The following is a 72,089-nucleotide window of genomic DNA, read 5'->3' as shown; positions in this document are numbered from 1 at the left end:
AATTTCCAAAAATACCCCTGGTTCGGATTATATAATACAGACCAGATTGTTAGTGATTTCCGGAAAATTAAATCCGGACCAGATGTTATGTGGTTTTTTGTGTCTTTCTTTGATGTCAAGAGTCTCTGTTGACCGTTATATGAACCCCACACAGGCTGCAATGCTATTGAAGGGTTCATATGAACGGTCAACAATGACCATGACACCACCGACACCCCTAAAAAACTAAAAACATTTGAAGAAAATGGAAGAAAAGAGGTGAAGTGAAGAATGAAAAGCTGTTAGTGGTTGTAACCGTCCAAACACACATTAATGGCTCTCTTTCAAAAGAATCCAATGCTGAAGCTTTTCGGATTTTCCATTCCGGATTGTCCTTAACCCTACAGGAAGTGCCAACTTTTCCCTCGTTCACCATTATCGCATTAATTCGGAAAATATATTTCGGAAAATTGATTTGCATTCCGGATTTTATATTCCGGAATGCATTAGTCATGGCTGGTGGTCTGCATCACACGTTTTTGTCGGTGGTCAGGTCAAAAAATGCATTTTACCATGTTTTTTGACTGCATTTATGGCCTCCCAACCGTTTTTGACTCACCCCTCCCTATAAATAGCCTTCTAAACCCCACCATCCTCTCCCACACTCTCATCCTCTTCTTCCTTCTACAACCATGGTTTTCCATCGTAGGTCTTTCATAGATAAGGGCCTCGTTGAAAACTTTCAGGGTTTGTATGAACGGTTAATGATGATGGAACCGCGTTGCAACGAAGTGCAGTTCATCTGAGGGTCATGTGGGTCAGTGTGGTTCTTAGCTTGACCTGTTTGGGCGTAAGTTTGAGCACCCCCACCTCCCTGAGGGGCATTGTTTTCTTCTTCCCGCTCTCCTCTTCCCTCCTCCTCCGGTTTTCCTCCTATAGGGAACCTACTGCTATGTCCTATCACATAGCAGTGGTTAGGATCTTAGGAGATTAGAATTAGGCTCTTAGGAGATTAGAAATAGATTTAGGATCTTATGTAATAAGCTTAAAAAGCTTGAAAATTATTTTAATGTATTGTTCATATATTAAAAAAATGAGTTGTTTTTATATTTGTGTCTTTTTATTTATGTTTTTTTTTATCTTATTCGCATTTTATTTTACGAATTGTAAAGCTTAAAATTGCAAAAGTTCTGGTAAAACATTATTCCAGATTTTCAAATACGGAAACATCTGCAAAATTCTAACAATACAATCCGGAAAACGAAATCCGAACCAGGGGTAAAATTGGAAGGAAAAAAATAGGGCGCGTGAGGAAAGACGTAAGGTGGGAAAAGTAAAACTCTTTCAATTATTAGAGAAATGCTAGAGTCACACCCACTTACACTCTCTTTTAACACACCCAATAATAATTAGCCATGTGTCCCATTTTTTTTTTTAATTCAATTTACTTGTAACCTGCTCATCCTGTTTCTAAAGGTTTGATTTTTCTTTTTTCTTTTTGGAGAAAAAGAGAAAAAAGAAAAAGAAGATAGTTGGTGAAACCATAATCGGTATGTGCATCGTAAATTGGGGGAAGATTATAAGTCTGGGCTAATTTTCTCACCAAGGATATTTAATTTGAAGATAGACATTCACATGGAAGATTTGGGGTTTTTCAAATTGAGAAATTCCAATTTGTTGTCCTGGGAAAGAAAATAGATGTTTGACAGTGGGAGTAGAAGTGTCGTAAATTCTGAGAAGAAGGCAGAGAGATTAGTGCAGTTTTGGAGAATGGGAGAAGAGAGTGAACAAATTCAAGCTTTGTTTCATAAGCAAGGAAATTCCATTGAAATTTCATCCTATTGAAGACTTGATTCAGATGCATGTTGTTTCTCAACACTCTTCTCTCTCTTCTTTTTCTTTTTTCTCTTTCTCTCTCAAAAAAAAATCAAACCTTTAGAAATAGGATGAGCAGGTTACAGGTAAATTGAATTAAAAAAATGGGATACATAGTTAATTTTTATTGGGTGTGTTAAAAGAGAGTGTTAGTGGGTGTGAGCCTAGCATTTCTCTAATTATTGTTAATAAAGATAAACAATTTAACTAGACACTTATAAGTAATCATATGATATAAACACTTACTATACCACCTCGAAGGCATTATACTAACTTATATCTTAAGAGTACACGTTAATAAACTACTAACGTGTTTGTTTCCAATTCCTTTCGCCGTGGGCGCACGTCCAAAAAACTTTTAATGTGAAAATAAGAAGATAGTATTTCTTGCTTTGAAAAAATGTAAGTCTACAAGCCTACTAATACAGTCCCAAACAATCACTAAGGCTTTGTTTGGTAAGACATAAATTCAAGGTTATGACATAGCTTATAAGCTCGTGTGATTAAAAACGACATCTCTGATAAATGTTATTTTTACACGAGTTTATAGCTTATTTGTATGAGTTTATAGTAGTTTGTGATAAGCTAATTCAAGAAACTTATAACTTAATCTTAATTGGAAATATAAATATTAATTAAATACACTATTTTATGTCATTTTAAATTTATAAACAACTTCAACCGCTAATTTTACTAAACATTACAAATTCTAACTTATAAATTATTTTCTATAAACTCATCCACTATAAAATAGCTTATAAGCTATCCACTATTTTTTTTTTACCACACACAGCCTAAATATAGAAGTATTTTTTTTAAAATTGTCCATTCAATATCTTAAAACATTAAAATTTATTTTTTCAATACAAAATTTGTCTTTCAATTTTTTTGGCTCCTTAACTTGTGTCCGAACAACACATGTGCCATTCAAGAGCCAATAGTTCAACTTATCAATCAAGACGCTAATAAGTGTGCTCATTTTATTACTTCTTTAGGCCATAGGGTTTCGTATACTTTACTTACTTTATAATATTCTACTAGTAGTTCTTTACTATACACTTTGTTTTTTTTTTGTCAAGTAGTTTAGTGGTTATAACTTACACAATTTAATTCTGAAGAAGTGGGATGATCGGGATTCGAACTCCCGATCCCTATACGATATCTCTACCAGCTGAGCTAAGCTCACAGAGATCTCTTTGCTTTTTGTTGATTGCAAGACTTCTTGTAATCCTCTTATGTATCGGTAATTAATTCAATTTCTACCAAAAAAAATAAAAATAAGACCTCGTTATAATATATGATCAAAAATACAGACACGTGTGTAAATTAAATAAAAAATATGGGATATGTTATGTATAAAAAAAAAATATAAGCACGTATATAAATTAGGAAATGGCTGCAACAAAAACACTTAAGATATACGAGATCCTTTTAATTTATTTATTTTATCTAAGGAATCGGTTAAAATAGTTCATCGAGTTTAACTCAACTGATAAGGACATTGCATAATATATGAAGGATCGACGTTTAAATTATGAACACCCTCACTTATTCAACCTTAAAAGAGACAAATTTATAATCACTAAACTACTAAAATAAAACATTGATTGAAATAAGAGAAGATAGTGTGCGATTTTATTTTTTTTTGGAATGGAAAAGTGTGCATTGTTGATTGCTAAATAAATAGAGTTAGGATCCTTCTTAAAAAAAAATAGAGTTAGGATCATTTCCATTTACAATCCTCTTTGGTTAAAATGTACTTTTGCTCCCCTTCAAGTTTCCAAAACTAGCCAGCATGGTCACTGTAGTTTGAAAATCACACTTTTAACCTCAAACTTTCACCCCGTTGCAAAACTGTGATCCTCCTTAATTTTGACCTGATTATGTGGATATTTTTTTATTTAAAATATTTTCAAACTGTGCGCACACATGGAAATTAATTCAAATTAAAAATTAAAAGAAATTAGAAAATTGAAATTAAAATTAAAATTAAACCAAAATCAATCTTCATCCTCAACAATAAAAATCACTCATACAAACCATACCAAGTCAAATCTTCTTAATCTCATATCTAAGCCAAACCAATTGAAAAAGGCATTAACCGCAAATCCAATCAACAATTTTGTTCTAAACTAATGGAACATTTTTTTCCATCAAACAGTTCCAATCTAAATGAAGAAAAAAGAAACAGCTTTATATCCAAAATCCAAACCAAGAAAATCTAACCGATCTCACCTTATTTAATACAATTAGTTTCAAAGTAACTTCAATGAAGCAATTCCTAATAAGAATTAATAAAAAAATAAAAGATAATTTGGAAAGTGCAATTATTTTTTTCATTACATAAAAATAATTTCTAATATTTATAGAGACAATTTACTTAATTAACCCTTTTGTTTATGATTGAGTAGAGTACCTTACACATATAAGGACAGAACCATGGAACACTAGCTAGAACCTGCAGCACCTCAATGCTGATTAATATATCATGACATATAATATATATGCACTACATTTTGATGGAAAATTTTCCAAGGCTATTTTTTAACCCCAATTTTTGCTTTATATTCGAAGTCATAATCTTTGAGACCTTAAAAAATGACATTGGAATGCAAATGAAGTTAGTGGGGAGCATGGAAGCTTATTTGAAGGGATGCTTTTATGTTCAAATTGCATATGGATTCCGAGCTATTGAAATTGATGTTTATAAAGTTTAGAGACCAATTAATTGAGTTTGTTATAAGGTGTACTGTAGGTACTAGCAATTGCAATTGCATTTACAAGATACAGACAGAACCAGAAAGGTGTAAGGTCATATTCATGTGCCACTTAACATGTTGAAGGAGCAGTAAACAAATGCACCACTAGACTCGATGGAGGTATGATTAATACAACCATTTGGGAAATCATATTCCTTACATTAAGTCAAATTGTAATTATGTGGCCTCAATTATAGTTGGGTTAGGGTTAGGATCAGAGGCGTAGCCCATCTTATGGGAGGGGTAGCCTTGGCTACCCAAAAAAAAAATATTATTCTTAAAGTGGTCGGTATGTACTTGTATCCGGCTACCCCAAATAAATTTAGTTGCAAAAATTAGCATAAATAATAAAGTAAAAAAATTACTATAAGATTGATATATTTATTTGTATTGGTTTGATACTTTCGGTCTTAATAACAACAATAGAGAAATCTTTTTCAACAATAAAAATTATCAAGACAATAGTCATAGATAAATTAAATGGACAATGAGTTTCTTGCAAATAACCTATTTATTTACATTTGAAAAGATATTATTAATCTATTTTAAACAGACAATTAGTGATGAAATTGAGTTCTCGAAACGCATTTTGCCCAACGTTTTTAAATGGTGATTTTTATGTTAAGTTCCTAAGATTTGTTAATTTTAGTCCTTAATTTTTTGTTAAAGATCAAATTCAAGACTAAAACCACAGTTTTTTTTTTTTTTTTTTGTAAAATTTTAAAAGACTGAGACAAAAATTGGATAATTTTTTTAAGGACTAAACCTAGAAAATTATAATTTATGGGATTAAAAATATATTTTATCCTTAAATTAATGTTTGTTTTAAAAATAAAAAATCTTCATAGTTGGCCCCTGCATAAATTTTTTGCGGGCTTCGCAGCTGGTTAGGATTTCTCTTCATTTGATAAAATAAATTTCTTACCTTGCGGTTGAGATGATTAAGATCCCTCGATTCATTAGACACATGTTTTAAATAAAGTTTTATTCATAAATTATATTTGTACGATTATTTTATGATACTTTTCGACATATATCTCTTTCATACTGACATTATGTTTTTACTCGTTTCAATTTTATCTCTTTATTCTTTTTGATTAATAAGAAGCGAGAAAAAAAAGATTGTCACAAAAGTTATCACTAAATAGTTGTACAAATATCATTATTCAATTTTATTTTCTATTGATGGTGGAACCTGGTGGTGGGATGAAATACTTATTTTTTTAGTGATGCTAGCAACATTCATTTTAACACATGAAGAGTGTTATTGACACTCTATTTGTAACACTCTCTAAAACTCACTTTCTTATTAGATGAAACTCATGTGAATATCACACTTTAGAAATGGATACGACGTAAAAAGGTGAGACTGACGTAGATTTCATCAAATAAGAGAGTGAATGTCAGTCAACATGTTAGAAAGAGAATGTTCATAACATTTCTTTTTAACATTTATTCTCTTATTGGGTGAAGAGTGATATGAACACTCTTTTTCTAACACTCTGTTATCAATGAAATCCATGTGGCACCACATATTGAAAATAGATCTTCATAAAGTGGCGAGACTCACATAGTTTATTTATGATAAGTCATAATTTAGGGTGTTTTAAGCCATTTCAATTTAATAATATTTTTGGATCTTTGGTCTTACTTTGGAGCTATTTTACTTCAAAACATTAGTTTTTATTTTGAGGACCAAATAAACAAGAAAAGGAAGAATTTTCAAATGTTGAAAAAGAGCACGACCGTGCGCCCCAATAAGCACTATCGTGTGTTTTGGCGAGTAAAGGATTGAAAAATGGAAGAGAAGTATGCACAGTCCGTACAAATCACAAGAGATCATGCGTTAGTAACTTGGAATCTGGAAGGTCTGGAAAGTGCACGACCGTGCACTCTGTGAAGTCAGAAATGACTACTACAAAACTCTTGCAATTCCTAGTTTAAGACTTGTAAATCAAATTCAATGCATTGCCTGAGGTCTTAGGCTATAAATAGGCCTCCTATACTAGCACTTTACATTTTCTTGTTGTTTACTTTTCTGTTCTTTATAATTCTGCACTTTACAGTTCCAGTCATTTATTTTTATGCCTTTTATTATCATGCCTCTTTACTTTTAATAAGTGAGTAGATTTATCCAGTCTTGAGATTATTGGAATAATCTAATGATTGAATCCTATTCAACTCAAGTTTAGACTTTATTTTATTAAAATTCGTTTTCTAATCTACTCTCATCGTTGTTTAATTTTATAACAAATTAAATATCAAATGAATGACCGAAAGTGAAGTTTGATATTGTTATTTCATCAGATCTCAAATACCAAACGAAAGACCGAAAGGTGAAGTTTAATATTGAATCAAATGAGATTAGACAAGATGAACAAAACACTAGAGAGAGGGAATGGACACTGCTAGCATTATTTCTACTTTTTATGTTTATCCCTATCATAATGAAACTCTTTGATACTTTTGCAAAACACTAGAGAGGATCCAACTCCTTGCATAGACACTGAAAAACCTTATTGTTGGGGCTGCAACGCAGTCTTAGACCTTTTTTTTTATCAATCTCAGACTAAGTCTGGGCTTCAATTTCTTAGATGTGGGATTCCCTGATTTTGGCAAAACTACTAGTATATATATAGCAACATTACTTTGTTTTGTTAGGTTGAGATGATTCAGTCTTATTTGCATCCATTTTCAGTTAGGAAAGTTAAGACTTCATCTCTATTGTACAAAGCTTTTTATACAAGAGCTGATATTTGACCATTGCATGTAAGATGAAGTTTACACAATATTCAATGGACTTGGTCAATTCACATTTCTCTAGTAAAAACAACCCCATAAAGACAATTAAAAATATGGACACATGATCAAAATGTATGGTCAATATTTTTATATATTAATATGACACTTATTCTGAGACAAAGGAAATATTTGATGATGATATACAATGTGAATTATGTAGGTTAACCAACTAATATTCCATGACAAAATAATATTTTGAGAGTTTCAGGTTTGATTTATTTTCAAAAAGTTTCATATGGATATGACATTTAGCTTGAGTTTTACCCTAAATTACCGTTTAAAGAAAGAGAGTGCTATTTACAGCAAAATGAATCTTCATGAAAGGGTCATGCTGACCAATCAAAATCCAATGTTTGATGGAATACATGAAAGTTGGGCGGTAAACACGGAGGATACTGTTGTAGTCTATGAGATATTTTTAAAGAAAAAAAACAAAGTCATGCATTGAACAGAGATAACATTTCAGGTAAAAGGTCATTCAATGCAGAGATAAATTATTTATGGTTTGGTTAGGGTTGGATGACTCATTTTAAAAAAATATAATTTAAACTGATCCGATTTAATACAGTTTAATCTAAAATAATTTTTTGGATATCTAAATTACAATTGTAGAAAAATTATATTAAAATTTTTTAGATTGAAAGTTGTGACGAGGGTTCAAACCTCATCTCCTCTATTTACATGTGTTAGTTTCCAAATGACTAGTCATTTTATTTATCTACCAGAAAAAGTTACATTTTTTTTGAATCAGCAAATATTATTAAACGCCATCTCCACAAGACGCAAGGTATGGACGAAAGAATATACAAATGGTACCGCATATAGACGGTACATCATAATTTATCTACCAAAAAAAGTTACATTAATACTATAATTTATAAAGACAATGTAAAGTAACATATTTATGATATATAATATACTAAAAAAAAATATCATTACAGAATGACAAATAATAGATCATGTTTTTTTTTTTTTTAGCAAAAATAATAGATCATGTTTGAAACATATGAAATAGTAAATATAAAAAACTATTAAATTATACTACTAAATATTATTGAAATAAAATAAAATAAAAAATGATAGATTTAAATCAATATATCATACTATTAAAAAATTAGGTATTAAATAAATGTATACAATTCGGTTTGATTTTGAAAAAAGAATTCAAAATTCAATTTGATTTGATCCGTTTTCACAAAAGCACATTAAACACAACTAACAATATTTGATTTTCTATTATTTTTTATTGTTTTAGATCGATTTATAATTTTAATTTGAATTGGTTTAAATATGAAAATAACGGTGTAGCAGCAACAATCAACAATTTATATACTGATACACTGTTTTAGGATTATTCCTTATACAACCTTGAGCAACAAAATACATATATAACAACTGCTGGGAGATGTACTAAACTTTCTGATATTGTTCAAGGGATGTCAGGGAAGGAATGCTGGCACAGTGTATGATTATTGATGACTAATACAATCTTGATGTACTTGCTTGTTTAAGGCTTTTATAAGCCCTTGATTTTCTATCGGACTCAAATTTTTAGGATGCATTTCCAAGTTTGGAGAGTGGAGGAATGGAAACTTTTAGAGGGTTGAAAATATATAAAAAAAATATGGTAAAATCTTTTAATTTTTTTGAAAGAGTAATTTTTTAGAGAATAATAAATTAATGCTTATGATTAATATATTTTTAATTTTAAGAATATTATAATTACATCGATTAAATTTGAAGAATTCGTCTTCGTGAGCATAACTCAGTTGACATGAACAATGCATTGTTATATGCAGGTGTCGGGGTTCGAACCCCAGACACCCCACTTATTCATCTTATAAGGTGAATTGTAGCCACTAAACTACTTGACCAATTTTTTTTTTTTGAAGAATTCATGTAAACCCTCTAAAACCTTTCAAAACTCTTCTCCAATATAATTTTTGAGTTTCTCAAATAAGGACGAATTTATATTATGAAGAAAAATTACTCCTAATAGCCTCCCTCTCTCATTGTGATCTATTGTTCCTTCCTTTTTTTCCAAACTCCTTTCCTTCATTTTCCTCCAAACTCACAAACAAAACCCTATAGAATTTTATCAGGACGTTACTAGTTGTGTCAAAGATGAAATCATGTCACTACAATGATGATAAGTCAAGTGGTGTACAAGAATTAGTCAAGTTGAAATAACAGAAAGGTTAATATATCTCTGCCTGCCTAGATTTAAATCAAAGGATAAGGTTCCCAAATTCCATCCATTGGTATTAAGCAGAGGGAATGTATGGCCCATTACCCAGGGGGGATTCCCCTTCACATAATGAGTTATGATCTCATTAAAAAAAGGGTCAATTTTTCACTAGATTTCCGGGATATGCCATTTATCTTTAATTTAAGGGATATAGAGGTATTGAGGTGTGTTGCTTACCACTTTATACTACTTGTGGAAGTTTGTGATCCAGTGCCTTATATTCCCAAAGGTTTTGATAGAATATATTCACAATAATAGTTATTTCTTTATTATGCTAAAGTGAAATAAATGATGAATGGTCTGCATTATCCTTCTCCTACCAAAGTATTACAAAAGAAGAATACTACTACTATTAGTGTTAGCGAGTAGAATAGATGTCATCTTTAGTCTAGTTTAAAGATTTGAAAATGAATTTGTTATAATCGACTTTATAATAATAGTATATATATCATAAGAACTCTTAAAGAGTTTTTATAGTCTGATGGTTATAAAAAGGTTTGAAATGAAGTACGTTGGATGCACAAAGTTAGTTTGAATTTGCATATTTATTATTTAATGATATTTTATGCATTAAGAATTTTTTATAGAAAATGTATTCAAATAGTTTGATATGGATAAATCTAGTTTATTATGTATTAGAATCATTGCGATGTCATTTGACATGAACAAAGATCATGTCATGTCTCAAGAAAATGATGAATTTGAATTTGTCCTGAAGTACCATATCTTTGTTCAAACGAGGACACTACTATATTTTGCTAATTATATATATATATATATATATATATATATATATATATATATATATATATATATATATATATATCGTGTTATTTTATTTTTGTCAATAATGGTAGATAGAATCATTGGAGCTAAGTCAAGGATACAATTTGTATCTTATACAAATAACTATATCATCTGAGCATATGAAAATGTTAGTACTACATCAAAGAAGTGAAGCTAAATCTTTAGCAACACATGAACTTGGTGATTTTGAGTTTATAGTATCTATAATTATATGGTTTGACATATTATCTGCAATTAATTTGGATAGCAAGCTCTTACAGTCAAATGATATGCTTATTGATGTTGCTATGTCAAAAATAAAAGAATTAATTTCTTTTTTTAAGGAATATAGAAAAAATGGTTTTAAGAAGACCTTGGATGATGCTACAGAAGTTTCCATTGAATTGAATAGGCGCATAATTCGAAGAAAAAGGCAGTTTGATGAGGATTTGAATACCCCGTCAGTTGAGCAATCTGAAGAAGAATCTTTTAGAGTTAATTACTTTCTTTGCCTTGTTGATCAAGCTATTGTATCTCTTACTAAGATATTTGAACAACTCCAACAATATGAAGTTGTTTCTGGTTTTTTGTTTACTTCTGACAAGTTAAAATCATTGGATAATGCGACTTTGGAGTCTTGTTGTGGTAAATTTGAACAAGCATTGAAACATAATGAGGAATCTGATATTGATGGGAGAGAGCTATATGTGGAGTTAAGGTCACTAAAAGATATCATGCCTGAAGAAAAAATGGGACCTATTCAGATTTAAGATTTTTGAAAGGCATAAGTTATTTTTCTAATACAATTGTTGCATATAGAATTTTATTGACTATTCCCGTGACAGATGCCTCCGTAGAAAGAAGTTTTTCAAAGTTGAAGTTGTTGAAGTCTTACATGCGGTCTATCATGCTACAAGAAAGACTTAATGGCTTAGCAATGATAGCAATTGAGAATCATATGTTGCGAAATATACAATACGAAGAGTTGGTTGATGAATTTGCTTCAGTAAATGCGCGTAGGAAGTCTCGTTTTGGTGTGAATGAAGACTCGTTTTGAAGGTATTCGCCTAAACTCGTTTTATATTATTTATTTATTATGTTTACGGACTTCATTTTTAATTTAAACAGGGCTACGATTTTTTTGTTGTTGCTGTGACTGCTTGGCTTCTGTACTGCCAGCTTTGTGGATTTTTTGTTGTTGTTGTGACCGCTTGGTTGTTGTGCTGCCAGCTTTGTGCGCGCATGGCTTTTGGTGGTTTTGTGCAGGTTTCATTTTCTGTCCTCTTGTTTTAGCCTTTTAGGATTATTAGAATTAGTTTCTCTTGATTTTGGTGTTAGGTGGGGGTTCCTCATGTATACGGTAGTCATTTTCACCTCTGGGTGTACCGCATATATACGGCACTTGTATTTATCTTTTAAAAAATATAAATAGAACATTGCTCTTTTAAAAAAAATACGTTTTGATTTTATCACTGGCCTCTTTTCATTCCCAGAGCCGAGCCTCCGAATTTTCAGGGACGGCCGTGGTTATAACTTATGAACAATTCTTACAAGTGTACAATTTCAAATAAAATTTATTTAAACAAACACAAACGAATAAAATAAAAAAGAAATAATTTTGTCATATCATTATTTTCTGTTTTTACATTTTTTTTTTGTTAAATACTTGTTTTTATTTGTTTATGTGTGTCCAATTTTTTTATTTATTTTTATATATTTAAAGTTGTTTTGAATTATTTATGATAGGACATTGTTTTACCCTGATAACAGTTCTTTGGTGGATCCACACCTTGATAACAAAGTCATCAAATTAAAATGACCCTTGAATCACATGAATGGTGGATGTCTCTTTCACCTCTGCATTTCAAGGTCCACATTATTACTGTGCTTCTGCTAAGGGTGCCCTCACTCCCCTCCAAATATATATACCCTAGCTATTATGCCATAACAATTGTTTTTAGGCAAATATACTAAAACAATTAAAATTTAAGAGATCTACCATTATAGCAAACTTCTTTATTTTGCTACATATTGATTTGAGAGACTAAAGTAGTCGTTTATTAATTCCATATTAGATATTTTCACGTCTTTTAATTTGAACCTAAATTACAGTTATTAAATGAATTTTTGTTTGGCTTAGGATTCCATATTTCTAAATAATCAAACATCAATAGATCAGTTTGTCCAATCATGTGCTAGATACCTTGTTTTTTTTCTTCTTTAAATGGTGGTCATGATTGAGCTTATAATTGTAGGCATGAATAAGGACTCATATTATTTCTAAAATAACAATTATTTTAAAAAAATATCTGAAAAATTTAAATGAACATATATAATAGGGTCATGCTGAAAAATGTCCTTATGACATTTGTTAAAGAAGTCAATAAATAGCTTTACATTGAAAATTACAATTTTAAACTTTACAAAGTTAAATTAATCACTTTTCACCATTTCCTTACCTAATATTTTTTTTTTTATTCTGTTTCCTTAATCAATGCTTTAAATACACTCTTTTTTTTTAGCAACATCAAAATTAATTCATATCATTCAATAATAAAGTGGTCAAACTAGACGGTACATCAGAGAAAATATGGGGCTAGGGTGGGATAAGGAAGCTTTAGCTATGTTATGAGTTACCTTATTTGCTTGCCTCCTAACAAAACGCACAGAAAAGTTGGCGTGCAAAGACAAAAGTTGTTTACAATAAAAAATAATGTCACCAAGTTCATTGTGAGGGTTGACACTAGAGTTCACAGCATCCACCACAATTTTGCAATCAGATTCGAAGATAACAGGTTGCATGCCTCGAGCAATAGCCAGTTTAACTGCTTCAAGAAGTCCAGTAGCTTCCGCCTCAGATGGAGTGACTCTAAGAAACTCATAATTAGACAAGCCAAGCAGAAAATAACCCATGGAGTCTCTGAAGCATAAACCATAGCTTTAAATACACTCTTTATTATTGTTGAAGTTGGTATAAGTTGTTTGTGGTTTGTTGTTAGTCCCACATCACTCAGGTTTCCGGACTGTTAAGTATTTAACTTAGTATCAGAGCCGGGTTAAAGATTGTGATATGATAATTGGACTCAGGCCCACGCCAGACGTGAAGGTGGATGTTAAAGTTAGTTTTGAAGTTGTGTGTGGTTTGTTGTTAATCTCGCATCGCTCATGTTCTCGGACTGTTATTAAATGTATAAATATGTTTGAGTCTTCTCATCCTTTAAGCTAGCTTTTGGGAAAACAATTACTTTCCTCGTATAATAAAATAAAATGATGCATAAGTATGAAAAGCTATTTACCAATATTTTGTAGAAAAAATAAGTATGAATTGACAGTTCGCTAGAGAGTTCACAATCAATATAATAGATGTGGGGTTCAAAGTGATTTGGGTAGTTATTTGTGAATTGTGATGGCAAGTTTGTCTATATATGAGGGGAAACCGATCTTGGTCTGCTGTATTTGTCATTTGGGACCATCTTAGAGCATTGCTAGCTTCTTCGTTGCACAAAACATGCATTCTCATCTATAATAGTATCAATAAACACATCAAACATACTCAAAAAATAAATAAATCGATTTAACCTTCAAATATTGTAGGCAAATTTAAAGTTCCAACCCACCATTAATTAACAAGTCAATCTGTCCACATACTCATCCGTAGCAAATTTAATATAAATAAAAAGGATTCAAATGTAAATTATCTATTTTTTTTTTTAAGAAATTCATATAATAAGTCATCGATCATAAAAAAAAAATTGCTAAAAAGTCATTGATCATCAAATAGCGTTTAATGAGGCTGATATTTGATGATCAATCTCATTTGTTTGTTGCCGACTAAACTCAACCGTGGAGTTGTGAAAAGAATTGCTAAAAACTTGCCTACAATGCTGAATTGTACTGCCAAACTAAGTATTGTGTTTGCTTCCACCGTTGAAAGAATCTACTGTTATTTTAGAACCAAGCGAGAAATCGATACCATCAAAACCCAACTCAGCGACCCACTGCAACGCTTGAGAAATACCCATTGCTTCGCCTAACATAATGGAGAGAACAACAAATAACACACTCAGTGGGGCAAGTAACTCCTCTACTAACAAGGCGCGCTCGTGTAGGAAAAGATTCATCCAAACAAGATTTTGGACCTACGAGGGAGCTTTGATGTTCTATATCGAGTTCCAATGATCCAAACGTCTTAAGTAAATTCGATAACCGCTATCAACAGAATATCACCCATTCTTCTCACCTTTCAGCGCAAACTAATTAGCGCATATGTTGTGACTTGAGGAAAAAGAGAAGTATTGAGAATTGAAAGTGCAGTATGCGAAAAATGATACAAATTTTGAATCAAATATATTCAACTACCTTATTAATAGCTATTATCGTATATATTTTTTTATCATTTCCTCCTCACCAAACATATTCATCCCATGCACATTTTGGATTTAAGCTTTTTTTTTCTTTATGACACATTTGGTAAGTTCATTCCCTCTTTATCCAAAAGAAAAGAGTGAAAACCGCTGAAATCCATCATTGTGTCTGCCCAACAAGTACTCAAAAGATATAATTGAAGTAATATATGAAATAAAGAATTATGACGCTATATTTGCATGGAAACAGTGAGTTCCAATCATGATTCTGGTGGTATTGCCATGCATGGCTCTTTCTTCTGTCAACCTCACTTTTTAATCAACCCAAAGTTTGAGTGTAATAATATCTCACATACTGCCCATTTTATCATACAAGGAGTTTTCTGCAGTTTTTGCAGCACCTTTCAATGACCCATCACTTTCATTCTAATATGAAGGAAAGTGAAACTAAGGTATAGAGAATAGAGACAATTTTGTTTTGGTTAAAAGTACTACCTGGCTATGTATTTCACGCTAAGATACTGGCGGTGCTAGTGGGACCTGCATCATAGCCGCCCGATTAGTATTAACATCTCAATTTCCATAGTTCATGCATGTTTGTTGTGAATTCTATTAAACTCACATCAACACTATCATTTATGGAATAAAATTAGGGCCATACTAACATTTTTTTTAAGGATTTCACAAATATTAAGTATTTATTGGAAAAACAATACTTTCAAAATTTTGAGAAATAAATTGGCATAATTTTCAATACATAATTTCTATCTTATTAAGGGTTATATATGTTTTCGATCCCTATAAATATACTGACATTTTGTTTAAATCTTCCTAAAAAAAATTAAACTTTTAATCCCCCAAAAGTTTTTCATCACCACTTTTGGTCCTTACTTTTTACTCAACTCATGATGTATAACATACATAGTTTTTACCAAAATTTTCTAGAAATGGGTAGAATATTATGACAATCTCTCTCACAATTTTTTGAATTTTTTAACTAGAAATGAATTAACTATGAATTATTATGTTTTTCATGCTTAAAAATTTATATTTAATTTGTGTTTTGTTAAAAAAAATCTCATATCTTTTTAGAACGATTTTCAAAATAATCTACATAATTATGGAAAATTTCACTAAAAAGTATGAATATTAGACATGAGTTGACTATAATGTAGGGACCAAAAGTAGTGATGGAAAACTTTTGAGAGACTAAGAGTCTAACAAAATTTTGGGGGATTAAAACAAAAATTTAATATATTTATAAAGAACAAAAACATGTTTAACAATAATATTAATAGCAATCAATAATCAAAAAGTCAAATAAATCAGGGACAATAAAAATAAGATAAAAAAGAAGAAATACAAAAATCATGATATTTGTTTAACCAATTCAATCCAAATTGATAAATGTGGAAGATATCAACTCTCCAACCATTAATTAATTTCTTATAAAGAGAAACAAGTGTTATAAGATATTAGTCATGATGGAGCATCATATGATGTTTTAGGCTATGTTTTTAGTTATATTCTTTGCAATTGAAGACAAATAAGAGGTCATTTAGAGGAGATGTCGATGGTTTGAGGAACATTTTGTATTGTTTTCATTCAAGTCTTTGAAATTCAATTTATTTCCTAATCATGCAACTCCATATGTATTTTAAGCTTTTTTATTGAAAAATCATGTAAATCGGTAAAGCAAGACACCATATAAAGGATCAAGGGATATGAAGAATGAAAATCAATGATTCTTATAAGCTTTTTAAAGGCAATACAAGTTGGGGAAATTCATCCCAAATTCCAAGGCATTTCAAGACGAAAGAACGCTTGAAAAAGGAGGAAAAACTATAGCATTCGTATCCTGGATGTTTTCCCACCCGCTTTGGACAAATCTGGGGAATGTCTCATGTGCCCTAGGACATGCACTTCTGAGCGGGAAAAATCCATTTTCAACCTTTTTTTTAAGCTGAATCAGAGTAAAAAGCTAGTTTTCATCTCTTAACCTAGAAGTAATGATGCCTATAAATAGAAACTTTTGCACACATATTTTAAATCATTCATAAAGTTGGCGGTACAAAGCAAGGTCAAACATCCGAAAATTCAAGGCAGTGCTTTCTCCTTCTCTTGTTCTCTGGGGTATATTATTCTTTTCTTTTGTAATGATGTTTGTTACCATGTGTAACTAAACCTCTATTGATTAGGGTTCCACGATAAACATCTACTTATTTGTTGATTCAATTAATAAAAGTTTCTATTTATTTTATGATTCATGCAGCCTAATTTAATTTGTATATGTTTTTCAACTAGCGGTCGATTTGATCTCTAGGTTAAGGTATATGACTTACTATCATCCACCTGAAAAAAAACATAAGTAAATTGCTTATTTTCTAATTAAATCTTTTAACTGAATATGAGTATGATTGTTAGGAGCATGATTGTTAGGGTTATGATCCATCTTTACAGGAAGTCAAAAGTATTTCTCTTGTCTAGACACAAATTCCAACCGTTACATTATTGGGTCATGATCAGAACTTTCTTTTGTCAAGGCTAGGTCATAACTAATAGTAACTTGAATTAATTTCAACAAAGAATGTAGAGGGATTCAAGGAAACTCTAATCATCGTTAATCTTCTGAACCAAACAAACCTAATCTTGCATTGTGCAAGATAAATCAAAACTTGCAAACCAAAACCTTATTTCTCTTTAATTTGCTTCATAAACAAATAAATTATGTTAACTGCTTCGTTGAATGACAATCCATATGGAGACGATAACTTACTACTTTATTACTTATTATGATTTGGTGCACTTATCAATTCGCCCATCAGTTAGCCTTATCAATAATCCCTAATTTCAATATTTTACTTGGTATATTCCCTTTAAAATGTTTAACTGTCCTAAATATTTAAAATATTTTTCAACCCAAGATTCTACCACAAAATCACTTCATTATTATCCTTTGACTACTTAAGAATTGCCTATTTTGATAAATCATAATTTTCTTCACTCCCGCATCATGCTAGAAAGGAAAACCAACGTCTTGTGTGTGTGTGTGTGTGTGTATATATATATATATATATATATATATATATATATATATATATATATATATATATATATATAGGCAACATTTTGCTTACCTTGCACTTCAAGAAACTACATTGATGTCCATCAGACTTGTCGAGCAAGAACACCAAACAGGTGAATAAATTGCATTGTTCGTCATGCGCTTCAAGAAATAGTCTTGCAAGCCGTCAGACTTGTCAAACAAGAAAATCACCTCGCATTTCAGCTTTCTTGAGAACATAAGTAGCGGCTTAGGAGTAAAAATGCCTCACATTTTCAATAGAATGCTCCCAAAACAATTTTGAGTCACACACAACAATTTTCCACCTTAACTCTAAATCACTAGTGATGTCAATTTAAACATCAATCATCTGGTTGTTTGTTCTTGCATCCAACTACACTTTGTAATCCTACAAGATTCACCTTTACATAATCAATCATCGGAATGTCTTTTGTCATCTTGACGATTGAGAACACAAGTAGCAGCTTTGGAGTCTAAGAGAATGTCGAATACAATAACGAGTCAATGTTTCAAGACCAGAAGAGGATAACATCGCACCGTCATCCAAAACCATGTTTCTTCTTGACAAAGATGAACATAAGAGTAGAGTACGTAAGAGAGTCATATGAGGATTTTGGTGGGGTATTTTGATCTTAACCATCTATTTTAATCTAAGGGTTTATAATTACTCCACTAACTCTCACATAAGAAAGAGCTCTATATATATATATATATATATATAAGAGTAAAGTCATTAACAATCAATATGAGAATATCATTTACACTTGAATACCAACACGCAAAGCCAAGCCCAATGAATGAATATGAAAATAAACTAAATATTTGTTGAAATCTTCCATAAAAAAATAGAAACATTCAAGGAGATCAACCGTACTATTCTATTTATAAGTTGTACTCCATCAGTAATTATTATAGAATCGTACCATAAGTGCAGCCTATGGTGCTTCATAGAGTAACATTTGTTGAACAAGACACTTGGACAATTATTATATGCATGTATATGAAACCTCTTTTTTTTAGAAATATATGAAAACATTTTCTTGCACTAAAAATATATATATATTAAAAAAGTAATATAGTAAATAAAGATGGATAATATTTTTTTTACTAGTCTTATGAGAAGTTTTTGTGTTGCACCTCTTTTAAAATGTAATCCCATAAACTTAATTCAGTTGATATCGATATTGTATATTATATGCAGGAGTCGGGGTTCGAACTCTGAACACCTCAATTCTCCATGTTTAAAATATGAGTTGTAGTTATTAGACTACTTGACCCAAAAATAACTTGATATCCTTCAAAAAATAAAATAAAAAACAGGATAAAGCATCAAATTTTCACCCCAAAAATCAACTATACATTGAACTTGACTTGGACACCCATGTGTTTCTGCAGTTAACCTGAAAACACGGGCTTATACTCCATATCAAATAGTATATATATATATATATATATATCACCTTTTTTTTAGAGGAAATATCTACCACTTATACTACACTGTGTTGGTTAATTAATTCCCTAAAAAAATGTTGGTTAATTAATTTTGATAGTTTCTTACTGCATGTGTAAGTTGTTTGTTAATTATTTTAGATATGCATGAATTTGTCTCAAGAAATCAAACAATATTATTACACACGTATGGTTGTTGTTTTCTTCCATCCATGTAAAAATCTCAGCATCCTGCTACAATAGATAAGGCTATTTATTTTTAAGCAATTTCCACAACTCAAGTACAAATTATCTATCTATAGAAAAATACAATCATCTACCGTGGCAATAAAAAGTACAAACTGTCTATCAAATTAATAATAGATAAAGCTATTTAACTTATGATCAAATTCCTAATTATACTACGATTTTCTCTCTATCCAATTTTCAACGATAATTCAAGTTCTTCTTTTAGTTAGTGTAAATTGAAATTCATATTTTCTTATGCTAATTTGGGGCAAAGTTATTATGCATAAGCCATTTCCTTATGTACTCTGCATAAACACTTCACAACCATCAGATTTGATCGCACATCTCTTCTCCAAAGAATCAGACAACAACATCATGTTGGATCTCATCTTCGTTGTTCGATTCGCCATCATAGTCACCGTCCGTGGCGGATCATGCAACTCCTCCGATTTGTGTTTCTTCTCCGAAAATCTCAACCTCACCGCCCCTCTCATCTCTTCACCTCCGACGATTCTATTTCCAGCTCCTCCAATTCTGTTTCCAACTCCTCCGATTTTGTTTTCCAACTCCTCCGATTCTGTTTCCAACTCCTCCGATTCTGTTTTCCGACGGTTCTGTTTCCAATTTCACCGGCAAAGCTCATCGTACCTTTATAGAGTACTGATTTCCGACGGTTCTGTTTTCAATTGCACCATGCTGGATCAAAGAAAACCATTAAGCACATCTTATGGTTTTGGAGTACAACTCACAGAAACCATTTTCACAGCAAAATGGTTTTGGAGTCCAACTCACAGAAACCATTTCCACTGCAAAATGGTTTTGCCATAATGGGCTGGGATTTATGCAGGGTGCATAACCGCACCTGCTAATTGTGCCCTTAAGGCACATGTTAAGGATTCCATAAATAGTAAATATCTATTACAAAACATTAAATTTCAATCTCTTAAAGAATAAATTAGCACAATTTCCCGGATAAAATTTCCACTTTAAATTCTTTAAAATGTACTCTAAGGGCACAAGTTAACATTTACTTTTTTTTTTATTTCCTATATCTTTAATGGATTTTCAGCTACCTTATAGGAGTGATCCAATATAATGCACAAACTGACGCATTCCACCACCTTCAACCATGGCATTAAAGAGCACCGACATTCATCTTCTGATCAGGTACGATCACTTTCTAATAAAAAAATCGGGTTTGACACAAAAAGTGCAGGTTTTTACCTAACTCAAAGCAATAAAAAAATTGAAAACTGAGTATTCGATTCAAGAATCGACTAATCCGAAGACATCAATCTCACCGTCCACTTGCGAAGGCCCCATTAAAGATAGAACAAAGCTCGGTATGGACTTAGCCCATCAAGATTGGCACCAGAGGAATCGAACATGAGACCTTGAGAGAAGTACATTCTAAAATCTCAAACCAACTACTAGGCCAATCCCAAATGGGTTGGCCAATGAAATTTAACACAAATTTGGCCAAAATCAAACCAACCCAACCCCACTCTTAAGTATCTGATGATCAGATTAATTTTTTTTTCAATTTGCCATCCATATGTATGTGTAAGTATCAATGTTACTGTCTTGTCCAATATTTGTGTATCTATTGATGCTCATAATTTGTCTATAACCGTTTCTGATGGCTGCTTAACACTATCTTCAAACTTTGGCTTTCATTTTCAAGCTCAAAGTTTTGTCCTCCACGCTTAAAAACAGTTTCCTTGCCGACTATCACTATCAAAATCTTGTGGTTGAAAATGCTCCACGTGTTGAAATCCTGTTAATTAATTATACTACAAGAAACATCTCCAAATTAAGGGACTCGTGTAATAGAGTTCACAAAGCAAGGGAGGGGCTCTCACACTAATGCATGCAAGATATTGAATTATTATAAGAATAAAAGGACATACAATGTACATGTCATTTTCTACACGTACGTACCACGTCTCTTTTTAATCATATATTATTGACTATACCATTAAGAATATGTTTCAATTTAACATATGCTTATCATGAAAGTACCCTTTCCTAAGTTCTTTTCCGTTTTTTTTAGACAGCATTTGATTCCTGTTTTTCAACATCAAAATCAGATTACGAATAAACTATATGAATAGTATTTAAGAGGTGTGACTCATATATTAAATGTCTTTAAGATTTTAATTTGGATAGAGATTTGATGTTAGTACCATTTAAAAGTCTTGATCATTTTAAGAGGTGTGACTCATATATTAAATGTCTTTAAGTCATTCAATCAATCCCAACATATTTTATGAGCCTATTTACTCTTTCTTCGTCGTTGTGTGATGAAATTGAGAAAATGATGAATTCTTTTTTGTGGGGTCACTCAGGATCACATAGAAAAGGTATACACTTGATGTCTTGGGATAAATTATCTATGCATAAGAAAGATAGAGGGATGAGCTTTAAAAGTTTGCGCACCTTCAACATGGCAATGTTGGGAAAACAAGGCTGGAGAATTTTGACAAAACCAGACACACTCATAGCTCGAATATATAAAGCTCGATATTTTCCGCGTTGTAATTTTCTTGAAGCCGAGTTAGGTCACAACCCAAGTTTCGTTTGGAGAAGTATCTATAAGTCAAAATTCATTCTCAGAGCAGGTAGTAGATGGAAAATTGGTGATGGTATGTCCATTTCAGTTTGGAACAATTATTGGATGAAAGACAATGTCACCATCTTCCCTCTTGATGATGTTGCAACTACCTTGGCGAACTTACGAGTCTCGGATTGTTTATTACCAAATCAGAAGAGTTGGGATGTCCCCTTTCTTCATTCGATTTTTAGTGAGCAAATAGTGGAGCATATTGTTGCGACACCCTTATATTCTTCAGTGCGTGAAGACCAACTCATCTGGAAAAAGGAGAATAACGAGGAATACTCAGTTCGTAGTGCTTACCGCTTGTGTCTAAATGAATTATTAGACACCTCTCACTTCAAAGTAGAAGGCGCATGGGATTTGGTTTGGAAACTCAAGGTGCCACCGAGAGTTAAAAATCTCATATGGCGCATTTGTAGGAATTTCCTTCCGACACGTAAAAGGTTGAGAGACAAGGGAGTTAATTGCACTACTGTTTGTGCACTTTGTAATTTGGAGGAAGAGGGCAGCATGCATCTGCTATTCAAATGTGCTGGCAGCATGAATATATGGAGTATGTGGAATGCTTACTATTCTGTCAACCATATTCTAGAGGGATATCAGGATATTAAGGAAGTTATCTTCAAAACACTTCAGGTACTGCAACATGAAGATGCTTCTCTTTTTGGCTGTATTATATGGAGCATTTGGAAGCAGAGAAACAATAAGATTTGGAAAGAAGTAACTGATACGCAAGGCTTTGTTTTTTATCGTGCCAAATCACTATTAGAAGATTGGAAGGCAGCAAGGTCCATTCAAGGAAGTACTGTCAGTCGAGAATACCCAGCTAGCAACGTGAAGTGGATAAAACCAAGGTCAGGGAGGCTTAAATGCAACATTGACGCAGCTTTTCCGAGACGGCGAATCTGGTTGGAATAGGGATGTGCATTAGAGATGAGAACGGTCACTTTGTGTTGGCTAGAACGGACTGTTTCAGCCCTATGTGTGAAGTACATGTTGGAGAAGCTTTAGGTCTTTTATCTGCTATGGATTGGGTTCATTTGTTGCAACTGGGAACTGTTGACTTTGAGATGGATGCAAAAAGAGTAGTTGATAGCACAAATTCCAGTCATACTGATGCTACAGAGTATGGAAATATCATTTCTAATTGTAAAACTCTCTTTAGTCAATTTTATGGAAACTCTTGTGTTGAGTTTGTACGGAGGCAAGCAAATGAAGTTGCCCATAGTTTAGCTAAGGCGGCCTTATCTTCAGCTAGCTCCCAAATATTGGTTACCATACCAAATTGTATTGAACGCATTCTCTTTAATGAAATGCAATAGATTTATTCCTTTCAAAAAGAGTATAGTTATATGGATCAAGTATATAATAATAAATTGATCTGAATTTGCTAACCATTAATACTTTAGTGTGTTAGTTGTAGCCATAAACCATTTCGACATTCATTTTACTGGATGCTTTGGGAGGTTTGTAATGAATGAATTTTCTTAAATTTATCCTTAAATTTTGGTTTCACTATGGATCTTAATGGTATCATAAGTTCAAGCTGGTTTATTTGTAAAAATAATATTGGAAGATTAATTTTCAGACGAACATAATATAAATCCAGCTTAAACGCGTTCAACTATTGAATAAAAGTTGGTTCGGTTTTATTTACTTAAAACCGAACCTAAACCCGGATAAATTTTAGTTAAAACATTAAAATAGTATAGTTTGACTCGTTACCTAAACCTTAAACTCTAAACCGAATAAATGTTTAATTGTTACAAAGAAGTTATTAGACTAAGTCTAATCAAATTAACAAAAAAAAGGCATAACAATTTTATTTATTCCACAGAATGCTAATTTTTTGTTTGACAAAAACAGAATGCTAAACATTTATCAACCCTTTAAGCTTATTATATGTTTACACCCGTTTTAAACTGCAACTTATATTTTTATTTAAATTTGTGAAGCTGGCTATATTTAATGTTTTTATTGATTGAGCAAGAATTTTTAGTTGAGGTTCAACTAATGTCATCGAGTGTGATTCCCTTTTGATTAACAATGAGGGATGAACTATGTCTCTCACTTATGAGTTTCTTAATTTCTCTAGCAAAGCATTATGTACGGTTTTTTTTGGAGCTGCACTAAAAAATTCATAAATAAAGATAAAGAAGGAAAGGTAAGATATAAGAAATGCAAAATAAGTTTGTTTTATTGGTTGACTCTCTTATTTAGAGTGTACAGACCGATTATTTATATAGCAAAAACTATTCTTATTAGCTAAGGTTGGAAATGAGTCGAGTTGAACATGTATGAGCTTGACTAGATAAAAATTAGTTCATATCAAAACTCGAGTTTGATAAAAAGCGTTTTTTAACTCGAGTTTGACTCGTTTAAAGTTCACGAACTACTCGATTTGACTCGTTAGGTTTAACTCGTTTGCATGAATCACATAATTCAAAAATCTTTTATTTTTGTCAAAAGAATTATATCTTAACCCTTTTATTTATTTTTAATAAAAAGCATAAAACTTGTAATAAAATAAAGGGAAATGTTAACAAGTGCTCTTAGGGCACCTGATAAGAAGTTTAAAGTAGAAATTTTATTTTGAAATTTGTGTATTCTACACATTGAAACATTAAAAAATAATTTTATTTACATGAAAGTTATCAATTATTTCTATTTTTGTATCCTTAACAAGTGATCTTAGGATACTTGTTAGCAAGATCCTAAAATAAAAACATGGCAAGTATCTAAACAATGTAGTCTATCATATTGGTACATGACAATTCATATTCACATATATCACGTACAAAATTTTAAAAAAAAAATTATATACCAAGACCTTTAAAAAGAATATTATGGTACAATGTTTGGGATCGAAAGGGAATAAGATTCTCTCTCCCTCCTCCCACCTGTATAATAAACTAGGTGAACGTTCTTACTTCCAAAGAATTACTATGGTGAGAGCTTACAAAAATACCATGGTGGGAGCTTACAAAAAGAAGAACGCTCAAAAACATGGTATTCTTGAGCCCCTCACCATCTCTTAAAAAATACCATGTTTTTTGCTTTTACAAGTGGGAGCTTACAAAAACAATCTACCTCGGATCAACCTGGCGCAATCTCTGCAAACTAAATTAGCCGTCAATACAGTTACTCTTTATGCTTTTAAAACCAAAGAAAAAAATATGAAGTCGAAGAGAATGGAAGAACGGTTTCCAAACATAAATGGACAAAAAGAAATTGAAGCATGATTTCATTGAGATTGTTCACACATCCATGAACATTTGTGAGAAAGCAGATGAAGATTTAGAGTGAAAGATGAAAAAAAAGTTTAAGGGTCTAGTTAACGAGTGCTCTCGGAACACTCTTTAAGCATTCTAATTCAAGAAATTATTCACTAAAAAAGTCAATTGTTTCAATTTAATTTCCAATGCATTAAATACAATAATTCTCATAAAAATTTTCTATTTAAAGTTCTTAAAAAGTGTTCCAGAGCAATCGTAACATTTTCCTTAAAAAATTAGATGCACAAGGGCAATTTTTTTATATAATCAATAAAGTTTAATAAAATTTAGACATGAACGAAATTTTTTAAGGTTTAAGTAGAGATGCACAAATACACTTGACCACATGCATAAATAATATGGGAAATGCTAAAAAGTGTCCTTAAGACATTGGTTAAAAGGATAAATTTAGAAATGTTGTAGTAGGATATGGTGAAAAGTAATAGATTTGGCTTTTGAAAAGTTAAAAAATTGCTAAATTCAATACAAACTTACCATTTTTTTGTTTCCTTAACTAAAGATACTAGTTAGCATAATCCAAATAATATCTATTTAGATATTCACAAATAATTGAAAAGGTGTTAATGAAAAATAATTAAATAATATATATTTTTGAAATAATTTAATGATCTGTATTTTATAAGTTTCTATTTAAATGATTTTAATTTGAGTTTGCGAGTATATAAGTATTTCAATGGGAGATGAGTGTTCTCGATTTCCTAATACTTTTTTTAGCATTTATTATTTTATTTAATGACATCTATGCGATTCTCACATTTTAGTAATAGATATCATGTAAAGTGATGAAACATGCATGTATTTCATCAAATGAAAAAATAAGTACTTCTTTTGTCCCTTATTATAAACACCTATGACTAATTTCAGCCATATTAAGAAAAGTTGGTAATGAAGTTAATGTGTTTAATTTGTGTGTGAAATTTACTAAATTCTCATTTGCTTGTATACGTCTTTAATTTGACTTTTCATATTTCAATGCAAGTTAGTAACATTAAATAGAGATATGCTTAAGAAAATAAATAAATAAATGCATCTGATAATTTGTAAGAGAACTTATATTTATAGACTAGACATTCTTGTAAATCGGGCTTATAATTAGGAACCGAGAGAGTATTAAAGAGTGTTTTTTTTTAAGAGAATTAAAGAGTGTTTTAGAGAGGTGTCCAAACATTTCTCTTTAAAAAATGCTAACATGTGCCCTAAAGACACTTGTTAAGGATACCGAAAGTGAAAATTGTCTATTGAAAATAGTCCAAATTTATTTTTCAAAAGATTAACAATTAATTTTTCTCATTAAATATTTTTTATTTAAAGAATTCTTAACATATACACTTAAGACATACGTTAGCACGACCCTTTCTCTTGTTTGATGGGATGCATAAGAGAGAGTGTGTGTGATACTCCAATAAAAATCTATCTCCTGATGATAGACAACCTTGCCTGCAAGTCTAATCTGACTCTAACCTTTGCCTTTCCCTTTCACTTTTAATTTCTCTCATTGCCTTGCAGAGGGTAATTTCTTGACTTTTGCATACACTTTATTTCCTTTATTCTTTTCACCTTCAATCTTACTTAAAACAACCTATGGCTCTCCATTCTCCCACATAATTAATATCCCCCTTCACTCTCTCTCACACACACTCACACATCAACATGCACACAATAATATATATATATATATATATATATATATTGTCAATGAAAGAAACTTATATATAAATCATCACCAATAATATAGCCTTTACAATATCAAACTAACATTCACACTATGACAGATCCTCAATCAAATCTTTTTGATGAATGGTTCAACTTCATGCTCCTTAACCCTCATCATCACCACTCTTCTTCTTCTTCTTCTCACCAAACCAACATGTTTGAAATTCAACCCTCCTCCTCATCCTCCTCCATGAATCCTCCTTCTCCTCCTCTTAGAGAAGCTCTTCCTCTCATTAACAAACTAAGCCTCATAAATCATCAACAACAAAATGAACCCTCAAACATTTTTAATACTCAAACAATAGAAGATGAATTAGAAGACAAGAGAATGGAAACACATGGATATAATCATGATGATGATGATGATGATGTTGATGATGAAAGTGTTACTGTTGCACTACAAATAGGGCTTCCTAGTAATTCTTCTTCTGATCTTGGATCAAGGATGGTCTCATCAAATTGCATAGAAATGGCTGAAAAAGAGGAAGTTAATATGATTTCTGAACAACTACCTTTGGATAAATTGAATAACAAGGGTCAGTATTGGATTCCAACACCTTCTCAAATTCTCATTGGTCCTACACAATTCTCATGTCCTGTGTGCTCTAAAACTTTCAACAGATACAACAATCTTCAGGTACTATTACTTCCACATTTAGATCTTGAAAACTATGCTTTTGATTCTATTACTCATGGTATTAAATTGTGGCATCACAACCTTATCACCATATTTTCCTAACTGCATCTAAAACCATGTTTTTACTTCTGTTTTTTCTTGTTCTCTATATAATTTTTCCCCTAAATTTATAAAAGAAAATAAAAAATTGCATCAATATGTGTATCAAGAATCATAATGGTTTTTCTGTATATATCCCTTTTGCATGTTTTTTTTTCCTTTTTGTTAGTTTCAAATATCTGAACTTGAGTACTATTTGATCTGATCAGACTCAGCAGTACACTTTAATTATGTTGTGTTTTCTATAAAAACAAGAAACTATTCTTTCAACAAGTCTCTCTTATTATTCTACTTTTATGTCACCTAGAACACTGTGCTGCACCAGTACTACAAATCAATGAAAACAATGTTTCTCTCACTATTCAGATGTTTCTCTCACTATTCAGATGTTTTTCTTCAGAAGACTGAACCCAGTTCAACATTTTCAGAGCACTGCATATGTAGTACAAAACATATATATTACTGATAAATATGTCTGTGATAAGATCGTATATTGAACCTTTAATTGATGTCTGAGAAAAGAAATTGTTTCATATCTGAACAAAATGAACCCTTTTGTAGAAATTGTTCTAATTTTTTGTTACTTCTAACTGGTCTTTATTTTATCATGGAAATTAGAAATATAATTAAAACCTTGGATGGAAATTAAACAATGTTAATTACAATTCAAAATTTCTGTCCTACTTTTTATTATTCACACAAAACTTTCCAAATTAGTACATGAATATGAAGGAGGGACCAAAATTACTTATATTTGGTTTTCTATTGTGCCTGTCTTCAATTTATGGTTATCATTAGATAGTTTCTTCAGTTAGTGTTTTTTGTTGTTTTTATTTTTTAAGGAGAAGGTGATGTGTTTTTTTTTTTTTTTTGGTAATGCTCTTTTGTTACTTTCTTTTTTTAGGGAAGTTTGAAACCACCATTCCTTGAATTTTTATATGCATCTTATGTATATGTTGAGTAAAACCCAAATATACACATCATCATAATTTCTCTTTCTGCAAAGCTTTTGTTTTAGCATATTTTCCAAATTTGTACATTAGTTGCAAATGATGAACTTATTGTAAGTAAATTTGGTGACTGAAAAATATGAAATTCATCACTAATTCATGGTTTGATTTTGTGACAAGAAAATTAGAGAGAAATCTCAATTTTGTGACACAATACTATTGAGGATAATTCTAAGCTCCCAATGGTTTTGTCTAAATCATAGAAGTATAATCTGGAAAATAAATGGAAGACTGGATTTTAGATTTAAGTTAGGTTTTCATTGTCAAAAAAATATTTAAGTCAGTTATTTCTTTCCTCTTCAAAAAATAAAAAATAAAAATAGTTATTTCTTTTATAAGTTTAAGTCTCCGATGGTTTATATATTTTATTTATTTATCTTTTTATGAATGAATTATTAATGTAATTTTAATTAATAATAAGTAAAAAGATTATGGTTCAAACACTACTAGTTTCATGATTTAATTTTGTGACAAGAAAACTAAAGAGGGGTTTTATTTTTTCACTAATTTATTTCTACATTAATTTAATTTATTTAGTAGTTAATTTTTTTTTTTTAGAAAGATTATTTAGTAGTGAATTGATGGGTGCATCTTTATGGATTTTCAGATGCATATGTGGGGACATGGATCTCAATACAGAAAGGGGCCAGATTCTCTAAAAGGATCACAACCAACAGCAATGCTAAGGCTACCATGCTATTGTTGTGCACCAGGTTGCAAGCACAACATTGACCATCCTAGAGCAAAGCCTCTCAAAGATTTTAGAACTCTTCAAACACATTATAAGAGAAAGCATGGTATAAAACCTTATATGTGTAGAAAATGTGGCAAATCATTTGCAGTGAAAGGTGATTGGAGAACACATGAGAAGAATTGTGGAAAAATATGGTATTGTTTGTGTGGCTCAGATTTTAAACATAAAAGGTCTCTTAAAGACCATATTAAAGCCTTTGGTTATGGTCATGGTGCTTTTGGTATTGATTGCTTGCAAGAAGAAGATGAAGCAGGGTCAGAAATTGAACATGATGGTGGAAGTTCAATGTGAAGAATTGGAAAATAAAAACTATGGTGATGATGAATTCTTATCCAGCATCACCGTACTATGAAGCATTGACACATAATAATTTTTAAAAAATTAAATAATTGAATGTAATCACATGTATCTGTGTTGGACACTCACTATGTACCAAACATCGAATCCACTTTCAATCTGAGGTGTCTGTGTAGTATAGCATATGTATTAGTTAAACTGTCTATATAAATGAGTTTCTCTGTTGATCTGTTTTATGTGTTTCTTGTTCATTATTTATGATGTAGAACTTATCAACTTCAATTAATTGTGTACTATTTTAATTATGATTTTACTTCCATGAGGATGAAACTACAGTTCTTGTAAGTTTGCATAACTTCCTCACTGTTAAATTTATGACTATGTTTGACCATAATTAATGCAGTCATTCAGGAAATTTTATTCTTTTCTTTTTTTATAGAATCTGAAAATATGTATGTGTTGTGATTTGTGAACAGTTTTATATCTAGGGTTTGTGGCTGAATTCGAATGTGAAAATTCACTCTTATATACTGTTTTTAATGAGATCAATAAGTCCAAATTGAGGGTTAATGATATTATAATCATGGGTTTTGCAATCAAGTGTCTTAAGAATAATGTTTAAGGAATGTATAATAAAAGTAAACTTGATCTTCAAAATATAAGTCAAATATTCTTCACACTAATAATTACATCATTACATATACAAAAGTTATTTTTTTGAATCCGTAAATAATATTCTAAAATCCTTGTTAGCATTTTCCTATAATTTTATATAATATATGGTCAGTGACAAAGTATATTCCCTCCCTCCTCAGCCCATACATTAATTGTCACACATGTTTATATCACACATATTAAAAAATAGGATTAAATAAGATTTCGTCCTTATAAATATATCAAATTTTAATTTTAGTCCCTAAAATATAAAATTAGATGTTTTCATAGTCACAAAAAAAAAATTGTTTTGTTTTTGGTCCCTAATAGATATAATTTTGACATTTTTTTGAACATAATATGAATATATAAAAGTTGAACATAATAAACGGACATAACTTGGATACAATTTGAATATAATAGAGTTATAAACTTGACATTCATATGAACATAAAGTGGCTATTAAGGACAAAAAATAAATTATTTTTTTTGTAAGGATAAAAATATTCAGTTTAATTTTTTAGGGACGGTTCATGTAGTTAAGAGTTGAGTTTCAAGATTCCTCTTCTGGAGAAGTAACTCAAATCAAAATTCGCTATATTTATAGGGACAGAAAACTTATTTAACCCTAAAAAATATATAAATAAATAAAAAGAAAATAGAATTATCAAATTAATCTTCTTAAGCCAATTCTTCAAAAAAAAAAACTTCTTAAGCCAATGAAGGTTGACTATGTTGGTATGGAGTTGACTCGCATGCAAGATCGTGACTTTTACTCTCACCACTGATGTGAGAACTTTTTTCGTGGATGATCTATAAGTATCTCTTTAAACGCTCTTTGAGCCTTGATGCTTATCTCTTACTTTAGTGAGCCCCCGAAACCCAACTCACCTAAACGTTTTGTAACATAGGTGTGTGTGTGTGTATATATATATATATAGGCTTAATACATCCTTTGGTCCCTTAACTTAATTCTTTTTCTCAGTATGGTCCCCTAACTAAAAAACGTCTCAAATTGGTCCCTTATGTCTTCTTCTGTTACCTCTTTTGGTCATCTCCGTTAGTTTTTTAATGACTAATGTTTTTGATATAATTTAAACCATTCGATTGCATGTCTATTGTATACAACAATGAGCCACCAACAGCTAATTTTTCCCTTTCTTCATCTTCTTCCTTCCATCACGTTTTCATATTCATAGGAAATTCATACAATACAAAAAAAAAAATTCAGACAAAAATCAACTTTCAACCAGCAAAAACGACAACAATTTTCACTTTCTCTTCTCTCCCACTACACAAAATCTCCAAGATTCAATCCAAAATTCACTTTAACCGTAACTGTCTTCAATCCAATTCAAAAATCACTCTTCTCAGATCTCAATCAAACCCTAAATCTTCTCTCCTTTCTCTCTCACTGGATTTCGTTTTTCTCCGATTCATCATCTCCGGTTCCGGTTATGTCTCAATTTTCCGGCGAGATTTTACCGTTTAACAATGATGTTGTAGTAGTTGTAGTAGATATTGTTGCAGAAGAAGAAGAAGAAGAAGAAGAAGATGGATGATAGGGGTGCTTCATTCGTTGCTGTTTGAAGACCCAATCCCAACGTTTTCCTCTTGCTGCTACAACAGTGCTTGTTAAGCAAAATTGGAAAAATGGAGATAAGCATCTGTTAGAAACCATTAGGATCTTTTTGAAGTTCTGAAGCATCAATAACAGGCGGTCTTTTTCCATTCTCACAAAGTTCATTATAAATAGAAACAAGCTCCGCCAAACCTAACTCAAAGAACGATGGAGGGACAACCTTGTCAAAGGATGGCTGGAGGATGCACAAGCATATCATCAGCCATTGAACGAGCATATGGGAAACATAAATAAATGAAAGTTGTTTTGCTTTTTATTATTCATAAATAAGAAATAAGAGTGTTACCAATATAGAGGATTTCTTATGAGAATAAAATGCTTTCCTTTTTCACCAGATCCTTCGGCAAACCAAGCACCCTTTGTTTTGATATACGCTGAACTTCAAAATGGATAAGCATCGTTTAGTAACCAGTAAAGCAATACATTGCTGAATGTTGTGTCGTGATTAAAGATTAGGATTAATTATTTTTATTTTTTTTGTGATTTTCTAGATTTTTTGGATTTCTGGATTTTATTGATGAAGTTGTTGTTGAAGATCATAAAGAGATGAGGAAAGAGATGAGGGAAGAAGAAGATGAATCAATTTTATTTGGTGTGAGTGGTTCACAGTAAAGTACAATAGACCTCACATGATTCAACGGTCCTATTTTAAAGAAAAAATCAAATGGTTAAAATTAAAAAAATTAATAAGGTATATGGTGGACCACTTTTAAATATGGTTCATCTTATACATTTGATGTTAAAAGCTAACGGAGAGGACCAAAAGAGGTAACAGAAGAAGACATAAGGGACCAATTTGAGACGTTTTTTAGTTAGGGGACCATATTGAGAAAAAGAATTAAGTTAAGGGACCAAAGGATGTATTAAGCCTAAACTATATATATATATATATATATATATATATATATATATATATATATATATATATATATATATATATATATATCACTCTTATTAAGTATTGGTTTACATATTCACCATCGACATAAATATAAATATAAAGTGAAAGATGTTAATTTGAAGTTTATGCATATAATATTAATTTGGAGTATAATTGAAAGGAAAAAAAGTAATTACAGATGTGTCTAATATGGATCTCTCAAAAATTTAGCTTGAGAGCACAAAACATAAAGAAAAATCAAAATGAAAATAGAAAGTTGTCAAGTATAACTCCAATAAATAAAATCACCAAAGAATTAATGAATGAGGGTGTGGTATGAAAAATGAGAGTTGATTGTTGTAATTAAGTGTACATAACTCACAATTTGTTTTGGCCATCCATGTTATAACTGATATCACCACAAGTGCACGCTTTTATCATCATAATAAAATATCGATCCCACGAAGACTTGTGAATCTCATGATAGCCTTTTTCTCTGCCAAGTATACAAATGAAGAAAATATTTTTGGATTTTAATATTAAGGCAAGATGATATTAAAATGATTTTTAAAAATGATTTGATTTTGTTTTGAAAGTATGCAATGATAGAAAGTATACCATAATCATTGAAGTTCATCATTATAACGAAACGATTCAAATACTATTCATTCCATTTACCTCGCAAATACATGTCTAAGGTGATAGAACCATTTAGAAGAAAGTGCAGAAACTTGTATGTAAGTTTTTAAGGTTTTAGAGGAAATTGAGAGAAATAGAAAATTGAAACAAACTCTTAACTTGAGAGTAATGAGTCTCTTCTTGTTATTTACAACTGATCATAGAGTATTTATACAAAAAGTCATGTAACAAACTCTATAACAAATCTAGAGTTACTTAACCAACAAGCTTACTAGTTAGCTGTTACTTGACTCACAAGTTAACTAGATAACTAATTCAAATAGAAAGTTCTAACTAATTGAATTTAACTTCTAATATAAGGATGAGATATTTCCTGTTGTTTCTTTTACTCTATCTCTAGTAATAAAAAATTATCTCACCAACAATAATACATATTATCATGGTTAACCTCATTGATATGGACCATTAAGCTCGAATATGCATTTTTACATCCCAAAAAGTATTAGGTTATTCTCATGTTTCAAACATTTTGTTTAACCTTATAATTCCAACAACCTAACTTTCCTTTCATTTATTAGAAGGTTTCCTAAGATTTTAGTGAATTATGGCGTCCAATATCTTGAAATCTTTTCATTATCAACTTCAACTCTTGTTATTCTTAAATTAATCTAACTTGGTCAGCCAAGGTCTAACAATCACACCATAATTTTATTTTAAAAGCAATAAGGGTTAAACTTTTCCTAAGTAAAAGAAAAAAAAATAGGGATAATATGAAAAGTTTGCCATCATACTACTTTCCATGACCCTGAGGCTTATAAAGACTACTCACCCATCATAAAGACGATCTTAACTAACTAAAATAAAAGTAATGCAAACAGTAAAGACGTGAGAACTATATTGAAATAACAATGAAGTACAGGGTGTATTTGATGGTAAGTGGTGTCAAACCAAAGAGAACATATGTCTATTTATAGGCTAAGTACTACTACATTCATGTATTACATCATAAGCATCATATTAAATAGCAATTACATCAAATCATTCAAGTGTTCAAACAAAAATCCAACAAGCATGAGCTTTGTAGTTGTTACGGCAATAGCCCCCCATTACAGCTAGTCGTAACAACTTATGTTTTGAAAGCGTGATCATTTGGCTTCTCCCATCATTAGGTGATGGTTTCCCACTTCTTACTCGTTTGAAATTGTCTTAATTGAATTAGGTATTGACTTGGTCAACAAACATTTGTCCTTTAGATTGAACATATTATCGTGGCCGACCAGGGTTATTGATTCTCTCCTTCTCTCTTATCTTTTGATACAACTAAAAATAATAAATAATTGTTGACTGTGATTATTGCTTTTTGTTTTTAATCTGCAAGCATGTGTTTGTTTCAGTTTGATTTTCCTTTCTTTTCTTCTTTTTAGTCAACGTCTCAGTTTATTCCCCAATTTCCTTTACAATTCTCTTATGGTGTTTCCTTCAAATTATGTTATTAATTTTATTTTTTTTGCTTTACAGAACAAGGTGGTTTTTAGAACATCTGATGTCTTCGGTAGAACTTAAGGTTCGGGTTCGTAAACAGAATTTCTCATCAATTGAATTATTAAAATTCAGTGTTTTTTTCTCTTTTTTATATTGCAAACTATTCTTTTTGTTTGCGTGAGTTTTTAAATTAATGCAATTTCCATGTATCATTATAGAGGAAACTTGATTACTGAATATGTGAAATTGAAGCAAGGTTAACTGATGCCCTCAATCAAGCAAATAACCTAAAAAAATTACTACATCCCATTTGTAGAATATTGCTAAATTGAAGCGACAAAGTGAAGCGGCAGTCTGCTTCAATGTCAACGCAAGTGATGACAGTGGCGGTGAGGGTTCCACCAACATGGTTGTATATATGTCTTGCTCTTCAATTTTTTCACACTTATTGCGGTAATCACTTTTTTTTCCTATTTCTTCATCCTTTTCTTCTTCTTAATTGTGTGTTATGCAGTGGAGGAGTTGCATGATGTAGTATTTTTCTATCAATCAAAAGTAAGTATTTTTGTGTATATCGTCTCCACAAGGACTAACGCGATATTCAAGCAATTCAACAATCAATATTATTCTAAGTGTATGGATTTAAAATGTGTGTTTGTGTAAACTATATAAACTATTTGACATAAAATAAATAGATAAGGGGTATGGCTATTTCACTTGGGGTTAGAGATATCAACCAAGCGTAACAGCTGCAATCTCTCGATCAATTAACGGATTCTACCTTTTTAAACGATATTATCACAATCACTCGACAATATCATTCGTGTCCAAATGATATCGGTAATTCTAAGGGATCGTTTAAACATTGATTTCCCAAACATTTAAACGATCACAAAGTCGATTGGATAGTTTAATCGACGATTTCCCAACCGATTAAATTACCCAAAAGCATTAAGTCCTAGATTAAAAGTGATTATCAAATATTAACATCCATGTCTAGAGTGATAACTTAAGATATATTGTTATTCTATTTCTAGATTCAAAAGTATGTGTCCATATCATTTTGAATCTCAATAAAACATTAAATGCAAGAATAACAACAATATTGAATAAATAGCTAGAACCATATATTAAATGATCAAGAGTTTACATAATGGCTTGTTTGAATACCTCAAAACCCACAAGGGTAGATGTAGCTACATATGTCTATGATAGCTTTGCAAAGGATGAAGAAAAGATGAAGATTCAATGCCTAGATCCATGATGTCTCAACAAATCTTAGGTTGAATCTACTTCTAACATCTTGCTTTGTGTTTCTCTAGAAATGCCAAACCAAAATTCTCCCAAAATGAGAACATGTTGTGTTGCTGCTTCCCCCAAAACGTGAATTCCTCCCTGTTGTGCGGCAACCTTCTTCTCATATAGCAAGCATAACCTATTTGCCTCATGTGGACCTTTTCCTTAGAAACATCAGACTTCCATATTTTCTTTTTGGGTTAACATTTGGTCAAAGTCCAATTCCTTCCATTGATTCCAGCACCCCCTAGTTTCTAATATTCACCATCCTTTTGCTTTTGTATTTTTAATCCAACCACACCTAATTCTCCTAATGGTTCATTCATAAGCCATACATGCTCCATTCTCCTCCATGTGACAATTTACACTAATATTAACAATAATAATACTAATAACAACAATGCACTACTTGACTCAATAAATCAAAAACGACAAATAACGATTATAAATTAAATACTAAACTACTAAAATAGATTAAAAACTTAACTAAAAAGATTCTAAAAATGTGATATGACGGACAGTCATCATTGCACAAGCAGTATTGTTATATAGAAATGTTGAACTCTACCACCATGTTTATTTTTTCTTTTCTTTCTTTATCATTTGTTATAAATTGTGGACGATTTGTTTGAAAAAAAAAACTTCAAAACCAACCCTGCAAAATTGTCACTATAGAGTACTTCATTCTCACATTCAATCAATTTAACTTTTAATTTACAACCCCCATGACAGTTTCTGCTACAACATTGCATAAAAAATTATTATTACCCCGCCTGGGTTGTGGCAAAATGGACGGTTTTTTGGGTTGATTCGTTTGGATCTATCTACGAAAGAGTTTCCGAGTAAGCTTAATCAAATAATCAATTCCACATTTTGATGTTGTCTGTTGCTATGTATTTTAGTATACAACCATGAACATTTTGGAGTTCTATTTATAATTTAAAATTATTATAGCATTAATGTAACACCCCGTTTTTCCAACTTAAAAATTTCATAAATATTTATCAGAGTAAACAACATTTAACGGAATGCTACACTTCTAAAATATAATAAGTGAGATAATTAATTAATCATCCTTCCAAAAATCATCAATATATTATTTCAAACTTTGCAGCGGATTAAATTAATTAACATAGATAAGTCTTTGGCACGCAGGCCTTATTAAAACATAAACAATACGTAAATGAATAGAAAATAGCCACAAAAGATCTCATCCCGTTACGTATCAGAGCATCCTAAGACTCAGTGAGGAATAAGTCACTCACGTCAGCAACAGTAACCACCTACTAACGATCACCTGCAAGTTACTCATAGGAAGAGCAACATTTCCAAACAGAAGGGGTTAGATTTCACAAAACAATAATATTAAGCATATAATTCAACAATTATATTTAATCAACATCAAATCATCTTAATATTCATTATAGATAGTAATACATCATTTAGCACTTCAATCATAGTTTGTATAAACAATTACAACTTCACAACTTATCAACATAAACATCCTTGACTCGACAAATGTGACTCCAACTCAATTATGCAACTTAGACCTCTTATATGCATGTGGTACCAATACAGAGCATCAAGCCCCAATCACTATTTGAGTATTATTATACTTCCAGGGCATCAAGCCCCAGTCGCTAATTTGAGCTAATGCTCCAACATGGTGAGTACAAAGCTCCAGGGCATCAAGCCCCCAACACTGAAATGCTAATGCATGGACTCGACTTCTTAAACATCTTAATTCGACAACCTCTTATAATAGTCCAATAATTTGGAACGTCAACATCTTCAACGACTTAGACTGACTCATGCAGCTTAGTTAATTAACAATCAGCAACATAAGCAGAATGCAAAACATCATGATATAATAATATCGAACGCAAGTAAACAACATCCCAAATATTCACATATAATTCAAGTAATGCATATACAATTATATCACATTATAAACAACATCAAATCATCATAATTCAGTTTCACAGATCATCATTAATATTATAATTAATATTCATAACTATCCCACGATTCAACTCTCAACAACTCGTGCGACAAAGATCGCAAAAACCTAAACATGCATTCTGTCTTACAGGGGCTCACGAGGCGAGGAACATTACTCGCTATGGCGAGTTCAGAAAAATGGCTATTCGCCTTGGCGAGTAAGCTGCTCGCCTTGGCGAACAAGAAATGGGTGCTCTCGGGAACTTGACATTTTTCACTCAAAAATCCATTTTTAAACTTTCCCAGGTTCAGTCTCAATCTAAAAACTTGTCTAATCATTATTATACATATTCAGGCACTCAAAATCATCTAAGGTTCAACTTAAGGGTCAAGGTTACAAAAATTATGTTGACTCACTGGTCACACTCGCTATGGCGAGTTCCAGGGTATGACTCGCGAGGCGTGAAGAAGTTGCTCGTGAGGCGAGCGATGAAGATTATCACTCGCTATGGCGTGGATCATCACTCGGGAGGCAAGCGATGAATGTCGGCTCGGGCAGAAGTGCAGTTTTCACGAAAATTCACTTATTCACATGGTTTAACCTTCAAAACTAATTTTTGTAATCATTCTATGGAATATCTAAGGCCTGTAAACAGTTTCTACATCAATCTAACAGTTCTGCATCAATTAATCCTCAATTTCTCACTTTAACCCTAATTCTCCAACTTCTCTAATTCAATCCTATACTTGTTAAATTTAATCATCAGAATTACAGACTTAATAAGATTGAATGCTAGTCTCACCCTTACCTTAGAATATGAAAATCGCAGCCTCTATGTGCTTCTCCCTCCTCTTGGCTTTTTCTCCCTTTTCTCCTTCTGTTTTTCTAAACTAGGTCTTTCCTACTTATAACTCCACCATCTATCTTATCTTATTTTCCTTCCCCCCCCCCCCCCCCCCCCCAAACTTTCTAAAATCTCATAACAACCCCTAAACTCAATATTATTTTATTTTCTAATCTTATTCTATTAAATAATATAATAAGTCACTTAATAAGTCATATAATCATATAAATATATTCTAAACTCTCTTAATAAATTCTAGACTCAATTAAATAATTAAATAAATTAAAACAGACGTTACAATTAACACAAATAGACTTTTCCATGCATTGATGTTCTCCCTGTATGATGACATGACAATTTGCATATTTTGGCTTCAATGTTAATTACTTTCTCATGTTTTCTTTTTGATACATTATTATGTAGTTACGAACCATATCTCATACTCACCATATATAATATATTATCTTCTTTTCATATCAAAATGAGGGTATGAGATTTTCATAACATTTCAAAACTCTCATGTTATGTAACTTTCAAGCAGCTATTACATTTTATTTTATCTGTTTGAAAAGGTAAAAACAAGAGATGAGAAGATGGAAGAGGAGTGCCATATGCCATCGATGATGACAGCCGCATGGCATGTCGCATCCGTCAGGGGTGCTGACACCTACACCCTACAAGATCGAAGGAAAATACTGCAAACAAACTAGGGCATCCTTCGGTAAGACAACATTTGAAATAACTTCATTCTTTCTTTTTAATTTACATTTAAATTTTTGTGTCCAGTTTTCTCTTTTCTTCTTTTCATTTTGATGTTGTATTTTTGCTACTTATCATGCTACTTTGTAATTTAATATTGATATTCAATTACAACGTTTAAAATAACAAGTTCATTCACGGTTTTACTTTTTTATTCCACAAAGAAAAATGTGAAAACTTGACTTATTGAGGAAGGAAGACAATCACAAGAAGGGTTATGATTCTATTTTTTCAATAATTATATCTTTGTCTTTTTTACAATTTTTGAATGATTCTTATTGTAAGTTTTACATTCTCATTTTTTTCTATTGACATTTGTTCACAAGAGCGATTATATGAAACGGGGAGAAAGTACCTTGCATATTGAAAAGAAAGCATCGTCCCACATATTTTGACATCCAACACTTTCATATTACATATATCACTCTATTTTTATGTATTAATCAATAGCCAATTTCAAAACTTTCAAAAAGTTTAGGAGGAATACTTTCAAAAAGTTTAGGAGGAATATACAGAAGGATGAGCAAAATATTTCTTCTATCTCCAACATTGATAACAAGGTAAATGTCATCAATAAACTTCATATCAGAATGTCAGCATCGTTTCACTAATCCTTTGATTTTTTTTTAATAACAGATTCATCGTCAAAAATTTTACTCTCTTGAATGTGCGACATTGATGAAAGATAAAATACATCATTAAAAAAGGGTGAAATGAGAATTATTAGCTCAAAGGGAAAATAAATATTTGTTGCATTCATTTAAAAAATCATATCTGCTAAATATATTATTTGCCAATGATTATCCTTTGCGACATTATCAATTAATAATTATCTTTTGTATTAATAATCTTAGGTAACTATTTTATCTAATTTAGCAATCTGCACAAGAGATCTATATTCATCAGACAACTATCAAACTATCACATTTAAATTAAAACAAGAAATCTCTATTCATCAGGTTTTTATTTCTTATATCATATAATAATTTATACAAAGAAACAGATTTAAAAATATAACGTTAGCGCAATAGAAAAAGCGGACAGACGAGCACGGAAGTAATAAAGTAAATAATATTAATCCTATTTTTAATTGCATACTTAGAAGAAAAAGATAACCTTGATATTCTCAAGTCTTTTAGATACGATACTCTTTTATTACTATGACATACGCATACTTTTAATTTAAACTGATATTTAAAATAATAGTCAGCTGATGGATACAAAAGAGTATATTAACACATACAAATATTAATGCATTATATTTGTGATATTCACAATAATTTTTTTAAAGATATGCAAAAAAATTTCAAAATTGTTAAATACTCATCTAAAGATACTCATGCGGATCTGAAACGAGTGAAAATATCATTTTTATCCAACAAGACAGATAATAAATTGCTGATATTTGTGTATATAGTAATAGATATAGAAGATTATTGTTCAAAAGAATATAGAAGATTTTTTTTTTGAAGAAAAAAATACATATTCATGGTTTTCACATTATTTTTCGTAAAACATTCTATAACCAATTTTTAAATATTTGGTAAAATGCTTTTAATGTCACATATCGTGAAAATAAAAAAAATTATAGTTCAATAAAATGGAAATATGTATAAGATAAATTTAGTCTTATTTTGGACAAAGGATAACTTTAGTCTTTTGTTTTTATTAAAATTGGTAATATCATTGAAATAAAATGTCCTTTAAAAAAATTATTGAAATTAAATGTATATAGAAAATAATTATAGAATAAATTAATTAATTTATATAGAATATCATTGAAATTAAATGAATATAGAAAAAAATCATTGAAATTAAAAGTGGTAATACAACTTTCTTTATATTCATCGACAAAATGAATTACCTTTCATTAGTCAAAAAAGAACGAATTCTCTTTCGAAATAATTATAGAATAAATTAATTAATTTCAAAAAAAAAGAACAAACAAGAATGAATTAATAAAAATGTCTATAATTTATACACCAATGCATAAAAAAATTCAACACACAAACAAAGATTGAATATAGTGAATGAGGTTAGACTCCTACAATGTAGCAAACGATTATTCAAATTTAAAATGGAAAAGATATCTCACACCTCTCGAAAAGTATTATCTAATTGGTCAATGATATATTTTCCGCTATAATTACGAAAATATATGTTGAGTTTCTTCCATAGAGAGAGAGCGGGGGAAAAACTCAACACATATTTTCGTAATTATAGCGGTTCATGTCCCGTGTGAAAATCAATGGAATAACTAACACGACCATATAACTATAAGGTAATTATACATTCTTGTCTAAAAAATAATAATAAATCATCATAAAATCTGAAAATTATGATTATTTCCAAAATCAAAGTCTCGTATTAATGATTGAAAAGTGCCTCTCACACTATAAAGCAACCCCTTCCATAATCCCAATTCATTTCATTTTTCACAGTCTTTTGTGTAATTAACCTAGTACTAAATACACAATGGAGATGAAGAAGATTGCTTTTGTTGTTGTTCTCTTTGCTGTCATAAGCACCGTTCTGGCTCATGATCATCACCATGATCATGGTACGGCCCCAGCTCCAGGACCAAGCAAGAGTCATGCTCCAAAACCAAGCAAGAGTGATGCTGCTTCTCTTGGTTCAATCTTTGGTGCCTCTATCTTCTCCTTTGTTGCCTACTACTTGCATTTTCATGTGTAATAACTCACTTGGGTGTTTGTGATTGGAAAGAGATGACGATGTAATCTACATTGTTCAAATCTACTTTTAATAATAAGACGAGGTTGTGTATTTTCCGTCATGTGATGCATGTAACCATTACTTGTATTACTAAGAAACAACAATTTAAAATTTTAGAAATATTGATACCTCCTTTCTTTATACCTTTTGTTTTGCTTTTAAATTAAAATTTTCAGTTATGATCAAATATGTAAGCATGAAATCAATTAATTGATCTTTGGTAGTTAACATGCATCAATTTGTTTTTCGTAGATGACAAACTGATAATATATTATTTTAACTATTATTATTATTATGATCGTCGTCGTCGTTGTGAGTTCATCATCTATGAAAATATGAAATAATAAAGTAAATAATATTAATCCCATTTTTCAAAGTGATAAAAAAATGGTATTCTCTCTTAACGCCCCTACTCTCTTGTCGTGCAATCATGAGTTTTCCATCGAAAACACCACCTATTTCAACCCTTTTTAGAAATTGTTAAGGCATTCATCGTCGTTCCTCCGCCCAGTGGCTTGCTTCGGTGACTATAATGTGTCTGAATGTGGCTCAATTGGGTCTGATCCATTTGGTTTCAAGATTTGGTTTTATGAAATTTGTTCGACCGGTTGTCATGTTTCAATCATTTTCCGACGGGTTTCTGGGTTCTTCTTCGAAGGTCTCTAGTTACCTCATTGTTGCCTCTATTATTGTTGTTGTTGTTTCTAGCTTCTTCCACAGATTGACAGTGATGAAGGTTGTGAGTTACTAGTGGTTCATTTCTCCATATCTGGATTTGTTAGTTGTGAGTTCATTGGAGATCTTCACATTGACGTCGAACTATATGGCTTGAAATGGTTGTGGAGCTTGATGCCAAAGTGTTTCAATGCAATGAGTTGTTGATGTGTGGATTTGTTACCATGTTGGCAGTCAGGTTCGATCACCACTTTCAAGAACATTGGTGTTTGTGGCGTGTTCCTACCCCTAAATTCTTTTATTAGTTTCTAGATCTCCCTTTTGTTTTTTTGAATATATGTCTCGGTCCTTGTGACTGACTTTAGATTGCTTTGATATCCTAGTCATTCGTTATGATTGATACTTGACTGTTTGGGCTCAAATGAGTCGATATTGTTTGTTGTCATCACTACAAGGAGTTGTTGGTTCTTAGAATCTTTTTGAGTTGATGTTTTGTCCATTTACCAGCCTACATACCTCTAATTAGTGCTTGTTAGGATTAAGCAAAAGTTGAATCCACTTGTATAGTTTTAAATGTTTCTTGTATTGCCTTTTTCGGTTGACATGGACTTTTGTGTGGACTTACTGGGTTAGGTTTTATGTCCTTGACTTCTTTATCTTTCTCATCCACTTTTACATCCTTAGGTTTGACTCTACACTCTGTGATACATTTAGCCCTTACATTTTTCTCAATATGAAAATGACAAAGTAAAGCGGTAGTTTCAGTAAAAACATTGGCTAAAACATTCATCATATCGGTATCCTTGTCAGTAGCAATCACCTTAGGCATATTGAGTTTTAAGTTCAGGAGATCAACCAACGTCTCTAGAACCCAACTGAAGTTTTTCTCTTATTTAGAGTCTAGAAAAGAAACATAACCAGTTAACTATCGTTGGCCACCAACGGCTAAAGCCGTCAAAATGGACTAGCTTGTATGATCCGCCCGCCAAGCCCGTCTAATTGTCAGGCTTGAGCCACAAATACTTAGTCTGAATTTTTGTAGGGATTTTACCCTGTCCCTAAAAAGCTGGTACCCATTTGGGCTAGCTCGTACGGGTCGTAGGTACCCCGTTTATCCCAACATAACAAAAAAAATCCTACAAATTTTATACATTATTTTTAATAATTCCTTACTTAGTTTATTGTTAAAGTAAAAAACTATCGGTGAAAAATCCAATGAATCAACACGCATATATGTAACAAAAAAAAATACACATATAAAAGAAATAAAAAAGATTGCATTTACTCGATTGGTTACGTAGATAATTTTAAAAGTCGAATATATAAATATTTATAACGTAACATAGGTAATTTATCTAAAGTTGATTTCCTCGTCGTTTTAGTTTTAAAAAAAATGTTTAGTGTTAGATAGTATTTAAAACTATTCAAAAAATAGTAATTATAAGAAATTTTGTAGGAGTATATTATAATAAATTTTTATAAAAATAAAGTTATTTTTTATAGGGGCCGGTCTGTTTAGTTCGTGACCCGTATAGGACTGAGCTCAAATAATTTTTTTTTTATAACTTGTCTTTTTATAAGGATTTTGGCCCGACCTCATAAAGTTTGAAGCTTGTTAAGACTGATCATAAACGGGTCGGATAATTTAGTTTGACGGCTACAATTAACTTCCGTGGTCGAACATAATAATGTATTTTTGAGGTGTGAATGAGAGCAATTCTTGTATGAGAAGAGAAGACCAATTTTTCCCCACACCAAAACGAAAGAAAAACAATCTCCAAAACCACACATAGAGAATAAAATTCACCACTTTCTCTACCTATCTCAGATCACACTCCTCTAATGGCCGCCATCATTTCCCGTAGGTTAAGGTTAACCTCTTCAATCCTAAAACCCTCTCATTTTCAATCTCCATCATCTTCAACCAACCCTCAATTTCCAATCTTTGAACCCTTATCCCACAACCCATCTTCTTCCTTTTCTACCTTTCCACACTTTTTTTCTCAATCAACAAAACCCACTTTATCATCACACAAAGTTTCAAATTTTAGCAACCCTTTTGCTCAATTCACAAAACCCAGGTTTTTCTCAACCAATGATCCATCATCACCATCATCATCATCTGATTCTGAGAAAGAGAAAGAGAAAGACTCAAGCCCATACCCAAGTGAAAATCCAAATTTCAAGCACCAAGAAATTGAAGGACCAACAGTGGAAAGAGATTTATCACCACTAGCAAATGAAACACGTGAGGTTCTAGAAAGAATGATGAAGAACATATATGGATTAAGCAGGGTTGTAGCGTTAATGGGTCTAGTTCAGCTTGGTGTTGGAGGATGGATCACATATGTAACAAGATCTTCACCTATTACTGAGGTTTCTGTGCAAAGCTTTTTGGCTTTTGCGTTTCCTTTTTGTTTGGCTTTTATGTTGCGTCAATCTTTGAAGCCAATGCATTTCTTTAAGAAGATGGAGGAACAAGGGAGGTTGCAGATTTTGACATTGACGCTTCAGGTTGCGAAGCAGTTGAATGTTTTGTTTGTTAGGGTTCGTGGGGTTTCGTTTCTTTGTATGATTGGTTTGTCTGCTGGTTTGGTTTTTGCTGTGGTTTCTAGATGAAGTTATTTTTGGGACAGGGGTTACAATTTTGATTCTAGTTTAGTTGCTATATTTTACTTGAAAAGGTGAAATGTTATGGGTATAGGTGTTTTGAGAGCTTATTTGCATTGTTTTTACAATGCTGTTTGAATTCATTTACTTACTTGGATGATGTTAAAGCATGGAAAAGAAATAATATGATTGCTGAATAAACTTTTTTCTCTTGAAGGAAACATACTTATGTGATTTTATTTGAAATGTAAGAATTAATATGTTCCAAGCTCAAGTCCGCCGCATTTCCAATGTATTGTTCACTTTAGGCCTTGTGTGAGTCATCCCTCGTGGTTTTGTCTTTTGAAAGGTTGGCCTTGTTAGTTTGAGGGGTGCTATGTTGTCAATAGCGCACTATAGTGGTGCAAGTGTAGCGGTGGTTGGTAGTGTTTGGCGCGATGCTTTTGGTCCACAAATTGCCATCGACAATAGCTGTTGTTGCAGCTGCTGATTGCGGTGAAATTGTGGCCCTTAACCGCGCTATCATGTCTGCTATTAGGGTTTTGGGGCGAAGTTCCTCAAAACCCTTTTCTAAACAGTTGTTTTCTATTCAAGAATATAAATGTCAATTTGAACCCTTTTAAGGGTAATGTTCTGTTCTTTCTAAGTTTCATTGCTTTATAATTTAGGTTCATATATTATTAGGTATGATGGTGTCTTTAATTTTGTGTATTTTTCTAGTTGAGTATTTATGTTTACTTAGTACACTGATTTTTAGTCACTGCAATTGCGGCTCTCCTGCTATCCGCTATTGCCACTAAAAATATACGGGATCAGTACTATGCGATGCTATCTGAGATTGACAACATAGGGTGTGTGACTGTTGTTTATAAACTACTCTTAAGCTCAATTTCCAAAAAATGTGAGATTTATTTACATACCTAAACATGATACAATATGGTACTTGAAAAGTATCATGGAAACTGGGTGGTAATGTGATATCTATAGGCATAGCTAGCTTATGAGTTATCATATTAACTTGTCTGTTAACAAACATAAGTCTATAGTTCTGTTAAGACTCCATTAAAGTATGATATTCGTGAAGGATAGACTAAATATCATAAACATCAAATAAGCAAATAGGAAACTTGTCTACAATGCCTTTACTATCCACCTCAAAAATGACATGCTCTGGGTGAAGCTCTAACATTCTTTGAATAGCATGAAGAAGTGCAAGCCTCACCTTCCATAACATCAATGCATTTAGGGACAGTCACCGTATATGATGCTACAAACAACGGCCTTTGCCATTTAAATAGTAAACCAATATGGTAAATCTCTTGTTCTGAAAAAGTGATGTGTTGGCGTTACACTTCACTGTACCCTTTGTGGTGAATCCCAACCAGTTGCTGGATGGTTTGTGCCTATGTGACAACTCTACTCCCAACACTCGATGCACCTTATAATTGTTCCAACTTCCAATTGGACCAAGTATGGAAGGCTTTGTTAACGACCTGAGATACTTGTGTATCTTCTTCACCTTTTCAAAGCATTTTATTGTATTTTGCTCCACAAGCTCCAAAGTGGAATCACACCACTTTGGTGGATTTAGAGACTGTTTTTTTCTTCATAATGCAGAATTTACTGCTGTTTTTCTTCTTTTGAAAAGTTCACCTTGTTAGGTTGAGGTGGGCTATGTTGTCAATAGCATGCTATAGCAGTGCTACATCGGAATAGTATAGTGGTGGTAGCGTTTGGCGTGATGCTTTTGATCTGCAAATCGCTGTTAAAAATAGGCTGTTGTTGTGGCTGCTAATTGCGTTGAAATTGCAACCCCAACCCACTATTGTATCTGCCATTAGTGTTTTGGAGAGAAATCCCTCAAATTCCTTTTTTTAAACTGTTGTTTTCTCAAGAGTATAAATGCCAATTGTGAACCCTTTTAAGGGCAATGTTCTGTTCTTCTTTTTCAGTTTTATTGCTTTATAATTTAGGTTCATTAATTATTAAATATGATGGTGTCTTTAATTGTGTATTTTGCTAGTTTTGAGTATCTATGTTTACTTTGTACACTGATTTTTAGTCATTGCAATATTAGGAGTTGGTGCTACGCGATGCTATTAACTCACCACCATCGCCGCGCAAACAAAAACCAAATTGGTGTCCAATTACCGATTATAATAGAGTAAATTCAAAAAATGTTTGGGAAAGAGGAATAAAACGCTATAAAGACTCAAAGTTTTTAGTTATATTTTCTGCAAGTTCTAGAATAATATAATGTGCAATATATTTTTCTCATGTTAGATCAAGTGCAATGGGTTGTTGAATGCAAGTTTAAACATGTTGAAACCATTGGAGATGGGTGTTGAAAGTGGGTGGAAAGATGATGTGGATGAAAGAGGGGATAAATGCATTAAACATGTTGAACTCTGTCCCGCCAAGCCATGTGGCGAAATCCGATTCGTTTAAAATGGCGCGTGAGATGCACGCATCGACAGGGCACGTGGGGAGTTGTGCACGCGGAGAGAGAAAGAGAAATTGATAAAGGTAGGACACGTGGCGCGTTTCGATTGGCTGCTTGGATTTTTATCATCTTAATATTCTGGACTCAATTATTTCATTGCAAATAATTTTATTTTTTTTATACCAAAATTCGTGATTTTTTTTTCTCTATAAATAAAGACTTGGATCATTTAATTTGGACAAAAAAAAAAAAACCAAATTTTTCACTCTTTTAATCTTACTAAATAGAATCTTATTCTTTTAATCTTGAAATTTGTAAATTTGATTGCATAAAGTTCTTTTCTCTCCTTTTTTACATTGTATTTGAATATGTTGTTAAGCAATTATGCCATGTAGCCATGATGCTACTCGCTTTGAGTGTTCTATTTGTTTTTTGTTTCCGTTTGTTTTTGTAATTGAGTTCAAACGACCAAATTTTAATGCAATACCACAGTCTCAATCAACTAAACGCATAGATTTTTCTTTTCCTTTTCATACTTGTTCAATGGAGGAAGGAAGAAAGTTCACACCATAACCTCCCCATTTACTATCAATCTTCCGTTTGTTATGGTCAGCAACCGTTCATATACACCCGAGGAGAAACACAAAGTTGTCAATAAAACACTTTAAGCTACTTTATAGCGTTTTTTTCCTCTTCCCCAAACATTTTACGAATTGACACAATCAATCATTTTGGAGATCGATTTGATTTTAAAAGAAACCATAAATAAACACTTTTTGAGAGATTGAGGGTTTTATGATATAGTTTTCGATAGGAAGAAGATGAATGAAGGGTTAATAAAGAGAATGAACATAAAAACATTGTTTATTTATTTTAGAAATCAATTCAATTATTAAGTGTTGTCGTCTTATCAAAACAAACAAACACAATATGGTCAGAGGTGCATACTGGTCGTGCCTACATTGCATCACAAATTACTTTTTGGGTTTGTCTAACATGTGCAATATTGCACATGTTAAAGGAACTAAAAAATAGTAACTTTACATTGAAAAAGAACAATTATTTATTAAAAAGTTTTATATAAAATGCACAAGTTCCAATACAATTTTACTATTTTAAACTTCTTTTTTTTTAAGGAACTATTTTAAACTTCTTAACATGTGCAAATTTGCACATGATAGAAAAACACCCATTAATTAATGTACTTCTTTATTCTTTCTAACCAAATTATGAACGTGTCCATATTAATATTAACGGATTAAGTTGACTACTTCCTCCGTTTCAAAATAAACGTCGTTTAAGATTTTTACACACATACACCCTCCGGTCACTATTATAAGCAAAAATTTACATTTTAAATTCATTCATTTAATGATGCACATGGTCTTTATTATAGACCAAATACATCATTAAATGAATGAACCTAGAATGTAGTTTTTTGCTTATATTAGTGACCGGATGGTGTATTAAGAAATGCATTAATTAAAAGAAAGAAAGATGTTATTTTACCAAATTATCCTAATCAATTATTGGTTTGTTTTTCTTTCAAGAAAAAATAATACTACTTTGGAAGTAGTGTATACAGTATTAATTGAATTGTACAATTGAAAAGAAAACGTTATTATTGCATTGGAAATTGAAAATAACATTCATTTTTTTTTTTTACTATAACAACACTCACTTTAAAACGGAAAGAGTATTTTGCATTACCCATGCATAATTTTTTAAAGGCTTAAAGCATCCCTTAAGTCAAAAAGGAATATGTGTTGCATTAAAATTATAAAATAATTGCTCATATTTTTATTTGTTTTCATAATTCATCATCATGAGACCTTCTAGTTTACTCCAAAACAGTTTCATAATTTCCAGCTTTTAAGCTTCAGACCAACAGTTAATAAAAATAGTTAAAAAATGGATAAAAGACCTTCTAATTATTGAAACTTCAAGTGAAGGTAGACAACTCATATATGAACATCTTGAAGGTGACCTTATTTCGAAATACAAAACTGGTTATTCACTAAAAATCACACACTATGGCTTTTCTTTAACGATTTTTCATCAAAATAATATTTTGAACAGCTCAATGATTTTACAATATTTTGTAAACAAGCAAATAAAATTGTAGATAAGTTGTTTGAAGGTGTTTGAAGGTAAGTAAGCTTTATATAGAGAAGGTAGAGAAGTTGGAATGCTCATGGGAGATTGTATGTAGAGTAGATGAAGAGAGGTTGAAAGGCATAATAAATGACAAGGGAGGTTGAATATAATTTCTGTTTTATAGAGTAGGTAAAGAGAAGTTGCAGGGAGCTTTTAACATGAAAATAGATTGAAAACAACTTGTATTAGGGTGAGGAAAATAGTTTTCTTTTGGTAGATAGTAAAATAGCATTTTTAATACTTCAAATTTTAAATTTCAGTGAATTTTTTCTTTCAAATTCATAAGATATTAAGTTAGTCCCTTAATATTTTTTTTAATAAAATTTCAATCCAATAAATTGAACAATGCCAATTGACCAAAAAAAAAAATTGAACAATGCCAATTAATTTTGTATTTTTTCCTAATTTTGATCCACGATTTTAATTGCCACGTGTTTGTCTGATGTAGCAACGAACTATTCAAATTAATGTGTAGAGTAGGTCTTTCATTTCATTGATTTTGATTGTCTTTTTTTTAACAATCAATCTTAATATGTTGTTAATTATTATTTTGTCTTTCTTTGATTGATAGTCTACAAAAAAAATATTTTAATTGACATTCTTAAATGAACTTATTTTTTATTTTGAAAATTTGAGTGTTTAACTTCCCTCCGCAGAGAAAATAGTTAATTCATTAAGAGAGAGAGAGAAGGCTTAAATAAGTGCGAAAAAGTGGAGTGTTTAAATATCAGTCTTTATTTATAATGTCATCATCTCACCTCAACACCGGTCATGTAAGAATTGGTTGTTGCATGTTCGATCCCTAGCACCCTGAGTCCTAAAGAATTATAAATAGCCAAATTTACGAATTGAATGTTTGGTCATAAAACTATGTTGGTTAGATATCATTTCATATCTTCAGTCTTTTCATGTTGCCCTTGCATTCCTTATTATTTGCATGTCGACTTTAAGAAAAATATCACAGGACAGACCAGCAAAATAACCATAAAAAAATGCACTCGTATGTGAAAACTGAAAACAAAGTGAATGTTATGTAAGTAATAACACCAGCAAGGCATCAATAGCCGCAAGAACAAACTGTAACCATAGAAAGAATCAAGTATCTATGTACACAATGAAGTTGAATGAAGCAATAATACGCTACTCGTATGTTTTGTTTTCCCCTTTTACCTCAACTTTTCTTTCCCTAACAGTACTTACAAAGTAACACGAGACAATCCAACAACAAAAAAGACCATGTCAGGATCAACAATATCCAGAAACTTCTCTTCTACAGTATGGCTAACATTGGGAGGAAAATTTCATGTCAGGATCCCAACAGTTCCATCTTCATTCTAACAAAATTCATGTCCTTATCATCTGTGGCTTCAACAACCAGAGACGAAAAATAGACACTAATAAACTTCACTTGTTAACTTGAATATCTAGATACTAAACTGTCCTCCAACATGTACAGAGAATAAAATTCCAAAAATCAAGCCTCGGGTGTCTCCTGATATTCAATAGTTTGTTTTCCTTAGTTTTTTGGGCCATCAGACATTAAGCTACTCTGATGCAACAACTATAGTCTGCGACCATTTTTTGAAGAATTAAACTTGCGTGGTACCCAAGCTGCCATCTAGCTTAGATTCTGGTCTGACATAGGTGAGACCTCTAGAAACAGGTGTAGAAATACTGCTGTTATTCAAAGTCGCACTGTTGTCAGATGAAGTACCTTGGGCATCCCGCTTCCATTGCAAGCTCCTGGCACCAAATTTAACTGGGGGCCTAGGTCTAAATGCCCCAGCAGTACCTGCTGGAATGGGAGCTTTGAGAAATCTTGCAGAAGGATAAGGAGATCCCCTAACTCCACTTGGCCATGGCACGGCTGGAGCATAGTCTTCTTGTTGTGCAGTACTTTTCCTCACAACCTGTAACAAGATTAATAGCAAAACAATTCAGTCACTAACTAATGCTTTTAGGTACAGGAATAAGTCAATTTACTATCAAATCAAACCATTTATTAACCAAAACACATGTGGCTGGTGAATAAAATTTTAAAATTGCATTAGAAATATGAAATACAACTTCAGAAGCCATTAATAACTGGCCACATCAAGAACTGTCTATCAAGAGACATCAGATCACAAATTAATCTCCTCAAATGATCAAACATGAGCCTAATGAAATCAGCCATCCATATTGACTTTACACAGTCAAATTCATCCTTCCGGCATTTGTTTATTAGCTTTGCGTACAAAAAGATACCGAAAATATTTCCAAGAGACTAGTGACAGAATCGGATCAAAACATTTGGAAGGGGCGGTGAGTAATGGGCTGTACAAAATTGGGAAATGGTTCACTGACAGCAACTCTTAGAAAACACATACATAGTTTCATAATATTTTTTATTCAAATTTCTTTGGGAAAGTTCTGATAGAGCTGAAGAGTACATGCCCAAAGAAGACATGATCGATTGAATCATGGACGAAAGTTATGGAGAGTTCAGTTTAGAAGAAAAAGGAGACATCAAAATCAAATATAAGAGGAAGTTGTTCAGCCATAGGTTTTGGCTATTTGGCTAACTGCTCTGGCAGTGGTAGGGTCGGAAAAGTTCTACCTTCTACGGAAAAGTTGCAGAGGGGGAAATAGTCGTTTGACATTTTTCAGAAGCGGTCAGCCATAGGCTTTGGCTAACCGCTCCGGGAGCAGAGGGATATTTTCATTTTGTTATTCAAATTTCTAGTTTTCAAATATAGCCTTTCTTCATTTAATTGTAATCCTCATTTTAGATTATTAACCAGAATTATTCTTAAAATTCTTGTCATAATTCCATCGTATTATTGGTCTGACCAGTCAGATCAGTACCGGTGCAACAAGATAGAAACCAAATTACAATTTTGAGTTGTGGCAAACGAGACAAAGTTAGCAACGATGGAGGCAAAGGTTCAAGAACTAATGTTTTTGGGTCTATCAAGTCAGAGACTCAAAGTTCTGCTCTCTCTTTGCTAAGTTCACCAAGCAATGGGAAAATAATCAAAAGTGGAAACCATATTTCCATCTTTGCTTCCCCAAGGATCAAACAGCTTGGGTTTGCGGTGTTTGGAAGTGAAACACATTCTTTCAGGACAATGAAGCTGGAAGGGTCAGAGAATAGCAGTGGGGCCACCCGTAACTTTATTTCACTGGAAGTTATTAGTACATTAGAACTGGGGGGAGGGGGTGTTCCAGAATAATATTGGGGGATGGTTGTAATCATAGAAATTTCAGATGAGGAAGGTTTTTAACATAGATGTGGCAGTTAGCAAATATTCAAGTGTCATTGACGCTTGGGTGTTGGATATGGGTCAATTGGATTTAGTTTTAGGTATTGCATGGCTGAGAACTATGGAAGAGGTGACAATAGATTGAGAAACCATGACTGTGAGGTTTCAAAATAAAGGGGACAAAGTGCAGGCAAGATTTATTGAAGTGTTTCAGGAACCTATGGGATTACCTCCCAAGGAACTTTGGTCCTGCTATTAATTTTCTGCCAGGGCATGTTCCGGTTAGTTTTTACCCCCTATACATACTCTCCGCTACACAAAGATGAAATCCAAAGATATGTCCAGTACCTGTTGCAAAATCGAATCACTAGGAACAGTAACAGTACCTATAATTCCAGTCCTACTATTCTAGAAGTATTTAAGTTGGGGCGTGTGTGTGGATTATTATAAAGCCCTTAACAAGGTAAAATACAAGATAAATTTTCTGATTGCGGCTGTTGGCTCCATGAATCCCACTACTTTTCTAAGTTGGATTTAAAATCTGGCTATCACCATAATAGGATGAAAGTGAAGATGTCAAAAGACTGCATTGATTTAGGACAGATGATGATCATTAAGAGCATATAGTAATGCCATTTGGCCTTACTAATGCTCCATCAAAATTTGAAGCAGCTAGGTATGATGATTTTATTGGCCTTACTGATGCTCCACTAACATTCCAAACATGTTTTATTGGCAAAGGAGAATTATGAACAATGAGTCCTTAATGAAAATCATAGAAAACTTTCGATTTCTTATTGCGGGGTTTTTTCTATTTATTTCTTAACTTCGTGTAATAATGACACAAATTGTAACAACTGACTCCTGGACCAACATTTCAAATATGTTTTACAGGTGCTTTATATCCATTCAGATGCAAGAGCGTAGAAGTCAACAGGCAGTTCATTGAGTGCATTAATCATAGGTTAGTGACGCGATGAAAAGCTTATCACATATCAACTATCTAATCAATTTAAAGAGATACAAACAAACTGTGGAGGAAAAGCAAACATGAATAATTATTAGGAAAGCCTCCAGATAACTGAAGTACTATGCAGACATCAATACCTTCAAAATACGTGACATGAAGGAAGTTCCATCCAGTGATAATGCATTATCTGCTGCTTCTTTATACATGAACTCCACATAAGCTGCCCTGCTCGAAAAGAAAAGAAAAAAGTGAATTGATATAGAGAAATACAAAAATCTTGAACATAGTCATAAACATATAATTTGCATGAACATCTGAAACTTCTTACCCTTTTGGTTTCCCTGTTATTGAATCAGTAACTATAACAGCTTTTAGCACTTCCCCAAATTTATTAAAATGCCGACATATGGCATCTTTGGTAGCAGCAAAATGAACCTGAGAAGATCAATATGCAAACTTTAGAGTGAACAAATCTTATTCCTAAGTACCCCCAAAGGACCTACCCAACCCATACCAAAGGAGCAAGAGTTATTACATTGCTAGCAAAAATGGTTCGAGAGTCAGCATCATCTAACGGACAACTAGCAGCACTTGAACCTGAGAACATAAAAGCTCAAATAATTAGTACAAATTTAGATAAATAGATTAGAAATGGCAATTCTATTGTGTTGTGATAAAATAAAAGAAAAAATCGTAAAATTTATGTTACGCACCAAAAAATATATATTTCACAGGCCTACTGTGAGCAGGAAGCTTTGACGCCAAAGAAATTTAGAACTTACCGGTACCGGGAGTTGATGGTTGTGCCTTCTGAGTCACTTTCAGCAAATCCAAAGTAGGTTTCGCCTGTTAACGCCATAAGCCAACAACATCAATGAAAATGAGCTCACAGAAACTCCAAGTGTCATTAGACTGTATGCAAGTAAAACAACTCACTTTTCCACTGTCAATTTTCACAGTTTTGGCATTCTCATTCACCATACTCAGGCCAGATTTTGGAGCTCTAGTTCCACTGTTTAAAGTTTTGTGACCAGATAAGTCTGCAACCTTTCTTGGTTTTGCGTATTGTTTTGGGACTGGTGGATTCCAAGCATTTACATTGACAGAAATATTCACTATCTTGGAACTGTTAGGTGCAGCAGCAGATTGGTCCTGGTTTCTATTCTTTTTTAGTAGAATACTATCATCATTTTTGGCTGCACTATAGTTCCCCATCAGTGAATACTCACCCCTCTTTCCACCAGAAGAACTAAACTGAGAAACTCTACCCACCCTATTGCCCATGAAATTAACATCATCAAACCCTTCATTGTCTGAAGAAGAATCAGAAGGAACACCAGTCATATTTGCAGCATACTGATCACCAAAGTCATTTTTTTCATGATACAAAAATGGGCTTTCCTCCTCGTATTGGTTATCTTCAAATTGAAAACCAGTTTCATGATCCAACGTCGTCATATTTGCAGGATACTGATCACCATAGTCAGTTTTTTCATGATACAAAAATGAGCTTTCCTCCTGATATTGGTTATCTTCAAATTGAAAACCAGTTTCATGATCCAACGTCGTCATATTTGCAGCGTACTGATCACCATAGTCATTTTTTTCATGATATAAAAATGGGCTTTCCTCCTGATATTGATTATCTTCAAATTGAAAACCAGTTTCATAATCCAACATCGTCATATTTGCAGCATACTGATCATCATAGTCATTTTTTTCGTGATACAAAAATGGGCTTTCCTCCTGATATTGATTATCTTCAAGTTGCACGTTACCATATGGGCTTTCCTCCTGATATTGATTATCTTCAAGTTGCACGTTACCATATGAAGGATAAATATCACAATCAATCGGATCAAATGCACTTCCTGAGGACTTAAACTTTACCAAGTTGGAAATGGTCTGCATCCTATGAGGATGTTCAACCATCGATGACTCAACGTAGGATGAAGAAACTGCAGCACGGAGACGCTTTAAAGAGGGTTCCACTGTTGTGCCCAAATTAGAAGAAGCCACTGCATCTCGCACAGCAAACTGAAGCAGTCGTCGAGGAGCATCAATAGTTACTTGTGAAACCGAATCCCTCTGCCAAAGTTATTTGGTAAGCTAGATACTTGTGAAAGCATAAAATCAAGGTGTATTTACTCAATTATACAAAAATCAAGATGCTTGATAATTTACTAGAAGAACTAGAATAAAAAATTATCCGAGAATGATATCATTAGTGGTTCAAACCTTGGTCTTCTGTTGTTCAACAGCACAACCCCTCTTCATAGTCTTCTGTTGTTCAACAGCACAACCCCTCTTCCGAACCTTCTGTTGTTCAACAGCACAACCCTTTTTCCTCTGAACAGGTGGTGCAAGAGATGGTGCCTTTGGACCACCGTTAACTTTAGATTGGTCTTTTTTGTCCAAATGCATGTTGTCAACCACAAAGCTCAGCAGGGGTGGTGCTTCAGCATCTCTGCCCACTAAACCGTTCCAATCTTTGTTACGGCGACTTCTAGACTTTACACTTTCTGACTTTTGATTCAAACTCTGAAAATCATCATCGCCAGCTTGGGCCTTTGATAGAACCTTGCTTTTGGGAGCTTCATCTTGCAATCCCTTAGATTGTACATATAAATCTATATTCAAAGCCAAATGATCCCACAGCCTGTTAACAGGACACACATACAAATTAGCACAGACAAAGAATCATGGTTGTACTTTTAGGTACTGCATTGCTTTCACTGACATTAAATTTACTGGTATCCATCAAAAAGGGGCTAAACAGAAGTTACCACTTACCAGGATACAAAAGAATCACTGTCATCCCCCAAAAAAAGATTCAAATCATTCTTCGCTTGATTTTTAGCTTTACCATTCTTCAGTAATACAATAACATAATTCTGCCAGTGCATTAGGTAAGTGAACTTCAATTCTCATTTGTAATAACAAATACTTTACATCAATAAAGTAAAGATCCATCGTATGGGAATCATAATATCCCACAGTAAATTCCCTTTAGCTAACCAATTACAAATACCACATGTATAATATTAAAAAATTAAACAAACAGGAGAAATGTCATACTCATTCAACTAAGTCTGACATGTACCAAAAATTAAATAAAAAGAATAAAGAGAAGGTTGTAATATGATATTTTTGTAATTGAAGGTTAAAAACAAACAAAATAGAGAATCAAATTCAAAATCAAACAGACACCTAGTTCATCTAAAACAACCTTCTCTGGCAACTTGCTTACTTATTTATCAATCATATCAAAAGCAGAAGAATTAACTACACTCAAATCCAAACATGGTTGTAGTGACTTCAGTTCATCTCCTTAGTCACTCTCACCAACAAAAAAAAAAACATGTTACTATAGGGGAAGAAATTTGTTTCAACAATTAGTGAAATTCATAGAACCATGATCCATATATAGCTCCTATATGCAACCTATGAAGGACTTAATCCATATACACCGTCAGTGTAAAGTTTTTTTCACTACCAATAAAAAATAATCATCAAATCATAAAAAATGTTTGACTTTAATCACAATTACTTTTAGCACCGGCACTTCTGAACAAAGGCATCTCCGGTGTCTAACACGTGTAATTACATTCAATTACGACATTTCAAATTATTATCGGTGTCAACATGTTAGTGTCAGTGTCGGAACCAGGGTCCGTGTTTGTGATTCATAGGTTGGTAATGTAGAAAAATTTACCCTAATAATCATGTATAAAAATGAAACTCATCTATGCAACACTAAACATTATAACAAAACCAATCAAGAATCTTAAAGATAATGTGAATGAACACGTACAACAAGAATTTCATCAGTATCCCCCATTAACTCCTTGAGTTTCTCATTCAATGTTTCCGTTAACACCGCTATTCCCTCGTCGGTGAAATTCGTCTGAAAAGACCGGTTATCGGAACGATCAATGTTACCCATCTCCAATCCCAAACAAACCCTAAATTCAAAACTGCGATGGTTTTTTTAAAGCGTGAACGAAATAGGGTTGAGTGTATCGATGAGAATTGCGGCGAGAATCGAAAAGAGAGGAAAAAGAATGAATGATTTTGAATTTGAATGGAATTTTCGCGAGAAAGTGATGAAAAATAATGGTGAGAATGGGAAATTTAAACTCCCCAGAGAGGGGAGGGAAGAGATGAAGAACAGAAGTGGTTTCCAAGCTTCGTTTCTTATTGTACCCTACTGTAGAACCACAAACATCGCGCAGCACACGATTATTGCTAAACTATTCAATTATGTCGTCCATAGTTTTAAAATTCGGCTCGGTCATCGAATCGGCGGGGTACTGGATCAATGGATCAATGGTCGAACCACTGAGTCATTGGTCGAACCGCATGACTGAATCGGAACCACGCGGATGACTCGGTTAGATAACTCGGTCCTTAGATTATATTTATATAGTTATTTAACCGGATTAACTCGGATTGAATCGGTGATTCGGTCACTTTAGAAACTAAAATAATTAATGAGTGTTGTAATTTAAAAAATATTTACATTTAAGGATAAAAATAAAATCAAATGGGTGGTTAAATATATGGACGAAGAGAGTATTACATATTCAAATAAATTAAATATAGTAAAATAAAAAATTCTTTCAAAAAAAATATTGTAAAAAAAATGTTTATTAAAATATTTGAGATGTCGGACAATAATATTTAAATGATAAGAGTGTGCTTGATTCCTTAAAATAAAAAGGAGTGTTTGGTTCCCTTTAAAAAAAAATTGTTCAGTTATTATATATAATTGATAAGAAGCAAGATAGAAATAAAAAATCTACACAGCGTAGTGTTTACATCTAAGAGACGCGAGTTCAACACCATGTGCTGCCATTTTTTGGAAAATTAATATGATTTAATTTCTGCTTCACATAGAACTGGTCCGGTTTGTCAAACTCGTCGGTTCACCGAGTTTGGCCGAGTCTCACCGGTTCAGGCCGGTTTGATTGCATGACCGATCCGTTTATCAACTCGAACTGGTCAACCCACTTGTTCATGGTCGGACCGGTTCAACCGGCCGGTCCGGTCCGCTTTTCAAAACTATGATGTCATCATCAATAGTGTCAAATGTCCTTTCAAAAAAAAAAAAAAAAAAACAAACTGTGGTTAGTCATCTACTCATGGCCCTAATTTCTTTTCGTGAAAAATGGCCTTATATTTTTTTTTGGCTTTCTCTTTTTTCTATTTTTTACTCATCTAGTGTGTCTTTCAAAAATTTGTTTTGTTCTCGGTAAGATTTTATAATCTAAAATATTGACTAATACCTCAAATTTGTGCTTGAATTTTTAAAAATCGGTCAGATTCGTCTCTGGATTTTGCGAAATATCTATTTAGTCCCTGAATTTTACAGACGTCCATCAAAATGGTCCCTCTGTCCAAAAGCTCCATTAGTAGTGATGATGTGTCCTCTTGCATGTTGTGTTGCCCTGTACACGTGTCAACAAGGCAGTCACGTGTACAAGGACTAAATTGATGGAAATGGTAAAAATTCGAGATTTAACTTTTCAATGTAATTTTTCCTGTTTCCAATTATACCCCTCTATTACATGTGTTGTCCTTGATCGATTTGAGACTTACTGTCATAATTTGAGAACTAATTTGATGGATTTTGTTATAATTTAAGGGCTTATAGGATTGATTTTATTTGCACAGAATGAGTACAAGGAGATATGGCATAAGAGGACCAATGATTTCAAATGACATGCATAAACAAACACCACTGAGGGATCCTGCTCCACAAAATCCAACTGCTTCTGGAGTTATTAGAGTTTCAAATCCAAATTACGGGTCATCCGCTTCTACTTAACCCCAATACATGGAGCTTATACCAACTCCAGGATTTCCAAAGCATTGATGCATTTATGTTTTTAGACTAGTTTAATTAATGCTTTTTGTACTTGTTTAGTTTATGCTTTTCTGGATATGTAATCACTTAAGAACATCAAATGATTTGATCACTTGATGGCTATGTAATGTTATTTTTTTGGCTATGTAATCACTTATGAACATCAAATATATGATTTATGATGGTATGCAAATGTCTGTTTTTTATAATCAAAGTGTTTGTCTTCTACTTTTTACTTCAGCAAATGTATGCCTCAAGGATCACAGTGATATCTGTTGTGAAAATTGAAGGACCTATTTGATGATCGATATGATGGATATGTACATAATTCAAGGACCAATTTGATTTTTTTTGACAGAAAGGTTTGATTCATTCATTGACAACCTCTTTTCATTACAACATTACATGGACTTGGTACAATACAATAGCATTTTAAACAACTCAATCGAATAAAATACTCATATCAATATCTTAATCAACATAAGTTCGCTTCCTACACAATCAACTTTATCCATCAACCTTGCCCTCCAAACCTTTTCTTTCACCTTATCATTGTACGTAGAGCTTGAAGATGAAGACTGACTGTTGTAGTTGTTTTTGCCCATACGCCCACCACCCATCATTTCTGAACACCGAATCTTCAACAATGACCACTGATTTTTGAATTTCAAATTGAATAAAAAAAAAAAAATAGGGTTTTAAGTTTTTTGAATTGGGGAAGAACATTGACATCAATTCATGGAAGAAATTTGGGGGATTTTGAACTCTAGGTGACAAATTATAACATTAAGGTTCCAAATTTATATATTTGGGGAAGAAAGAGTCGTTAATGAGGAAGAGGAGAAAGAGTCGTTAATAAGAAAGAGGATAAAGAGCAGTTGACAATTTTCTGAAAATCCATCAATTTGGTCCCTGCTTGTGTGGCATCTGACGTGGTAAGCCTTGTAAAAGGTTAACGTTCACGTCACCTTCGTTAATAGACCAACTTAATGGAGGGACTGATTTGATTGACATTTTGTAAATTCAAGGACAAAATAACAATTTCGCAAAATTCAGGGACGAATTTGGCCGATTTTTGAAAATTCAATGACGAATTTGAGGCATTAGTCTTAAAATATTCTTTGTCATTTTCAGATTATAGAATCTAAATGTGTTCATGACACGTAAAAGAAAAAAGAAAAGAAAAGGTCATTAAGTCATGTTCTATGTCAACATCAGCAACAACATATTTCAGCCACAACCAATTTAGTAAAAAACGAGCCCAAGGTCATATGAATGTTCGCTCCTACGTGTCGTGGTCATGTCAGCGAGCTTCGACCTTGATCTGGGTCATTTATGTGACTTTCGTGGGCAGGATCGAGTTCTTGGTACAAGGACGATATTAAAAACAAGTTAGGCTGGCCAATTTGGGTTTGGCTTTGCAAACCGGGTCAGGTCAAAATTAAAACTTGGTTTTCTATATTTAATTGAAACCCAGTTATTTCATGCTCACTCAGCTTCGCAGAAACTAACCCTGACTAAATAGCAACACCAACTCAAAGTCAACACTCTTGGATATACAGGGTGGGGTGATGGAAGTATTTAAGTTTTTTTTAAGGAGGAAGTTTTTAGGTTAAATTTCGAAAATGAGAAGTGAGAGCAAAATGGATGAGCATTGCATATATAATCGTACGACTCATATTCTATAATTTGAAGCATGTTTATAAGTTTTGAATTGTATAATTTAAACAGGGCAAAATTGAAAATTTGAGCGTGCGAGAAGCATGGAGGGTGGGATGAAAATTTTAGTGCTTATTCATCTCGTGGGCCTAATTCATTTTACAAAGACCCTAGAATATTTAAAACGTCCGTGAATTTAAATCATTGAAAGTTACAGATCAATCTCATCTCTTTACGAAAACGGGTCTAATGTATATTTTTCTGGAAATTGTTCTTTGGCCTCCCTTATCTGCTCACATACCCCCAAAATGCATTTGTTTTAAATGAATGTAACTCCTGATGATTATAAAAAAATAAAAAACAGGGATCAAAAGGCATCTTCCATTGTGTGTGCAACTTTTAGGTACATCATAACTTGTATCGTTTATTAACACTGGTAAATGCATCGAAAGATAATTTTCGATGCAATCGAAAGATGATTTACGATCAATCTGAAAAATTTAGAGTTCGAACCTTGACCCATGTAAATAACGTCTCCAGTAAAAAAATTCAACTTATATTCCTTCAAAAGTTTTCTATCACCACTTTTGATTCATGTTTTGAAATTTCAATTTTTTTCGCAATCCTATTTAGAATATTTTAAGATTTTCTCTAAAAAAGATTAATTTTTTGTTTTTCTAACAAAACATGAAGGCAAATTCTATGGTACACTCAAAATTTTGGGTGTATTGGGACATCAAATCAATAAATTAATAGATAAATGTGTTATTTTTGAAGAAAAATGTTATTTTCTATCATCTATAATTAAATCTTATTTACCAAAAACGTCGACGAAATAAAATTAAATTTTTCTGAATTTTTAGTACTCATAATAGAGAATTTTGATTATTTTTTACAATAAAATGTAAAAAAAATTAGTATGATTTTTATAAACAATAAAATGAAGTTTTTTCTTATGAAATGACATTTTTTAAAATATTATATCAACAAATAGTACTTTATTCCAAAAAAATAATAGTTAATTTAAAGATTTTTGAAGTAGGAGTACGATATACCTTAATTTGCGGGTGTACCGTAGAAGTTTCCAAACATGAATTAAATATGAAAATATAAAAATTTATATTTAATTCATGATTTGTAAACAATGTCTCTGGTATTTTCAGACTTCGCATATATATTATTATTATTATTATATATGTTATTTCAACCATTAACCCTATATTTTTTTCTCCTTTTTTTTAGAGCTACTCCAATATTGGTGATGACCTTAGAATTAAACATTGTGATAGTAAATTTATGTTAAATATTGGTGGTGATGACCTTATATACACGTTACATACACATTTTTGCATAATGTACGGGGAGAGCAACCACCCCTTGAAATTGAGGCTTGGACCCTCCATGTTTCCTTTCCAACCCCTATAGAAAGAGGACACGAGCAAATGAAACAGCAGTGACGGGGCAATGAGCGTGTAAGCCACCAAAAGGTTGAAAACGACCTTATGAGAAAGAATTCGATGGAAGGTATCATGGTCAGATTGGGCGGCCGACCCCTCCTTCCTTGTTATTGTCACTAATGACACACTGTTTTTTCTTTACCCTTCTCCTTTCCTATTTTGCCCTTCTTTCTTTTTCGAGACAATAACTTAACCATAAAGAAAAAAAGTATGTCATAAAATATTAACCAACTTGCTTTCAGCAGCAGCAGAAGTTGTATAATGCAGCAAATAGTTGCATATGCAAAAGCAACTAGCCAAATAATAGAAAATAAAATCATTATTTCCTATTGTGTTCTATCAAGCAGGCCAATAATAAGCACATGTTTTTACTTTTATAAATAATAAATAGTAGTACAATTAAATAAATACATATGACTTTCTAAATGAAATTTTATTAACTAGACAAGAAAAATCAGAGGAATATAAATTTTATTTGACTCGTAATTTTTCAATGCAAAAACTGATTTTCTTTAAAGTGGATAACCTCAGTGCGTAGCTCACAAAGACTAATTATTCAAGTTTTGTGATAACTAAACGAGCGACAAATTTTCGTGGTAATTAAATGAGCTACAAACTCTTCCTAAAAGTTTTAACGTTGTTGCATACACAATATTAAATTAGAACACATGACCTTGGTTATATTTGAAGAGATTTATGTTATCTCATATAAACGATCTTGAGTTGTGCAAAAATGATTTACCTAACATTTTGAAATTTGTAAAAGCAATAATTATATGAAATGAATTAAGTTGATTTTAATATATACTCAATGAAATTTTTAGTTAAGCAAACGACAAAGCCCTGAAATTGCACTAAGCTCTGTTGGAGCATGATTGCTGTTGTTGCAAGTAGTCAACTACATGTGATTGCCATTGTCAGCTATACTACATCATTATTCGCACAAAAAAAGAACCACTAGAGTTCGTTTAATTTTTACTTGTATTAGAAAAAAAGAATTCGATCACTATGTCGTAAGAATGATTTCCCACCCTTTGTTAAGTACTCCTAGTAACAGTACTACTTGTAGGTTTAACTTCTAATGCAAAAAACTACGTTGCCACATTGCTTACAATATTTTTAGCAAAACCTTAAAATATTTGATGATCATCTTTTTAATACTCCCTCCGTCCTTATATTTAAACTCCATTTTATTAGAGGTAAATGGTGCTTACATATAGAACAGAGGGAGTATATATTTAATATTTAACTCATTCATATTCAATATCTGATTTTAGCAATTCTTTCAAGTACGAGTGACTTACATCCTATACTTACATCATCATTGACACAAACATAGCATGCATCATGACTATACTTTTAGAAAGATAATACATGCAATACAAAGATTCAACAGTGGGATCGACTCCCGCTCCCTCTCAAGTCAAACTAGGACTTTGATACCATTTTTGAAGGGACAGAGAGAACGTCAAAAACATAAACAAGTCAATGCTCCAAAATAACAAGAAAGAGACACCGCCTCTCCACAAAAACATTAATGCAATGAAATAGGCTCGGTAGAGCCAGGCTCTATAAGGCATGAGCCTGACCTATTACTTGTCATATGCACATTTTAAAGGCATGATGAAGCTTGAAAGCCTATTTAAAAGCTTATTTTGCGCTAAGGCCTAACAACGTCTACAAACCTACTACTAAAAAGACCAAAACTTAGGAATGCCTAAAGCACATGAATATGTCTGCTACTAAATAACGAAATTTTATGAAGGTCTAATCACACCAATATACCTGCTACTAAATAACCAAACCCTACGATGACTTGAGTCTATGAAGAAAAAAACTTCAACAATATCAATAATAAAAGACATTATATATAAAATGCTTAATATGTCGATATGACGGACTTAATTGGCTTTTTTTAAATCTTAACCTGGTCTATTTAAGTAAATATGTTTTATTAAAAACTTGAGCCTAACTTTTTTATTAAACGAGTTGGATCAAACTAGATTTTAAACATGTTAGACTGTAAGTCCTGTTAAACGATCCGACTTGTTTCCACCCTAATAGAAATTACTTAATTTCTTGTTAAAATGAAAACTCTTTACTTGACACTCAACTTTTGAAGATAACTATTACTGTACTGGTGACCTAAATCCTACTCATTTTCCTATTAAAACGACTAATTATTTTTTTAACAGATTTAGAATAACCCTAAAATAAAAGTAGACCACGTCAAAAGAGAGCACAATGAGAATGGCGGTGTGTGACAAATAAAATAATGGACAAAGTAGTAAAATTGCATAGTGGGTCACAAAAAGGCATTATGATACGCGTCTCCATAATGTCCATAATATTCAATTTCCATTTCCCAATTGCATTCTCAATTTGCACAATTTACCTATCTCATCTCATCTCATCCCTTTATACTACAACCTCTCTTCTCAACAATTCTCAAATTCTCAATCTCAATCTCTTCCTTCAACCACACCAACAACCAAACCAAAAAAACTCTTTCATTTCAAGAAGAAAAAAAGCCTTAAAAAAAATGGCTCACAAAATAACCAAAAAAGAAGAAACAGAATTCCAAGTTCCTGAAACAATAACACCACCATGCATCAACCCAACACAAACAACAACAACACCAACAACAACCACAACAACAACGTTAACAGAACCATCTAGATTCTTTGAAGACAAATCATCTAAAGCCAGATCTGCCACGTCATCATTTTCACAAAAGAGATCTCACCCAAGCAACGATGATTCAAATGTTCAACCTCAAACAACGTCGTCAGAAGCAAAACGCGCCGTGAATCGTTGCTCCGGTTGTCGGAAGAGAGTCGGTCTTACCGGATTCCGTTGCCGATGCGGTGATCTTTTCTGCTCCGAGCATCGTTACTCCGATCGTCATGATTGTTCGTATGATTATAAAGCTGCTGGAAGAGAATCTATTGCTAGAGAAAATCCTGTTGTTAAAGCTGCGAAGATCGTTAAGCTCTGAAATCTGAACAAGCTTGGAAAAATTTAAAGAAGAAATTGATCGAAAAAACACGAAGAAAATTGTTGTGATTTGATTAATTATTCGTGTCTGTTTCTCGCAGAAAAATTCGAAGGAGCTTGGATCTTTTTCTTTTAATAATTTCTAATTTTTCTTGTAATTTTATTTAGTTTGGTTTGGAAATTTATAAATTATATTGATTACGTGAAAAAATTGAAATTGTTCGAATTATTTATTTATTTTTTCCAGTTTGTTTTTGTGTTCTTGTTATGATGTTATCGTGAATTCTTACAGGAAATGGTTTGATGAAAGAGGAATTGGGGGTGTGGAAAGTAAAATTCGAATGAGTTTTGAGGGTAGAATTGTCATTTCGAGTTGTACTTTGGGGTTATCGAGAAGGTTGATGAATAATGTGGAAAAGCTGGCTGGACCAGCTTGATTGAGCATGTGACGATTATTTCGAGATGCGATATGGTCGCGAGATTTTGAGTTTGCGTGTTTTTATTTTTAAAATATCGTGAGATTGTGACTTTAACTTTTTAGGTTTATTGAGAGCCAATGGGGTTGTGACATGTGTGAAAGTATAGCTTGCAAATGGAATATTGGATTTTTTTTTGGGTGTTTAATTTTTTATTAGTTTTGGTTGTGGGTGATAATTGCGTTTTGCTTTATTATTATTGTGGGAGGAATCTCGAGGGAACGTCATGATCCAACGCATAGTATTTGGTGGGGATGCCATTTGGTGATGTTATTTTGGTATCTGATTTAATGGATAGATCGGAGGGTGTATTGATTATGATTTTTTTTTTAGGGATAGATTATGATTTTAAAAGATATTTTTATTATGAAAAAATGTTGCAATATTTAATTAAGACTCTTTGGTTTTGTTAACAGGTGACCTAGGCTACGACACTATTGTTAAATTATATGTAGAAAAAGTTAATTTTTAGTATTTCAATAAATGAAATACACAATTTACAGGATAAAGTTTTTACTTTTAGTTTTTTAACAAATATCTTAAAGACATTTGTTAGCATTTCTCTTTAATAAAAGTAATGTAGTACTTAATCAAGATCTTTGTCATTTAAAAAAGTCTTGTGTTGTTCAATTAAGACTTTTTATCATTTAAAAAAATCTTGTAGTTATCATTTAAAAAAGTCTTGTAGTATTCAAAATCTTTTAAATTTCGAAGGATTGTTTAATAAATTAGATTTCGTTGGATTTTGTAGGATTTTTTAGCTAAATTTTAGCATGATAAAGTCTTTTATGAAAAACATAAGATTTTTTATAACTTTTTTTCTTTTAAGATTTTACTATCTCTGTCCTCTCATCCTCTCTCTAGCTCTTCCTCTATCTCATCTCCTCTTTCTCTCGTAAAATAAAATAATAAGAGTTTATGTTGAGAATATTGTAAAAGATAATGTGTTATAATCATTTTTTAACGAGTCCTTAAAATTCATAAAATCTTTTGAAATTTTATAAAATTCATAAAATCATTTCAAATTTTTTTAATTTTATGTTGTAAATCCATTGAAATTCAAATTGTAATCTTGATAGTCTTTTTTTTATTTTGGTATCTAAGGATCGAACCTCGAACATTGCATATATTATGCATTGTCCTTACCAACTCAGCTAAGCTCACGGGAGTAAATCTTGATAGTCTTTTAAAATTCCTATGAGTTTTTTAAACAAAAATTATCCTTTAAAATCCTAATCCAATACACCCTCTAAATTAAAAAAGAGAATGATATTTGCACGTTTGACAATTTTTGGGATAATGTTCTTTTTATTGATCATGAGAAACAATATAGAGAGAAAGAGGAATAAAGAGAGATTAAAGTATGATAGAATTGTCTAAAATTGTTTTAAAACACATATTATTTCTTCTAAAAAAATCGATGAAATTTCTTATTTATAAATTTTTGGATAAATTCAAGGTACATTGTGATAAAACAGGATCAAGATTCTCTTTGATAAAATGATACGAAGATCTTGATCATTGATCTTCACATTATTTCCTTGAGTTTTTTTTTTTTTTTTTTCAATTAAGAATCAAATTTTGATAAAAACGCGTGTGACATAGAGTCAATAGACATGCATAAACCTCCTATAATTGGTGATGTTCTGAGCATATATCTTAAGATGAGTATGAAAAAGATTTAAAAGATTGCAAATTCAATCTTCATGGGTGTTTAATTTTGAATACGGGTGACAAGCTTATCACATATTGTGATCTGTATTCAAAATTGATTGTCCAATGAAAACATATTTAAAAGATAAAGCTTTTTTCTTCTTTTTTCTTTGTGAAGTGGTATATTCGAGTTTCAATTTTCAACATTTGAACATATGACGAAGATTGGGTCAATCAACACCGGAATTTTTAATCCATGAGTTCTTCGATTATTCAAATGATCGCAACAACATATTAATATCGAGAGGATTCATCAAGCAACAACATGAAAGATGATGAAACGAAACAATGCACTAAGGAATTTTTTGGTATACTATACATTGAGCAGAAGAAGAAATATGAGAAAACATATTGGAGAGGAAAAGGTATTAAGATAGGGATAAAATAGTAATATTTTAATAATAAAGTTCCACTCCATTAGATACACCTTAAATTGAGGGAAAAAAATATCGAAGGATTTGATAGAATAGGGTGGAATGAGCTCCATTATGTACCATTCCACTCCATTCATTTTTAACAAATCCAAACAATGAAACATAATTAATTACTACTTCATTCCATCTCACTGCATTACATTTCGTCAATCTAAACATAGTCTAAAATTACAAGGGTTAACAATTTACCATAAAATTTGTATCATTTATCTCCATGGGCGGGTATCTTACAAGATGATTTTAATATAGATTTGTTTGTAGGTGAATTTGTTTATATATTAAAAAATTAAACAACTTCATCGTAATAATATAAACTATCACACTATGAGGCTATTGTTTATTCAATTCAAACATTATTGGTTTACTAACTACTATTGGGAAAAAGAGAGAGAATATGTTAGAAATAACTTCAAGGCAAAAAATCGTTGTCATAGAGTTAGACAATACTCCCTCTGATCACATTCATAAGAAAAAAAATAACTTTTAGGTTCATTGATAACTAATGTATGTGGCCGCCACGTGTGGACAGGGGATGACCATGGCCATCCCATTAATTTAGGGTTGAAATTACTATCATACCTCTGAGCTAAATTGAAAATTACAATCATGTCATTTTCTTTTCTAAAGGCTGAAGCGTGACACCTTCTTCTCCCTCTGCTAATTCAATACGACCATCACCCATCACCTATCCTCAGTCACACCGCAACCGTGTTCGTCGCTTTCTCTAACTCTCCGTCGAAATTGAAGCCCACCAATCTCTGAAATGAATCGTCATCTGTCTCCATCTCACGAACCCTAGTTGAGTAAGTATAAATTACTTTCCTTTTGTTTGGTAATAATAATGTTTAGATTTCCTTTTGTTTTGTTTGTTAGTGAATTTGGTTTTCAACTTCAATTTTTCCATAACCCTAATCAAAACCAAAGGGAAAAAGGAAATCACAACCCATTCATTCATTATGCTCATATGATCCTTTTTAACTTTCTTTATTCCAATATGATTTATAACATGTTTTGGTGAGATTTTGAACTGCTTGGAAGTTGCTTAATTCTTTAATCCTTTTTAACTTTAGCAATTCCTTTTTAACTTTCTTAATTTCAATCTGATTCATTCATCATTATGCTGAAATTATAATTTTTTTAATCACACATTTTCGCAATTCCAAACCGATTCCTTTTGCTTTGTTTTGGAATGTTTTGGGGTTGTGTATGTTTTGGTGAGATTTTGAACTGCTTACAAGTTGCTTCTCAGTTATGATGTTTATTTATAATACTTTTGTTTTCTTAATTCCAGCAACTTGTTTTGCTTCTCAGTTATAATGTTTATTTATAATAGTTTTAAATTGTTTGCTTATTCATACTATACCAAAGAGAGATATATTTGATTTTGAAATTGAAATTTGTAGCAAAAAAGTCAAGTGGAAGAGTCGAAAAATCGATTTATTTTCTAAGAATTGATACGGCCATCCCAAAAAATTTTGTGTGGCTCCGCCAAACTGATTTGGCCTATATATATAGAAGATATATTAATTACTCAACGAACCTAAAATATTATTTTTTTGCTTATAAATGTGATTAGAAGGAGTAATAGCTAAACACTTTTTGTTATTTAAATAGTCCATGAACATAGTCATATTCATGAATGTTACTAGGGTTTGTTGTTTGAAGATTTTTTTCCCAAAATATTGAAAAATCAAAAGGTTGCATAGAAGTGAATATAAAAAAGGGTGTGAAATATGCAATTGAATTTACTTTTTCATTCCTAAAATCTAATATAACGATTAGTAATTACATAAGCAGGGTGTGTTTGCAATGATATTATAAAATCTCTATCTCCTCTTTGTCTGTGTGTCTATATATATATATATATGGGGCTGCTAACTTACACACACCTAAAAAAAACACTTAGGTGCAAGTTAGCAAGCTACATCTACCTAAAATTATTAAGGTGCAAGTTAGCAACATACATCTACTTGATTATTTACACTCATTTTTATAAGTGTTCTTAAGGTGCAAGTTAGCAACCTTCAATAATTTACACCCACTTTTATCATTTCAAATATTGTTTCCATAAAAGTTTGTCTTTATTACATGTTTTGTACCTTAAGCATGTCATTGTCTTTTTTGTTTCTTATTTTAAGGATCTTTTTTAAGCTAGTTACAAAATTGCCCTTCTATTTAAAATTAATTAGAATATAAACAAAAGGGTGTTCTAGTAAATTATAAGTGGGTGCAACTTGCTAACTTGCACCTTAGTGTTTTTAGGTGGATGTAAGTTAGCAGCCCATATATATATATATATATATATATATATATATATATATAATTATAATGAGGTTTGCTTACTTAGACCAACAAAAAATATGAAAGTCCAAGTTAGCAATAGTGCACATTTTTATTTGGACAAAAGTACTCTTCATCTTTATTATTTAAAACTAATAGCTTGAAGGTTACTTTAGTAATTTTTATTAAAACATATATTTGTTGACTTTCACCAATTTGCGAACTTAAACCCACT

General features: G+C 32.0%; 4 protein-coding genes across 5 annotated transcripts; 3 read left to right on the top strand and 1 right to left on the bottom strand.

Moving 5' to 3' along the window:
• The first annotated feature begins 27,068 nt into the window (after window positions 1–27,068).
• Window positions 27,069–30,291, top strand: LOC112417257 (zinc finger protein WIP2). Its single transcript, XM_024772599.2, has 2 exons — window positions 27,069–27,838; window positions 29,555–30,291. Exons 1-2 carry the CDS (start codon window positions 27,254–27,256, stop codon window positions 29,990–29,992), a joined length of 1,023 nt encoding a protein of 340 aa, XP_024628367.1. The 5' UTR covers window positions 27,069–27,253; the 3' UTR covers window positions 29,993–30,291.
• Window positions 30,292–45,229: 14,938 nt separating this feature from the next.
• LOC11446333 (uncharacterized) lies at window positions 45,230–46,424 on the top strand. The gene has a single exon (XM_003627642.4). The coding sequence runs from the start codon at window positions 45,387–45,389 to the stop codon at window positions 46,161–46,163; it is 777 nt and encodes a 258-aa protein (XP_003627690.1). The 5' UTR covers window positions 45,230–45,386; the 3' UTR covers window positions 46,164–46,424.
• Window positions 46,425–51,773: 5,349 nt separating this feature from the next.
• Window positions 51,774–59,206, bottom strand: LOC11446344 (uncharacterized). 2 transcript variants are annotated; one of them, XM_003627676.4, is made up of 9 exons: window positions 58,784–59,206; window positions 57,763–57,863; window positions 57,208–57,628; window positions 55,906–57,057; window positions 55,752–55,815; window positions 55,505–55,566; window positions 55,298–55,404; window positions 55,107–55,194; window positions 51,774–52,664 (listed from the first exon to the last, which is right to left on the bottom strand). In XM_003627676.4, the coding sequence occupies exons 1-9, from the start codon at window positions 58,913–58,915 to the stop codon at window positions 52,344–52,346; spliced, it is 2,448 nt and encodes an 815-aa protein (XP_003627724.1). In that variant the 5' UTR covers window positions 58,916–59,206; the 3' UTR covers window positions 51,774–52,343. The 2 variants fall into 2 exon arrangements, with proteins under 2 accessions (XP_003627724.1, XP_039684881.1); XM_039828947.1 differs by lacking the exon at window positions 57,763–57,863 and having other exon boundaries at window positions 58,784–59,205.
• A 7,087-nt stretch (window positions 59,207–66,293) lies between these two features.
• Window positions 66,294–67,162, top strand: LOC11443962 (zinc finger A20 and AN1 domain-containing stress-associated protein 5). Its single transcript, XM_003627674.4, has one exon. The coding sequence runs from the start codon at window positions 66,497–66,499 to the stop codon at window positions 66,950–66,952; it is 456 nt and encodes a 151-aa protein (XP_003627722.1). The 5' UTR covers window positions 66,294–66,496; the 3' UTR covers window positions 66,953–67,162.
• The last annotated feature ends 4,927 nt before the right edge of the window (window positions 67,163–72,089 follow it).

This window comes from Medicago truncatula, chromosome 8 (genome assembly GCF_003473485.1).
Source record: "Medicago truncatula cultivar Jemalong A17 chromosome 8, MtrunA17r5.0-ANR, whole genome shotgun sequence".
In the NCBI taxonomy this organism is placed as follows: Eukaryota; Viridiplantae; Streptophyta; class Magnoliopsida; order Fabales; family Fabaceae; genus Medicago; species Medicago truncatula.
The sequence above is the reverse complement of the archived record's forward strand: the minus strand, read 5'-3'. Positions and strand labels throughout refer to the sequence as shown.

Coding starts and splice junctions, on each gene's coding strand:
- LOC11446344 (XM_003627676.4), bottom strand. CDS start 58,915: ATGGGTAACATTGATCGTTCCGATAACCGGTCTTTTCAGACGAATTTC. Junction 57,629..57,762: donor AGTGATTCTTTTGTATCCTG/GTAAGTGGTAAC, acceptor TCCTGTTAACAG/GCTGTGGGATCATTTGGCTT. Junction 55,405..55,504: donor GAACCATTTTTGCTAGCAAT/GTAATAACTCTT, acceptor TGATCTTCTCAG/GTTCATTTTGCTGCTACCAA.
- LOC11446333 (XM_003627642.4), top strand. CDS start 45,387: ATGGCCGCCATCATTTCCCGTAGGTTAAGGTTAACCTCTTCAATCCTA.
- LOC11443962 (XM_003627674.4), top strand. CDS start 66,497: ATGGCTCACAAAATAACCAAAAAAGAAGAAACAGAATTCCAAGTTCCT.
- LOC112417257 (XM_024772599.2), top strand. CDS start 27,254: ATGACAGATCCTCAATCAAATCTTTTTGATGAATGGTTCAACTTCATG. Junction 27,839..29,554: donor ACAGATACAACAATCTTCAG/GTACTATTACTT, acceptor ATGGATTTTCAG/ATGCATATGTGGGGACATGG.